Source organism: Narcine bancroftii, chromosome 7, assembly GCF_036971445.1.
Source record: "Narcine bancroftii isolate sNarBan1 chromosome 7, sNarBan1.hap1, whole genome shotgun sequence".
Taxonomy (NCBI): Eukaryota; Metazoa; Chordata; class Chondrichthyes; order Torpediniformes; family Narcinidae; genus Narcine; species Narcine bancroftii.
In genome coordinates this window covers 143,891,166-143,963,254 of record NC_091475.1, presented here as the reverse complement: position 1 = coordinate 143,963,254, position 72,089 = coordinate 143,891,166, and the positions used below count along the sequence as shown (strand labels likewise).

Genomic DNA, 72,089 nt, shown 5'->3' with positions numbered 1-72,089 from the left:
TTAAATTATTGGTCCAATCACGGCATTGCCTTAACAGGGGTTGAGTATCATCAATGGATTGATGACTCAGAAATAAAAACTGGACTTGCCTACTTTGATGAGGCATGTCATAAATCTCAGCAATTTTAAATGTCCTCAACATTCAATTTACTGAACTTTTCCTAAGCTCCCTGCTGCTATTTTAATCTTGATTGCTTCTAGTAATCAGTCAAACTGCGCAGAACCTCTCTAGCAATTATTGCATCAAGGATCAACTCTGTTATTTTATGAAACCACTATACATACTCTCAGAGGCAGCAATGAAATGATTGTAGAATGCTTTTGCCAAACTCAAATAATGCAGGTGAACCTGGTCTGAGAACCTTAAAATTATGGATTTTGATTGGATTTCTGGTTATTTAATTTCATCCAACCAAAGGGGATGATGAATAAAAATGTATTTCTGAAAGTCCTTGAGTAAATTGGATTGAAGCAGAAAAATAACAAAAATACTGTAGATTTGAGTAGTTCTTAAAGAATTGAAAATGTCTGCGTAAATGATTACTAGACAAAGAAGGAAAGATTCAAGAATGTGCTCAAAACCCCTTGAATGGATGCAACATTTGCACAAACATTTTTTATCTAAAAACACTGCAAGCCCATCTGTGTGTATTCGCTTAAAATAAGCTTCTGGTCCCAAGGCATAGATATACCTCATATCATTTTGGTCCCTATGTATTATCTCAGGAGACTACTATCCACCAATGCAAGAGACGGAAGGCTCTACTGGGAAACTGTGTCAAAGTGGAAACTGGACTGGCTTAATGACAGGATGATTGGAAGATAGGCAAATTGGCATCTCAGCCAGATTGCTTATTTTTTTCAACAATACTTTTGATAAATTTGAAGAGGCTAGGCTACCTTTTATAAATTATTTCCAAAATGACTTAGTATAATTATTTTCCCTCCTGGATGATATTTAATTTATTTTCTCTTTGTTGGTGAAGACTAGATGATTACATTTTATAATAAATTCTTTATTTATAGACTGCCCAGTCTTTTTCCTTTGTGTTTTTTTTTTATGTTTTGTTTAGATTAGGTGGGGTTTTATATAATAAAATGTTTATTTTTTGAAGATTTTAATTTGAGGAGATGAGAGTATATTTATTAATTGTAGTGTAATTCAATATGATGTTATATGCAAGTTCACAATTCTTTATCTAGGACCCTTGGGGGGCAGTGTGATCTGAATTTCAGATTTTTCTGGATTTCAGAACAAAAGCCAGCTGCCCCAGATTTAAGCCCACCCAAATTGTGCTGCTGTATCCACCCCCTTTCAGCTGCGCTGCTGTCTCTCTCACCTTCTCCCACCCAAGTCGCACTGCCGTCTCTCTCCCCCTTGCCCACCCGAGTCGCGCTGCCATCTCTCTCCCCTCCCACCCACCCGAGTCGCACTGTCAACTCTCTCCCTCCTCGCCCACCCTAGATTGTTGGCGTCTCCCCCCCCCCCACCCCCCCGTCCAACCTAGTCACACTGCTGTCTCTCTCTCTCCCTCCACTGTACCAGCACCAGGAAAAATAAAATGTCGGTTTTTGGAGCTTCCTGGATTTTAGATGTCCGGATAAAGTATTGTGCACCTGTAGTGATTTTTTTCCCCCTTCTTGATTATGTACTTTCTTCTCCTCATGTATAGTTTTCTTATAATGTGATTAATAAAATATTGAAAAAGAAAGAAGAGAAACCTTTCGTGGTTGCCATTTTGAGAGAAGGAGCCAGTTGTCCATCAATAGTGTAATATTGTGAGTAATCAAATAAAGTCAAGCAATAACTTTTAAGGGCAGCACGGTTATCGTAGCTGTTAGTGTAACAGCTTTAGAGTGCCAGTGATCAGGAGCAGGGTTAAAATCCCATGCTGTCTGTAAGGAGTTTATCTGTTCTCCCCTGTGTCTGTGTGGGTTTTCCCCAGTGGCTCTGGTTTCTTCCCACTGTTTGAATCGCACCAGGGATGTAGGTAAATTGTGTGTAATTGGGTGGCGTGGGCTCATGGGCCGAAATGGCCTGTTACTGTGCTGTATATCTAATTTTAAAAATATATATGATTATGATATCATGTAAAGGTGAATTTAACCTGGGAATAATTTGGATATTGTAAATTGATGATTCAACCATGTCTTTGTAATTGATATGTACACACATGTTTTGTTCTGGAACATTTTTGATCTTTTTACTATGAACAATTGGAGAAGAAAACATGCAATGGAGGTCTAACCAATTTGATCTGGTTCATGTGAACAGAACAAAACACAGACATATGGATATCTCATTAGAATAGGTGATGGCAGAAAGAGTGTTTTGTTTGGGATGAAGAATAAATTCAGATTATTCTGTTTAATTAAAATGCTGATTAGTGCAAAGTTGGAAAATTAATTCTTTTCACATGATGAACTGGAGAGAGGCTATATCAATTGAACTGTGCATCTAATTGTTTTAGAAAAGTTTCTTTTTAATAATGAAAAGCATGTATCTGCAATTATGAAGTAAGTTATCAATGATTTATTAGAGCATTAAGTACACAATTTTAACTTCCAGCTCATTAGTGTTTCATTTATTTAAAAATATGGTTTAAGGTATCTACAAAGTACTTTCATTTCTGAATAGTTTATTTGACAATAATTTGCAACAATTCTGATTTGTAAATGAATTATGCAGATCTGTATTAGACTACTATGCTTATCCAATATTAAGCTATAATAATTGAGGCATTCATGATGTAAAATAATGAGTAAAAATTTTCATTAAAACAGAATTTAATACCAACATATTAAGCAATCAATTGTTGAAACACTGCAGTGTAAAGCAAGCTGCAATTGTAAACAATCCTGTCTTCAATGCATTAGCAAACTCTTCCTGAGCCATGAGAATAAGAAACAGTTTAAGGCCAGGGAAACTTTCAATCTTCACTCCAGCCCTGTTTTTTTCAATATTGTTGGATTTGAGGACACAACCTTAATTTGGAGAAAAACCTGCAATAAATGACTTGTCTCCAAATCCCCAAAGCTTCTCTGCAATCTACAAATCAGGATTGTGTTCAAATATAAATTAGAGAATAACCAGGTCTTCATAGAATTTGATGACGGGCCATTGGGGGAGATCTACTTAATATGGGGAGTAGGGGAAGAATAAGAATTGAGTAAGTATTTCACTGATCTATAGCAGAAAGCCCAGTGGCAAAAAAAAAACCAACAGATCACTGTGGTGGGACCAAAATTTGTGAGGTAGTGAAAAGTCAGATTGTTGTGAAGTAGGTTTACAAAGGTCAACACAAATTATGGGCTGAAGGGTCTGTAAAGAGCATTAATGTTCTGTGTTCTGTTCTATAATTCTTAAATGCTCCAAAAGGAGAGTTCAATGGTGTATTGTATAATCCTGATGCGGCAGTCACGGTGGAGTGACAAGGATAACTCACAAAGGGATGTGCATCATCCAATTTCCAAGTGGGCCAAGGTGATCTAGAAATAATTAGGTTCCTGCTTTGCCTGTGAAAACATCAACTCTGAATGACATAATGTGTCAATATAACAATAAAACTTCTGGTTGTATGTATCTCTGCTGATTGATTCATTGCATTTTCTCATAAGTAGTTATGGATGCTTGAAAACTCAGGTCACGAGATTAAATTTGCTCTCAGTGTGGTAGATGAATGTTGGATTTCCATGATAGAGCTGGAAGTGGTAAATCTTACACTGATTTTATTTGAATAATAGAAAGAAAATAGGTTTTTTTCTTGATGAACTGAAGAATATTCTTTAAAATCATGTCCCTAACAATTGGCCATTAATTAACAAGGCTGAAGCATCTCTGGTTTCTACTGAATAAACCTCAGACTTTCACATTCTGAGGAAGGCAAGCTTCAAGTAACAACTTAAGCAAGATTCAAGCAGAAAATAACTGAAAAAAAAACATTAATTATGAGAGAGATTTTTGTTAGTTGCCGGCTAAGCAAAGATTTGAGAGGGGATGGATACTAAAAGTGACCTGAGCAGCTACCTCACAGATTGTGATGGATCGAGGAAGGGTTTACCAGCAAATGTGCAAGATGTGGGAGCAATTACAAAATGACTCAGATGTTTTGATACGTACATGGATTGGGAAGGTTGTGAGGAATGAATGCTGGCAAATGTAAGTAGTTTGGGTGAACATCCTGGTTGTCATAATAAGTTGGGTCTGTTTCCATGCTGTAAATTCTGATTCAATGATGGTGGGTTCCCTGGTGTGCGCACCTGAGGATGACTTTTTCTTGGGAAGAAATGTATTTGGAATTTAGAGCGCAGGTCAAATAATCCATTGATTTTGATCTCCAAAATATGATTGGAAATATTGTTATGCTTGTTTAAACAACGTGGACTGACATTCAAGTTAATATTCCATTTCAAAATTAAAGTACTATTATTGTACTACTTCAATATTTTTAAAAATCAGCATAGTTTATGGACTATTTTCTTTCAATTTAATGAACAAAATAACACATTGATTAACATATGGCTACAGGAATCAGATAAAGGAATTCATCTAGTGTATAAAGATTACTTTTTTTAAAAAAAAAGGTAACAGACTGTGTTGAATGTCAACCTATTTTAACATTTTAAGTGAAATTTAGAATGAAGAGTGGAGAGTGGAGAATGAATTTATCGACACGTAATCCCAACAGCAGAGAACTATGAAAAGTAGTTTTCCGAGGGGAGAAGGACGGGAAGGGGTGGGGAGCTGGAGGGAAGAGACACAGGGGAGAGGGTTAACAGAAATGGGTGGTCAATGCTAATTCAATCTGGTCGGAGACTGCCAACTCGAACAAGTTGTTCTTGCTCCAATGATCGCGCTCACTCAGCAAGATTTGCAAGTTGCAGCTTGTTTGAATTTTCAAGTCCCAGATCCAGCTTTTAATCTAACAGTTTACCTTCCCCGAGGCATAAACACCCCAATCCTGGCTCCATTTGCACTTCCAGTAATAACACAGCTAACTTCCTAAGTGCGCAAACCCACAGAGAGTTAGTCCATAGAAACTGTCCATAGAATCAGATACTGGATTATCAGTTTTACTGCATTTGACCTATCAATGCATCTGGCAAAATGTCCAATTACCAGAGACGGATTTGAGAGATTTTATTAAATAATTTGGCAGACATAGCAGCAGTTGAATGAAACTCATCATTGATACCTATTAACTCAGACATTGACTTAACTCACAAGATAAACATCAAAACCAACTACATTAATTTACGTCTCCATGATCTGTATATCTACAGTTTCTTTGACGCACATATTTATTTCTCTGTTCTCCCTCCCTGCAGAAGCCGACAAATTTAAACTTCTTTGCATGCCCTTATTTTTGGTAAATGAAAAATCAATGACAAGCTCCAATTTGCAGGTGGTCTCATTCTGACAGTGCATGAGACCATGGACAGAAAGGTCAGCAAGGGAACGGATTGGGAAATTGAAATGGATGACTCTGGGAGATCCAGGCTATTGCAGCAGATGTTCAACAAAGCCATCTCCCAGTCTGTGCTCAGTCTCTCCAACGTAGAGGAGTCCACAGCTGGAGGAACAACACTTCCAAACAAATTGGAGGAACAACACATCACCTTTTGACTTGGCACCCCTCACTTCTCCCCCAGTGCCTTCCCCCAGTTCTGTCTCTCCCTTCCCTGTTTTCTTTTGCACAGACATAATACATTCTCACCTCTCCCCTTATCATATCCAATTAACAGCTTTTGTTGGTCTGGATTCCTCCCCCAGCCAGCACTATCTTCATTCTGAGGTTTCGTACTTTTTCTCATTCCGCAAAATCCTTTAGGGCTCAGGCCCAAAATGACGGCAATAGATCTTTGTTTCCTATGGATGATAAAAGACTGGCATTTCAGTGTATTTTCACTTCAGTAACCTGCCAAAGGTTCTTCAACACCTCCCAAAAGTATGCTCTCTGTGACAGAGAAAGCCACTAATGTGTGCAGGAGCCTTGTTGTCTAACAATACCCCATCAGGTTATATGTTATACACTGTACGAACTTGGGGGGAAAAAAAAATCTCTGTTCATTCATTGCCAGTGGGTCGTAATCTTGAAAAGACTTCATGCTTCATGGTGGTGGCTCTCCACCCTCTTATCAGAGGATGGGTTAGACATGACCCCAAAAAGAAAGCATTCACTCATTATGCCTGTATTCTGGTTTGTTCGTGTTTTGTGAGCCAGATTAAGACTAAACCATTATTCATGATCCCTTGCACTTGGGGTATATTTTTTTTTCCAGGACCCCTTAAAAGAATTTAACATTTTAATAGCATTGCATTGTTCAATGTTGAGCAGTAGCTTACCAGTGAAAATAGTTTGATCCCAGGGTTAGGCTATTTATTTCACACAGCTGGTTCTTTTATCACAAGGAGCTGATCAAAACAAATTCATGCCAATGCTAAGCTTTTCCTCCACTGGTGAAACTTTCTTCCCCGAGCCTTGGACCAGGGATCTGTTCCAACAGGTTCTGTGGGCATGCCTATCCATAGACTCTTTCCCTCTAGAAGTTGGAAGATGGCTATTCCTCTAACTTAGAAACATATGAGAATATTCGTTACTTTGTGTTTTCAAATTTACATAAAATGGGTTGACAATTTGACCCTTTTATGTTCTCTATTCCACAGATAATTCAATCTGAGTTATTGAAGATAGTTTCTGAGATAGATGAGGCTTAATAAGTGCATATGTTAATATCAGCAATAATTGTCCACTATTTAGCAGGACTTTTCCTTCAAGAGATGTGCTGGTTATCTCCAGTAATGTCATTATTAATGAGTATTGAGCAGGCTTAAACATCTTGATTGACTCAAGGATGATCTGCTGAACAGCAAAAGGAAAATCAATCAACTTAAATGCTGGTGGCACAGTTGTTTTCTTCTCTGAAAGGGCTGAGCTGTGTTTCTTTTCAATTAAACTGGGGCTTATTGAATAGAGAAAGATTGAAACAAAAAAAAACCTGCAGGTAGAAAGCACTTTAAAAGAAAGCATCAAAACCTGAAACTGGTTTATCAACCCAGAATTAAAATCCATACCTAAGAAATTTTGAATGTACATTACATATGCAGGTGCATTTCTTGGAAGATAGCAATACATTTGAGATCCAGAAGCTTAGAAAGAAATTAAGTATATTTTCCTAATCTCATTAGAATCCAGCCAATCTGCACTGGGTAGTGTAACAATTTAAAATTGAATTTCCACCTAACTGCTATTGCAGTAACAGATAAACCTTTACAACTACTGGCGTAAGCAAAAATGTGATGAAGAATTCAAGATGTTGACCATAACCCATTTAACTAGACATCAGCCAATATGAGAAATTTAATTTGTATTCAATCAAGCATTTTTCATGTGTTCACGATATGTATTCACTCGAAAAATTTAATGTCCTTGAATTAAAATGTATTTACAAAAAATAAAAGGAAAGAAAAGAATATAATTGTAGTTTTGATGTTCAGTAGATGCTAAAACAATGATCAAATGACTAATTAACATACTAAAAAAAATCCATAATACAAGCAATGCTATGGAATGAGGAATGACAGGAGACTGAAAATCTGTGCCAACCAACTCGCTGGAGTGTTCACGAATATCTTCAGTCGCACTGCTGCAGTGAGAGGTTTCCACCTGCTTCAAAAGGGCATCAATCTTACCGCTGTCCAAGAAGAGCAGAGGGATCTGCCTCCAAGACTATTGGCCAGTTGCACTCACATCTGCTGTGAGGAAATGCTTTGAGAGGTTGGTCATGGCTGGAATGAACTCACAGCTAAGTAAAGATGTCGACCCACTGCAATTCGCCTACTGTCACAATCACTCCACAGCAGATGCAATATCACTGGTTCTCCACTCACCTCTGAATCACCTAGACAACAGCAACATGTACATAAGGCTACTCTTCAGTGACTACAGCTCAGCTTTCAACACCAGCATGCACTCAGTTCTGATCAACAAACTCCAAAACCTGGGCCTTTGCACCCCGCTCTGCACCTGGATCCTTAACTTCCTCATCGGAAGAACAGCCAGTATGAATCAGAAAAAAAAATTCTCAGTAATAATCAACACAGGCATTCCTCAATGATGTGTGAGCTTAGCCCACTACATTATTTGATCATAACTATATGGTTAGGCATAATTCAAATGCCATCTACAAATTTGCTGATGACATGATGGCTATTGGCAGGATCACAACCAGCAATGAGGAGGCAAACAAGAGTGAGATAGATCAGCTAGTTAAGTGGTGTCACAATATTAACCGTGCTCTCAACATCAATAAAATGAAAGAATTGAATGGGGACTTCAGGAAGGTGAAGCCAGGAGAACACAAACCAGTCCTCATTGAGAGGAAAGGGTAAGAATGTTTAGATTCTTGGGTGTCAATACCTCGGAACATGAGCCTGGGGTCTCCAGGTCAATGCAATCATGAAGAAGACTTGCCAGAGGCTATACTTCATGAGGAGTTTGAGGAGATTTTGTACGTCACTAAATACACTTGCACATTTCTACAGGAGGTTTCATCACTGTCTTGTATGGAGCTGCCAATGCACAGGATAGGAAAAAAAAACTACAGAGATGTGAACTTGGCCAGGACCTTCAGAGGAATCAGTCCACTCCACTGAGGACAGTTACAAGAGGTGGTATCTTTAGAAAGCAGCTAATATCCTCAAGGACCCCCACCACCCAGACCCGGCTAACAGAGAACACACCAGAAACTGCTATCCAACCAGTCATTTTCACCATCCCTAGTCTGGATCGGAACTCAGATTCTTGAAAATGGAGAAGAGGTAATGTGTGCTTTTATGTTAATACTGGGTGGTGCACTGACATTGGAGTTATGTTGACCTCCTGCTCTACTGCCTTAGAAAAAATCTCGATTAAATGTAAATCTTTCTATGTACCTGGAAAGTTCCCATCTGTGATTCTCACTGGAGTTTACATCCTTCCCAATGCCGATTACAAGCAGGTACTCGCTGAGCTGTATGATGTGGTCAGCCAGATGAACTACAAATCTGAGTCAGTGACTTTAACCAAATTTGTATCAAGAAAATGCTGCCTAACTACCACCAGCATGTAACCTTCTGTACCAGAGTGTCCAAGCACATATGATTACTTCTACACCAAGATAAGGAAGGTCTACCATTTTTTTTTCCTGAGGAGACACTAATATGCTTTATCCAAAGCCGTAGGGTGGGAAACAATAGGCTTTATTACACTACAGGGAGAGGGAGATCAACTTTTATTCCAGGGTCACAAGGGGAGGAGTTACCAGGGAGCAAGTCACCAGAGGGGGACGGATCAGCTACCCATTGACTGTCACATATACACATATTTGTATCACCACACACACTTTGGCAAGTCTGATCACCTGTCTGTGCTTCCTCTGCCTTCATAAAGGCAGCCAAAAAAGAGAGGCTCTGGAGGTCAGGACAGCTAGAAAGTTGTCACAGGAGGCTGAAGAAGAGTTACAGGACTTCCTCCAGTCAGTGGATTGGGTGGTGTTCAAGAACTCTGCTGAGAATCTGAACAAGCTCACTGAGACTGTCACATTCTTTATCTTAACAGCTGTTGGTAAGTGTGTCCCCACCAAATCATTTAGGGTTTTCCCCAACCAGAAGGCCTGGATGAATATGAAATCTTGGACTTGCTGAGAGCCATACCACAGGCATTTAAGTATAGCAGGAGTAGGTATGACCTGTGGAAAGCTATCTCCCTAGTGAAATAGAGATTCTGGATGAAAATGAAAACAACAAGAGACTAAATGCCATAACCTGTTACAAAACCAAATCCAGTAAAGTAGCAGACAGCAAAGCTTCTCTCCTAGAGCAACTCAATACCATCTATGTCTGATTTGAGGATAAACAGAGATGAACCCCCCCCCCCCACTTCCCTGATGATCCTAATCTGTCCATATCTGAGGATGACATGCCTGCTGCCTTCTGGAGAGTGAATCCGAGGAAAGCATCCAGCCTGGATGAAGTATTTGGCTGAGTATTAAAGATCTGTGCTGATCAACTTACCAAGGTATTCACCGATATCTTCAAAAGCTCATTCCAGCAGGGCATGGTACCCATCTGTTTCAAGCAGGTATCAGTCATACCAGTGCCCAAGAAGAGTGCAGTAACCTGCCTTAATGATATCGACCCATAGCACTTATAAACAACAATGATTAAGTGTTTTGAAGGTCTGATGTTGAAGCATATCAGCTCCTGTCTAAGCGGTGACATGGATCTGTTCCAGTTTGTCTATCGTAGAAACAGGTCTATGATGGATGCCATCTCACTTGCTCTACTCAAAGCCCTGGAACACCTGGACAGCAAAGATGCATACATCAGGATACTATTTATTGACTAGAGTTTGGTATTTAACACCATCAGCCCCTCAACACTGATCAGCAAACTCCAGGACCTGGGAACTAACATGCCACCCTGTAGATCATGGATTGCCTCGCATTCAGACAGCAATCAGTGAAGATTAGTAAGAACTTTTCCTCCACAATCTCCATCAATACCAGAGCACCATAGGGCTGTGTTCTTAGCCCCCTGCTCCACTCACTTTACACCTACAACTGTCTAGCTCAGTATCAAAATAACACCATCTACAAATTTGCTGATAATACCATGGTAGTGGGTTGTATAAAGGAAGGGGATACAGGATGGAGATTGAAAGCTTGGCTGAATGGTGCTAAGGAGCTGATAGTTGACCTCAGGAATGGAAAGCCAGAGGTATACAATCTAGTGATCATTGGGGGGATCAGAGGTGGAGAGGGTGAGCAAATTTAGGCTCTTGGGAGTCATTATCTCAGAGGATCTTTCCAGGACACAAAACACATATGGCAGCGTGACAAAAGCACATCAGCACCTCTACCTCCTCAGGAGTTTGTGGAGATTTGGTATGACACCAGAAACCCTGGCAAATTTCAACAGAGGTGTGGTGGAATGTGTGCTGACCAGCTGCATCATGGTCTGGTATGGGAATACCAATATCCCTGAACATAAAGACCTCTAAAAGGTAGTGGACATAGGCCAGGACATCACAACCTAAACCCTTCCCATTTATAGATACATTTACAGGGAATGGTGCCGTCAGCGAGCAGCAGCAATCATCAAAGACCCTCACCACCTAGCACATGCTCTTTTCTCGCTGCTGCCATCAGGAAAGAGGTAAAGGTGCCACAAGACTCACACCAGCAAGTTCAGAAGCAGCCGCTACCCCTCCACATTAGATCCTTCAACGATAAACTCAATCATAAACTCATTTAAGGACTCTTTGTGCCTTTTATTGATTTTTTTTGCTCTCTCTGTATTGCACAGTTTGTTTGCATTCATTATCTGATTACAGTTCTTTTATTTGCTTACCTGTTTACGCTAGGAACTGTTTATTTTTCTTCACTGCAAATAGTGGTAATTCTGCTGCGCCCACAGAAAAAGGAATCTCACATTTGAATGCGAAGTCATGTATGTACTCTGACAATAAATCTGAAATCTGAAATCTCTTTCTTGTCAATTTTCCCTGGATATTGCTACTCACACAGGGACAATTTACAGTGGCCATTTAACTACCAAGCTGAATTGTTGAAGGAAACCACAGCACCTTGAATAAACCCATATGGGAAAGAGAACATACAAGTTCCAAACTGATAGCAATCAAGGGCAGTATTAAAACAGAGTCACGAGTACTGAGGGGCACAAACTGTACTAGCTACATCACTTTGCGACCCATTTAATGGAATAGTTCTTAAAACATGTCATACTCATTCAGAATCAGAACAAAATAACAATCAATATGGATAATCATGTTGAATTGTTTTATGCAATTACAAAGTATTAATGATGATGGTGTGTAAATAGTGTTGATTATCATCAATGCCATTTATATTAGTCCTACATTCATTTTAATTTTTATTCTTCGCACATCCCCATCCACCGCCAACCAGATTCAATCACTTACCAATCACATTTGGGGTAATTTAGACTGTCCAATTAACCTACCGATCTGCATGTATTTTGGATGGGAAAGGAAACCCACACAGTCACAGGGAGAACATTCAAACTCCACACAGAAAGCACTCAGGGTCAGAGTCAAACTTATGACGCTGGCCCTGTGGGGTAGCAGCTCTATTAGCTGTGTTGCCCTACAAGGGTAAAAATTCTGGGCTTTGAAAGTTTAATTTTGAAAATTAAAGATATAAATTTACCATATATTTTGGCAGATAAAATGACATCTGAGGCACCAATAAAAGACTTCCAAAACAGGTATCATCTTGTAGGACAGTTACAAAAACAGTGACCTTAAAATTCTACTGAAAATACCACATGATTTGTTCCATAACCCATCCAGACACCACCCTATAACAAATTTTTAAGCTACCGGTATATTAAACAAAAGCTGATGTAGTGTATACAATTTTTATTTTGCACTAAAATCCATTACAAACGTGGTGTTAAATTAATAAAAGAATTATAAATAAAAATAAAAAAAAATCACATCACACACATTTAAAATCCTTCAAAACCACCAGCTTCATTGTCTGAGGCAAAGAACTCGGCAAGCACAACCGGAGTCTCATTGTTTACACTGTCATCATATGGGTCCCAGTCTGAATCTGGTGAGTCGGCTTTGGCTTCATTGTAGTGTTATACAATAAATTATCCTGATTGGCTCCATGAATAACTCCAAAGCCGAGAGTGAGGAACGATAGGCTTTATTATACTTTATACTTGTAGTTGGCCCGATTCAAAGGGTTCGACTGAGGACAGGAAGAGGGAGGTTGATCTTTATTCCAGTGTCACAAGAGGAGGAGTTGCCACGGAGCAAGTCATCAGTGGGGGACAGGTCAGCTATCCATTGGCAGTTACATATTTGTATCACCACATTCACCCACTCTTTTAAAACAAAAACCCCACCGGGTTAAAAGTCCTAGAGGTTCAGCTGGTCGGGTAGTTTCCTTTTCCTCTGTGACTGGAGCAGTTCCACCAGTGGCATAATAGTCGGCTCTATTGCCAGTCACGTGACCTGAGGCTGGGGAGGGAAGGCTGGCTCTGTCAGAGATTGGGCTTAGTTGTATGTGGTCGGAGCAGCTGGAGCAGGGTCTGGGGTGTATGGCGTGGTGGGTGGGGGTTGGTCGCTGACCTGCACCAAGTCCCTGACAGGGGCAGTATGGATGTAGGTAGGACTTGGGTTGAAAAGGGTGGGTAGTGGACAGGAATCTCTGGCATGCACCAGGTCCCGGATGGGACCATGTCCTCATGGCCATCTGGGTACACCATGTAGGCATACTGAAGATTGCCGTGCAGGAATTGCACCTCTTCGACCAATGGGTCGGACTTGTGACTCCTCGCATGTTTCTACAGCAGGACGGGTCCGGGGGATAAAACCCAGGGTGGCAGTGTGGTTCTGGTTGCTGGCTTCCTGGAGAAGGAAAACATGCGTTCATGTGGGGTTGAGTTGGTAGTGGTGCAAAGCAGAGATCGGATGGCATGGAGTGCTTCAGGCAGGACTTCCTGCCAATGGAACACCACCAGGCCTTTTAATTTAAGTGCCAGGAGGACAGCTTTCCAAACTTTGGTGTTTTCTCTCTGTACCTGGCCAATCCCCCAGGGTTGTAACCGATTGTCCTACTAGTGCCAATGCCTCTAGCCAACAGATACTGTTGCAGTTTTTCACTCATAAAAAGAGGACCCTGAGCACTGTGAATGTAATTTCGGTACTCGAAGAGGATAATATGCTGCGGAGCACCTTTATGACGGTGACTGTGGTCATGTCAGGGCAGGGGATGGCAAAAGGGAACCTGGAGTACTGGTCAATTACCTTCAAGGAGTATGCGTTTCTGTTGGATGAAGGCAGGGGGCCCCTTGAAATTGCTACCGAGTCATTCAAAGGAGCATGTGGCCTTTATGAGGTGAGACTTGTTGGGTCAAAAGAACTGTGGTTTGCAGTCTGCACAGACCTAACGGTATCTGGTCAACAACCTGACATCCTCAATGGAGTATGGAAGGTTCCGGGCTTTCACAAAGTGGAACAACCTCGTGACTCCGGGGTGGCAAAGGTTGTAATGGAAGGACAGGAGGTGCCTGAGATGCGCGCTGGTACACATTCCCCAGGATAGGGCATCTGGTGGGAGGGCGGGGAGGGGGGGAGGGGTAGTTGAGCTTGCCCGGCCAGTGTAGGATGTTGTAGTTGTAGGTGGAGAGTTCAATCCTCCACCTCAGGATTTTGTCGTTACCCCGCAATTTGGTATTGAACATGAGCACAATGGCTCGTTGGTCTGTTAGCAAGGTAAATCTTTTCCCAGCCAGGTAATGACACCAGTGGTTTATTGCTTCAACAATGACCTATACTTCCTTCTCAACAGAGGAGTGCCTTATCTCAGGAGCATGAAGGGTATGGGAAACAAAGGCTACTGGCCTACCTGCCTGGTTGAGAGTGGCAGCCAACATGAAGTCGGAGGCATCGCTTTCCACCTAAAATGGGATGGTTTCATCCGTGGCATGCATTTTGACTTGATCTGGGTGAAGGCTACCCGGGCTTCTGCCAATAAGGGGAAGGTTGTAGGCTTTATTGGCATAGTTGTGCATCCATTGATCATAATAGGAAAATAACCCCAGGCACCTTTTTAGTGCCTTGAGGTTGTGCAGGATAGGGAGTTCCAGGGTCAGGGGCAATAACACCATGTGACACGACGCATCCGAGGAGGCCCAGGCGAGTTGTGATAAACACACACTTGTCTTCCTTGTAGGTCGAATTGAAGGATTTAGCAGTGTGGAGGAATTTGGCAAGAGGCAGGCTCCTGGGCAAAGGGGAAGTTGGTGGTACGTCGACTTTAGGTCAATGGTGGAGAACATCCTATACTGAGAGATCTTATTGACCATGTTGGCGATCCGGGGAAGGAGATATGCATCCAACTGCATGAAGCAGTTGATCATTTAGCTGCAGTCACACATCATACAGGGTTTACTTCTGCTCCAGACCACCACGTCTTGGGCTCTCCATGGGCTGGAGTTGGGCACTATGACCCGTCCGCCAGGAGTCGTTGCAGCTGGGACTTTATGTATGCTCTATCCTTAGTGCTGTAGCATCTGCTCTTAGTCGCTATGGGCTTACAGTCAGGGGTCAGGTTCTCAAACAGCGATGGTGGGTGTATGTAAAGGGTGGAGTGACCACAGTCAGGGGCTGGCTGCAGGGAGTCCATGAGCTGGGGGTTGTATACTTTGAAGGGTGGTAGGAGCCTCCCGAATACCATCATGACACTCCTAATACCTGAAGATCTTGGCAGATACGTCCATTGCAGCCATTGATATTGTGCTGCACATTGGTGTACATTGGTCTGATGGGGAGAGAGAGTTTGTGAGCAGTGGATGAAGCTTTCAGTTTGTTTCTCATTTACCTCAATCTCCATTATTGAGTGGGTGATCGGGTGAGGGCTAACCTGATCCAAGATGATGGACACTAGTACCAGGTCACCATTGCTCTCGGAGGGGGAGCCGGTTCAGTAAGATGGTGGCCCCCATGTTGACCACATGGTCACCAGGAGAGGTGGATGAAGAAGGCAGAAGTGGCATCTTCCACGATGGCGGAAGTGGAGTCAGGTAAGATGGCAACTCCTGGGTCATGCATGGGGTCAAGCTGTTCAAGGCCAGAATTGATGACATCGCTGTGGGAGGAAGTGAAGCGGGGTTCGATGGCCGACCCCCGGGGGTGCACATGGCTCTGGTCAGTAGGGAAGGCTTTCACTTGCACACTCTCTCAAAGTGTTGTTTCTTCCCAAATCCCGAGCAGGTGGCTTCTCTCGCCGTGCAGCGTCACCGGGGGTGCTTCTGCTGCCCACAGAATGAGCACTTCTGGTGCTCGGCTGTGACAGCGGTGGTGGCATTAGGGGCCTCCCTGTACAGAGGCAGTCTGTATACCAAAATGGCTGCATCCGCGGCCCACGCATGGAGTGCCCATTGCCGGCAGCAATGGATTCAACGTAGCGGTGACCTGAATCTAAAGTCTTAGAAAGCTGGAGGTCTCTCTGCAATGGCAGTCTGTTTTCCTCTAGCATGCAGGTGTTCTGGATCAGCTCTTCCACATACGTGTCTTATAATAGCAGGGCAAGGATATAGGCCCTGCATTTTTGCTCCAGAACATGTAAGGCCTGAAAGAAATTGTCCAGAGACTCACAAGATTTCTGTTTTCTCAAGGCCAGGAGGAATCATGAGTAGACTTTGTTTACCAGTGATCTGTAGAGGTTGCGGTGCTTGGTCAAGGCTGTGGAGTAGGTTGTGCAGCCACGATTGCCAAGTACACCTGGCAGCTGACCCTCGCTCGCAGTAACTTGAGTTTCTTCTTGTCAGATTCCATGAGGTCCTCAAAAACTTCCAGGAAGTCTGTGAAGCACTTGATCCACTGTTCTTACAGCTCTGGGACTTCAGGTGTCTGTGGGTTGAGGTCTACCCTGTCAGGTTGCAGCAGTTTGTCCATCCCATGTGAAAAATTTAAAGCATAATAAATTGATAAGCTCTATCAACGTGTCCAAAGCTGTAGAGTGAGGAAGATAGGCCTTATTATACTTTAGACTTGTAGCTGGGGACTGAGGACAGGAAGAGGGAGGTTGACCTTTATTCCATGGTCACAAGGGGAGGAGTTACAAGGGAGCAAGTCCCCAGTAGGGCACGGGCCAGTTATCCATCGGCAGTTACATATTCGTATCACCACACATCCCCCCGTACATCCATTGCACTAGAGCAGTGGTTCTCAACCTTTTTCTTTCCACTCACATGCCACTTTAAGTACTCCCTATGGCATAGGTGCTCTGTGATTGGTAAGGGATTGCTTAAAGTTGTATGTGGGTGGAAAGAAAAAGTTTGAAAACCACTGTTTTAATCATCTCTAAATGACTTCATTATGTGCACAGTTTCATAACTCCAAAGGAAGTGGGCCAACGACAATTTTTTCTCAAGCAAAATATTTCAGAAACAATTGAGTCTAGAGCAGTGACTCTCAACCTTCTCTTCCCACCCACATACCACCTTGAGCAATCTCTTACTAATCACAGAGAACTTGTGGCATACGTATTACTTAAATGTGAGCGGAAAGAAAAAGGTTGAGAACCACTGCACTAGAGATACCACATTTTTTAAACAAGTTTATTACAGTGTCAACTTTTACATTATTCCATGCTTTGATCACAAAACCACACAGCACATAAAGTGATGCAGCACATATCTCCCCACCTTTTGTAAAGGAGCTTTGAGCACTTGTCATCCAATTATTCCATTCTTCACGCACATGATCTTTAAATGGCTTGTTCACGCGGACATCTAGTGGTGGTAATAGAGAAGTCAAACCACCTGGTATAACAGTAATCTCACTATTATTGTGTGCTAATCTATTTTTAGTGCTATCAGTTAAATGACCGTGAAACATATCTCAGATCAAGATTCCTTGGCCACATCAATGACTTTTAACTTAAAGTTTTGCTGGTGGCTCCATGATAATCATTTGATTTTTAAAATTAAGATGGTTAAGACAGAAGCTAACAACAGACTGAACCTAGCTACCCGGCTACACCCACCAGTCAATACATGCATGGTTCTGGTATGTTTAGGAGTCATCTTATACCACCCATTTGAGCTAAAACCATGACATTCGGACTGAAATTGGGGTCTCGTCTATCTGAAGGTGTCTTATCCATCAAAATATAACATATATAATTTTGAATCTCATGTCAACCTTGACACATTGATCAGAATCATATTTGTGATAAATCAAACTCCTCGTTGCTCTCCATGCTCCGTTAGAAGAAGCAGAGAGGAATTTGTTTTGTTTTCATGGATTACATTTGTGTCTCAACAATTATTATTGAAACAGATTACATGGTTATTGTCTCATTGTGATTAGAGATTGAATAAATAATGGAGAATGTTTCTCGACCAACGACCAGAAACTTTTCCCACATCCAAAGGGCACAAATCAAGAGAGTTGCAGAGAACTCCCACTTTCCCAAATGAGTGCATTTCCATCAAGATTCAAGAGGCTTTACACCAATGAGGAGAAAATAACTCACCTGATTGATTGTCTATATCCAACCCTCCATATTCACTCCAATCATTGGTGACAGTGTGTACTGCATTTACTTGTCTTAAGCTATGTCATTGACTAACAAAAATAACATGATGAGGTTCCCTTCCAAACTGCAAATATTAGATCCCGAAAATAAATGTTAAATTAAAAAGGATTAGGCACCATCCCCAATACCTCTTTGAGGCTTGGTGTTAAGTTCTCTATTAAATGCTTTACAATGTATCTGCCACGTCCAGGGTCCAGGTTGATAAATGTTTGGAAGATCAGGAGTTAAGGAGTGAAGGTTGGTAGGGTAGTTAAGAAGGCCTATGGGATACTGGGCTTCATTAATAGAGGGATTGAGTTCAGGAGTAGAGAGGTCATTCTGTGACTCTAAAAATCTCTGCGAAGACCAAATTTGGAGTATTTGTTCATTTCTAGTCACCTCATTAATAGAAAGGATGTGGAAGCTATGGTGAGGATACAGAGGAGATTTACCAGGATGTTGTCTGGATTGGAAAACAAGTCTTATGAGGCAAGATTAGCAGACCTGGGACTTTTCTCTTTGGAGCATAGAAGGATGAGAGGAGATTTGATTGAAGTCTACAAGATTATGAGAGGCATAGATAAGGTAGACAGCTAGCACCTGTTTCCAGGACAGTATCAGCAAACCAGAGGGCACATATACAAAGTTAAGGGAGGAGACATCAGGGGTAAGTTTTTTTTTAATAAAAGCAGTGTGTTGTTGGTGCCTGGAATGCCTTGCTGGGGATGGTGGTGGAGGTTGAAACATTGGGGGCATTTAAGAGAATCTTAGACACATGGATGAAAGAAAAATAGCAGGTTACTGGATGGAGAAGGTTTAGTACTTTTTTTTTAGGTTGGCACAACATTGAGGGCTGAAGGCCTGTACTATGCTGTATGGTTCTATGTTCTAAGGGCAATGGGGGAATTGGACAGAAGAGGAGGCCTGGGGCAGGTCTACAATGATCATATTGAATGGCAGGACAGGCTTGAGGGCCAAGTAGCTTATCCTGCTCCAATTGTTTGTGTGTGTGTGTGTGTGCTTGTCAAATGCAACTTATTCTAATTGCATATTTTGATTTTTAATGACCATTCACAAAGGTTGACTCTTAGCCCCTTAGAGTGTCACTGTTCCAAGTCCAATGGTGAATTCACTCGAACTAGCTAGAAAATTGAACAGGAGCATCAGTTTCACTGTGATGAGAAGTGCCTTGATTGAAAAGGAACTGTGTGTGGATTTTGGGACAGATCAATATTAAGCTCTGCAATGATTTCTCTGTGCCCTGACTCATAAACATGATCCACAAATGACAAGTGGCCTTTTGGTGAGATGCATGAGTCAGGAAGACGAGAAAAATACGGCCATAAAAGCCAGCACATTAATTCTCAGTCCTAAATTGAAAACTAAAGAACAATGGAAATGTGAGCATCTAATTACATTAATGCAATTGTTCAATGCATACACATATTTTCATAAAATACAAGAATAGCATGTAAACCACGGAGAAAAAGAATCAAAATTAAATAACAATTCCATTTTAAAGAGACAAAATATCAATGGGCACTAGGTGAAGATGCTGGAATCTAGAGCAATATATTAAAAAATAAAAAGCTACTGAAGAAACTCACTAGGTTGAGCGGTATCTGTGAAGGGGTAAAAGGAATTGTTGACATTTGGGGGACTTTCAAGACCCTTCACAAGGTGTCTCAACCTTAAATAGGAACAATTCCTCTGCCCCCCCCACCCACCAACGGCCCCAAACCAATGATGCTCAATCCAATGAGTTCATCCAGCAGCTTTTTTTTATGAATCGCAAATAACAAGCATTCAGTAATATCACACCCTTGCATCTACGGATCCTAAAATCCACGGACAACTACTGAAAATATATCCAAGCAATTAAAAAAGATATATAAAATTTCTAATATTTTTATATATATTATATATTATTTTTTATATTATATGAATATATACATATTCATATTATATATGAATGCTATTTAGCCAGGTCCACCCATTATTCTAGAAGTCATATACCATGGACAATACAATTTCTTTCTTCCTGACATATTGAATAATTTGATGGAATATTTATCTACGTGCTTTCTGATCCAACCCACTACAATGTCCATGCATCGTTTTCCCATTCCCCAAATTAGTATTGCTTGACCTATATCGATAGACAATATTATGATGCTTCATAATCTTCCAAATGTTGGAGGCGTGGGAGAGGGATCCAGTGGAATTGTATCAAACTGGTTTTCTAATAACTTAGGTCTATCCTATCCCTGTACAGTTGCTGATGTATCACACAAGACACAAGACAAAGGCACAGAAGCAGGCCACTAGGCCCATCGAGGCTGTTCCGTAAATATACACTAAGCTACTCTACGCTAGTTCCAATTTCCAGACTTTTCCCCATATCCCTTGATAACCTCACTAATGAGATACTTTTTTAAATACTCCCAGTGATCTGGCTTCCACTGCTGTGTGCAGAAGTGAGTTCCACAGATCCACGACCCTCTGAATCCATCCATCCACATAACTAAAAAATGTAATTCAATAAGGTTGGTCTTGGGCTAACATACCAGCTAAATGTGCATGCCCCTCATAGAGATGGAAATCCTTGAGCCACATTGCCTGACTACCTTGTCACCAATAAGGATTGAAAGAACCACATTAGGAGCATTCAGGCCGAGTCAGTCAAATTATTAATTCAGGATCTTCACAAAATATTTTCTGTAGATGTGTCTGCAAACAATGCTTATCCCAGAGCTATTCACATATACTTCCATTTTTTAAATGAATTTTATTTCTTTTTATATGTTTTATTGATGATAATATTGTTATCCACTTTAATTATCTTCACTTAGACTTTGATCAGTCATTATTTCTCTTCCTGTCAATGTGTTTTCATCTTTCCCTTGAGCATCCTTTGATTGTGTTTCATTTTATATTCTACCCATTTGTTTTATTTTCCTGATATGATAAAGGGTCCACCTAATATGTTAATTTGGTTGTTCACTTTGCAGATGTGATAAATGGGGCCATTTATCAAGCACCAAGGGATTCCCAGTGCATTAAAGTAAGACTGATTGATTTTTACTCAATGGAAACAATTTGATAAATAGGATGATTTAATTTTCACCATGGTGTCCCAATTAATAGATTGCTACCAATGTGTTCTAAAAAAAATGATGATACCCTAACAGTCAAATCTATTTGCACTTCATTAAGAAAATCAGAACATGACTAATTTTCTAATTGGTAATGAAATGCCTAATTAGCAAACGCACCCAATTATCTCAAAAAACATTCTAGTATTTTTCTAAATGCTTTATTCCGGTGTAACGAGAATAGACCTGCATCAAGAGCTTTAGACAATGTGACAACCTACCATGACACTTGAGGAAAACATACTCCCAGATCATTGTCCAGAACAGTGGTTTTCAACCTTGTTCTTTCCACTCATATACCACTTTAAGTATTCCCTATACCAAAGGTGCTCTGTGATTAGTAAGGGGTTGCCTAAGGTTATGTGGGTGGAAAGAAAAAAGTTTGAAAACTACTGTTTTAATCGTACCTAATTGACTCGTTATATGCACGGTTTCCTAACTCCAAAGGAAATGGGCCAATGACAATTTTTCTCAAGCAAAATATTTCACTAACAATTGGGTCTAGAGCAGTGAATCTCAACCTTCCCTTCCCACTCACATACCACTTTAAGCAATCCCTATGCCATCAGTGCTCTGTAAGGGATTGCTTAAGGTGGTATGTGAGTAGAAAGAAAAAGGTTGTGAACCACTGGTTCAGAAGGTATATATATATTTTTTTAAAAATCAGATAATCTTTGAAAATTGTATTAATTTTCATCAAAGAAATGATGCGGTATGATTGGAATGCAGCACCACAACTGAATTCCAAATATGTAAATATTAGTATTTCTGGTGCTGTTCTCAAAGGCACAGTGGAGGAAATTAAGTATTTTTTTCTGAGCACATTCACTTACCCCCATTCTGTTGTACCATTCACTTTTCCACACTACTCCTGCATCCAAATTCCCACCATTTCCTTTCACATTCTCTGCTTCTCCTATCCTCTCTTCCTCAAAATATAAATCTGCTTCATTCCTTTCTCCAGTTTTCTGCTAATGAAACAATATTGACAGAAGCAAGAGTTTGGATAAAGAGGAAATTGAACTGAGAAGAGAAGAGAATCAGAGACACATACTCTGCAATTGTTGTAACCTTGACCCTCCCATCTCTTTTATGCAGTTCTGTCTATGTGCAATTTTGCTCAGAGTATTTCCTAAGGCCTTCCTTTCCTTTGCTCATCTGCTATGTGCTTCTCCCACTATTCGAATCCTCAGCTTTTATAGGGAATCTATTTTGAGCATTAACATTATTGATCTTGGTTTTTTTCAGGGTCCTTTCAGCTCTGACAATGCACAAAAAAAATCCCTATTTCCTTTTAAAATAATTTTCAAAGATCTGCACAATACAATAGACCTTAATTATAATGTGAATCTTATTAGTGTACAAATACTGATTGTATAAAATGTATTTATCTAATACTTGGACAGAAAAATCAAAGTGTTACTATAGATATTAAAATAGTAGAGTGGGGAATACTATACGAATCTGCTTAACATTTAAACCTTAATCTTCACAATGTACATTTATTAGTACTTGGAAACCAAATTGCTGTATTAATAACATTTTTATTTGTTTTACATTTTACCATTGAATGAAAGTCATTGGATGGATGGTTAACTGACTTTCTAAAAGCAGAGGTCATAAAACTATTCCTTCCCTCACACACATTATCCCTCTTCTGAATCATCTCCAGTCCTAGTCATACATTTTCCCATATTTTCTTCTAATTAATCAAGTTGACCCATTTCATCCATATTGCATCTCCTGTCAATTCTGCTTCTTTTAAAAAAAACCCTTCACATACATTATCCCATTTTCAAATCAATATCCATCCATTTTTTGCATAAATGTTTTCTCACCATAAACATTACCCCACATACACTCCCTCTTCCAGATAAACCACCCTCCTTGCAAATGCCCTCCATCATCCTCCTCTCAATATACCAACCCTATTTGTAACAGCAACCTCCTGCTTCACACAGACAGAATTCAACCCTGCTTATTTATAAATCCCGAGGATTGCAACAACACTTCTTTTTCTGAACAAAGAAGGTATTTTATGAGTCGAGAAACCATTTGCTGCCAATAGATTCCATTAGGACAGTATCCGTTGCCAAGGCTGCCAGTATTTCGCAGCAGCAGTCCAATGTGCTGATCACTTAAGTGACACTGTAGTTCACAGATCAATGCAGTCAGCTACAGGTATCACTGCTGCTGTCATGGAACAATACCATGGTCACTTCAGAGCATTTTGGAAAATTGTAGGGTCTCCCAAAGTTTAAACAGCTGCAAAACAAATGAGATGATGATTATAAATATTTAACATTCACGAAGCTGGATATTCTGCTTCGATAAGGACCAAAATAACAAAATGAGTCTTCAGATTAAACCAGTTATTTTAATGTTGAAAAAATTTGCCATTATAAAACTCTAAAATAATCCTATTAAATGTCCTCTAAGTGCCACCTCCATTGCTTTTTCCGTTTTATTATGTAACAGAATGATGACTTGAATAAAATAGTTTACACTGTATCACTGAAGCCGCCTGAGAAATAGAATGACATTAATTGATCATGCTTAAGTGTATTTTATATATTTATTCCCAAGTTTAAAAAAAAGAATATTCCATTGGTCATTTGAATTTCATTACCACGGTACAAAACATAATAACTACACTAAAATTTAGATGGGAATAGGCATTGGCAAATATAAAATAACACCTAAAACATGGAAGAATTCATAATATAAATTAAATAATTATTAACCATGCACGAAAACAAATATGGCGTAAAACAAGATGAACTTGCAGCTTACACCTTATCTAAGCAATAATAGCACAAACTGCACAGTTATAATCACTGCAAAAATAAACAGGGGAAGGTCACTGTGATCAATACTGGATACATGACTTTATAGAATATAATTAGTACTCATGAATGGAGCATAGTAATAACTATTTCTTCTAGCTATGCAGTGTATCCCCGTGGTGTTGAGTTCATGCATGACATGCATTACATGTTTCTAAGTAGACAGTTCTGTACAATACATTCATGCGTTCGTGCAACTTTACAACGGTGAAAGCGAACTGCTGTAATCTACTGCTCCCTCCCCTGATTATGTGTCTTCTTTATACAATTCTCCCAAATGCCAACAAATTTTCTTTATAGTTTTTACATAACTGATTAATTGTCATATACATTCGGAATATCAACATGAAAAAAAGCACTGGAAAATAACAACGGTATTCCTGTGCTTATTTCCGAAATACATATATGGTTCACAGCAGGAGAAAAAAAGGTTAGTTCTAAAAGTTATATGCATTTGTAATATGTCTGCTATTCGTTGTTCATTAGAAAGCCGAGTTCAACATTCTGGTGCAGATTTCTTTTTAGCAGAAGCCCATGGTATCATTATATACATCAGGAGCCTTTGAAGGTTGGAACCTCATTTCCATATTAATGTGTTTTTTCTTCAAGTCACAAGCTGCACTTTCAGCATTTCATTTAAGGACGCCTAGTCTGAAAGAGTGTGTGCAACACAGTCGTAAACTCTATGAGGTCCCTCTGCATGGTAAGGCCCATTGTGCCAATAAGAATCACATACAGTTTGCAAGGAGTTAATTTCTGAAGCCGAGGAGTTGGTATCCCTTTTTCTTGATCTCTTACGGTTTCTCAAGATAAATACCAGCATGCCAACAACTGTAAAGGCAGATGTAACAAAGACGAGTAAAAGGCCGGGTACCAGCACTGAAATAGAAACTCTGCTGGTCTCCAAGTATGGATTTACATGAGTCCCTGTCTCGGTTGTTATGGTAATGTTACTGGAGGAGGAAAATGTTAGATGGATTTTTGCATATAACTCCGGGCACATCAGCTCATTGCTTATCGACTTAAAATCTCGGTCCCAAAATTCTTCAGGGGATGCACATTTTAATTCACTTACAACAACATCAGTGCCCATCCTCTCAACCCATTGTTTGAAAGCTATGATGTTACAAGAGCAATCCCATGGATTTCCATGAAGATCAATCTGCACAACAGAAGTTAGTTGATCCAAAACACCAGTAACTGGGAGGTACATAAAATAATTGGTGTGTAGACTTAGTTTGGAAAGCGAGACGGAAGAAAACACATCTACGGGCAAAGATTTCAATAAATTGTTATGCAAGAACAATTCTCTCAGATTTGGCATCCAATTAAATGTGCCGGGTAAGATTAACTGAATTAGGTTGAATTCCAAGTTTAGGTACTCTGTATTTTGAAGCCCTGCAAACATATCAGGGATCAGAGTTTCCAAGTTATTATTATCCAGGTACAGCCAACGCAAAGAAGTGAGATTACAAAATGTATGGTTTTCAATTAACTTAATGGCATTATTTCCCAAATCCAATAAAGTCAAACTGCTGTAGTCCAGGAAATGAGTTTTCCTTATGATTCCTATATTGTTCTGCCTGAGGAAGAGTTCCTGCACTTTTAATGGTTTGGGTTGGAGATCGGCTACACTCTCAAGTTTGCTGCCCCTGCAGTTAACCTCAAGGCCTGATTCAAGACTAGTGATGGAACAGCTACAGGCTGTTGGGCATCCTGTTAATAAAAGAGTATTGCTACTGCCATTAGGTACAACAGCATTGGATGAAGGTCGTGTCCTCAGTTGCCAATTTCCACGTGGCTTTGATACTCCTTTATGCTCTGAAGCTGATGTTGTTGGCCTCGGACGCTGAATGGCAGGAGTCGGAGGCAGCTCTGAAGGCTGCTGAGCCGGAGGAGCAACAAGGCTTAAATCATTTTCATTCTTTGAGGGGCAGAGATCGAACTCGGATGTCTCATTCAAGTCGTTTCCTTGCAATCGCATGGGTGCCTCGCAAACTACTCTTCCAATCAAAGCCGAGTATGAGATGTGCTCTAGCCATTCTTGAAGGAAAAACAATGTAAATTGGAGATGTTCCTGACAATTTGTTAAGATAACCAATGCTAGTCACCATCATATTTTAACACATTTTTTTAGCACCGAAGTATATTAAGATGACTACGCAAATTATGCAACATAAAACAATCTGGCTGCAATTCAGATTACATTACCCTGATAAAACATGGCGATGTAATAGATGGCATCTATAATCTCTAAATGTTATTACCCAAGCTCTCAATTTTACCAACTTTTGATGTCAATCTCTACAAGTAACAACCTTGAAATGAAAAATAAAACAAAATGAGAAGAGGTTGAATGTTACAGCATTCCAACTGAGGGTGCCATCTCAGAAATTTGTGCTGTGAGGGGCGAGTGGACATCTCTGCAGCAGGGTATATTTTCAAAGCATGCAGCAGGAACTTGGACACGTTGTACAAGCTAAATGTTTCCGTGAAACCCATTCACCTCTTTCCTGCTTCTCAAGCCAAAATCTGCGTGGGTCAATTCAAACCCTTCTTTGGTGTGAACTCGTTGACTTCACACTTGGCACAACCTGTCAGAACTTAATGTACCCCTCTAGCTGCCATCAATGAATACAGACAGACTGCTGCTGTTTCATTGGATCAGCCCCCCCCCCCCTTACCCAACTCTGCCATCTAGCGACCCTGATAAGTATTTGTCAGCAGCCGGTTTTTTTTTAACCTCCCCGATTCAATCCCTTAACTGGACATCTCACCTCACCTTTAAGTGGTAGGAGATTGCACGTGCAATCCCAGGGATTGTCCTCCAGCAGAATTTCAGCGACCCCGGGTATGAGTTCCAAAATCCCCTCGTAGGGCAGGGTCTTGAGTCTGTTTCCCCGGAGGTCCAAGTGATTGATGGGCACATTTTGAAACAAGTCAGCCGGGAGAGAGGTGATGAGGTTGTCATTTAAAATCAGGACCTCGAGCTCGTTGAGGTCCCTGAACGCCCCGGGGTCGATGTCCCTGAGCAGGTTGAAGTCAGCCTGGAGGTATTCCAAGTCATCCAGCCCCAGGAAGGTGTGCCTCCGGAAAGCTTTAATCTTGTTGTTGTTGATGTGAAGTCTCTTCACCAGCTGCAGTCCCAGGAAAGCCCCCGGGATGATGTCGTGCAGGCCGTTGTTCTCCAGGTGCAGAGTGACCGCGCTGTAAAAGTTGGCGAACTCGTTGGGGAAGAGTTTGGACAGCGAATTCCCATGCAGGAAGAGTTGGAAGAAGCGGGAGGTGGGCGCGCTGTAATGCTGCAGGTCGGAGATGCCTCTCCGCTCGCAGTCGATGTGAAGGATGCCTTCCACCTCGATACACGAACACATCCTCTCGCAAAGGTCCGTCGTCGTATTGCCCCAGACAAAGCCCAGAATGATTTGCAGCAACACAAGCCACGGCAGCATTTTCAAACGGTAGCATCTGCCCCCCATTTCATGTCATGAATTGCTTCGGCTGAATTGTCTTTAAAGCATACATGCAGATAGCAAATAGTTTCGTCTTCGTTTGTTTTAAATTACATGCAGGAATATAAAACAAAGAAGGTCCGAGCCCGGAAAGTAGAACAGTGGTGTGTCAATCCGAATAGCGGAGTGAGGACACGACCATCCGCAGGAACTCAGCCACTGTACTTGTCTAAAGACATTAAAGGCATGAGAAAAACTGCAAACAATCAGCGAGAGCATCATCAGGTTTGCAATCCATTTCGGTCCCGTGGCCACCGTCTATCGCCGGAGGTAACACATAATCCAGCTTCACGCAGTTGCTTTCGCCTCCTGATGCCATCCCACGGGTAAGCACAACGTGCCGGAGAGAGAGAAAGCCGGTAATCTCGGCATATTCCGTCGCCTCTTTGCCGCCTTTCTCTCCCTCTCTGGATCGGGGATGTGCTAACCGACTGTGATCGTCTCCAGTTTGCTGCCGGTGGCAAAAGCTCTCCTGAACCGTGGTGGCAACAACATTTAAAAAAAAACGCGTCTGAGCAGGCGATCGGTGGAAGAGAAAAGAAAAACCAATGGACACCAGCAGCCAAATGTTGGCGTAAAAGCTGTCGATTCCGTTTAGCTTGAACAGATTGACTTGGACCAGAAATATTTCTCCACCTCCTCCTTCCGACCTCTGCTTTGGCCAAGTAGATTTTGACGTATCCTTTAACCCACAGCGTGGATCCAAATCTAGAGGCAACGCGTCACCTGAATATTATCAAAGGGTAACTATATCGCTCTCTAATCCCGTTTATTGCCACGAACTCCTCGGATGTTGGATCTCTCTTCTCTGTGTCGTGTCTCTCCCGGACACTTCTACAGAGGTCTGTGGATCAGAAGCGAGCATGTTAACAGGGAGTCTGTTCACATAGGGCTCAGCACGTATGGCAATGTTATGTGCGTGTGTACATTGGGTTGGATGGATGCACGCAGTTCTCTCTTCCTTACGTCCAATACCCAGGCGTATGCCAATTTATATTGAAGCAGGACGGCTCGACCGTATGTTTTTTTTTTAATATCGGAATGACGCTTTGTGAGCAACTTTCATGGAGACCCGGGCGGCGAAAGGACAAACTTCACTCTGCAGCTTTTGGGTTATTCCCCCCCCCCCACCCACCCAAACACACACACACACAATGTCCGTTTCGTGATCAGAAATAAATGCTAATTGGCAAGTGCGATCTTTGCAGAAATAAAATCGCAGTGTAATAGTCAAACGCGCCTGGAAACAACAGCGTTCGCGCGTAGTTGCCCAGCGAACAAAAGCTCCAATTGTTTTTCATCCACTCAAGAGAAGGGTTGCTCTCGTTGCCAGTTTCGGGATCCAGCTGTATGTTCATTTGGGGTTATTTTGGGGAGGGAGGCTTAGTTCTTGCATAATATATTGTTGGGGGGGGGGGGGGCTTCCACATCAACCGTGCTTTCTTTTATAACCCGAATCGAACGGCCAATTCAAATGATTTAAACCCAATTCAGGAAAAGCGAGAACCGCTGCAGCAGTTCGTTGCAGCCAGATCGGTAAAATCTTCTGAAAATGGCAGCAAAACATTAATGAAGCAACTATTGCATCGTTGATCTCAAGACGGGCCCCGACTTCTGATGACTTCACATTCCGATTCAATTTGCGTGGATCGAGAAGGAAAAAAATAATGAACTCCCGCCCCCAAAGTTAAATTGAAATCCGCTTATGGCTGGCATTTTCAGTGTGAGACCCAATTTGGCCGATCAGCCCATTATTTTGAATGTTACAATCACCAGGAAGTTTGTAATTGGGATGATTTATTTTCAATGGGATTCCGAGTTCAGATCGGAGTTTTTTATGCATTCCCACTGGAGGGAAGGCGTATGTTACTTTATCAAACTGCGTCAATTGATGATGTACTATTGGGGGAAAGAAAACGGGGTTATTTTCTGGGGGTGAATGCATGCAAATGATCCGATCTGGTCAATGCAAACTATAATAGAACCTAAACATCTTGAAGCTCTCCCATGGTAAATAATCGGTTCCCGCCGCAGAGCAAACAACCTGTCAAATCATTCCAAATTGCTCAAATGTTATGAAATAATGCACTTCTAAAAGCCTCCAACCAGTCTCTAATAAAAGTTTGACTGATACCGAATAATGAAAAGTTACAAGCTGAAAATAAATTTAAAAAAAAACCTGCTGTTGTCATTAAGTTAATTTAGTGAAGGTTTTTGAGCGTTACCAATATATTGACATATCTAAGGAAATATTGCCTCTGTGCATCATTTATACATAGTTATGAAGACCTACCCAAATTAGCACAAAAAAAATGTTCCGTGCTTCGAAGCTTGCATTTAATGTTCATTAGGGATCAAACAGCTTATTTAACAGGATGTGGAGAATTTCTGGTCTATGAAAGGAACCGTAGGGGAAGATAATTTTATAAAAAAAAGCCATAGAGATGCCATGAACAACCTACGCCATCCTGCTGCAGCAACTGCAAAGGCAAGCCTGAACCAAATGAAGATTGATGACAAACAAGGAAAGTTAATAATGAGAGGGTAGAGGCTGATACAGCACATGCGGTTGCACAACAGCAATTCATACTGGAAGAAAGCTGTCACCGCTGTATTACTCAGCTCTTTATATTTTACGCATTTAACACAAAGTAAACAAAAAAAGGAGAATGTAGACTGCATTTTAAAGCCGTCTATTACACAAAACGAGTCTTATTTTTAAACGAAGCATTTATTATTAAAATGCAGTTTGCAACGAATGTCATTACGCCTGATGTAAACAGCTTAATGAATTGGGTCTTTGAGCAGTCTACACAAATTAATAAAATGGTTTATAACTATAATTGCAGAACTGATCATTTATTTCACCAATGATGGCTAATCTAAAGTTTTACTTTATTTTCCAACATCCTGTGCCCAAAATAGAATCTGTAGGCTTGATAATATCTAAACTGCTTCTATTTGAACTAATTGTTTTTTTTTAAAAGAGGTTAGTTGCAACAGCCTTTGAAGCTGCAGTTTTGGATTTAATACTAAATTCATAGCACTCCAGTTGCTGGGATCACTGCTATTTGCACAGTCAACCTGACAGTTTCACGGGACGAAGAGGCAAAAGCAACCATCTGGAGCAGGAAGAAACCCCTTACGTTTTAGCAGAGCATGAATGCCTCCTGGTGGAATGGCAATTTTGTCAACTGAGCGAAAGCCTCCAAAGTGGGTATTCACCTCTTGTTCAGTGAAATATAGTACCTGACAGTAAGGAAATGTGTTGGGAAGCAAGGAGTAGTTTCAGTATAACCTTCATGATGCTGAGCGGTGTAAAGAGTTACATCTTTCAGATGGACTATAATAAAATGCAGCGTTTGGAATGTTGGAAACCAGCATTTAGAACTCTAAGGGCAGAGACCAACTGTTATTGGTTAACTGTTTCAAAGATCATTAGAAACAAGTTTAACGTCACACATATCTAAGATACAATGATCAAATTGTGAGAGCAGACACGTTAGATATCATCACATCTATAATACACAGTATCAAAGTGCAGAGTTATCAGTTGATTATGGAGCAAACGCAACATCATTTGACTGAGTTTTGTTTAGGAGATTGATAATGGTGGGTATAAAAACTCCATCCCATCAATACAGGCATGGTCCCTCGGCCTCTCCTTTCTAAAATCAACAATAAGCTCCTTGGTCTTGGTCACATTGAGAGCAAGATTGTTGTTCTGGTTTCAATCTCCAACCTGCATTCTAAATTCCTTGGATTTGTGAGTTTATACATTTTCAACAATGCTGTTGAAATTCTACCATTACCATTTTCAAGTAGTTCATCAATTTGTGAACCTTGATAAATACAATATATTTATTGTTTAACAATAACATTGTTTAGCAATGGCATATAATGTGAATGTATGAATTATTTTACAATTACTGATTTGCAATTGATTTTGAACAGAATTTAAATTTAAAAAAAATACTCATTATTTTGAGCATAAATAGTGCCTGCATCACCAATTCTTCCCAAAACAGGCAGAAACCCATAGCCATATTATTCTATGGCAACTTTAGAAATAGAAACATGAGTGGATGAAGCAGCCCCTTGGGCTTGCCTCTCCATGCAGATTATGCCAGGTTCTGTACCCCAAACCTATTTTGCAACCTGGTCCCTATCATTTCTGATCTTCATAGTACACTGTATCTGAAAATCTCAGCTCTTATATGCTCAATAACTGGTTATCCACAACTGCCCGAGGAAGTGAATTGTAACAAGAAATACATCCATCCACACAAAAGTTGCTCATCCCTTCTCAGTCTTAAATATCCAAGCCCCATACACCAAGACTAGATTGCTCAGAAAAATAGACCAGCATCTCATCATCAATCCTTTCAACCCAGGTCAGAATCTCCATAACATCAAAGTTCAGATTTATTGACAGAGTACATACGTGACATCATATACAACCCTGAGATTCTTTTTTTTCCTGCAGGCCAGGCAGAATTTCTACTTATCGGTAAATGTAAATTTACTGAAGAAAAAAGATAAAACTGACAGAAAAAAACAAATATTCAGTGATGTACTGGGCTATGTCCATGAACTTTTGCAAGCCATTCCATTCAGTGGTATTGGTGGCCCCACATCAGGCTGTGATAGAACCATTCGGCACACTTTCCACGATAGGTTTGTAGAAGTTTGCCAAAGCTTATGATGTCAAACTGAACCTCTGCAAAATCTAAAGTACAAGAGCTGACATAGTCTCTTCATGATAACATTAGTGTGTTGGGTCCAGAAAAGATCCTCCAAAATAATGACTCCCAGGAATTTAAAGTTGCTCACCCATTCCAATCTTGAGCCTCCACTCATCTAAATTCTGGAACAATTATTCAATCTAACAATTAGAAGAAAAATAAAACAATATTAAAGCAATGTTAAACACCATATAATGGTGCTAGAAGTTCCACAAACTAATGTGCAGAGAATTATCCATGTAAAAATGACCATTTATGAAATTGACAGAATCAATGCAAATGCTGGCCACTTGCAGTTCAAAGACTCACACAGGCCACTGGCATCTGAAGATTGGCTCATGGGAACCAGGTATTGGAACTGGGATTTGAGTGGATATGATGGGATGAAGGCCTCCCAAAGGGCCTTGAGCACTGAAGGCTTCCTGATTGTGGCAGAGGTTTGGATTTGGACCTTGGGCTGCCAATAGACTTTGTGCAGCCGCAGAGGCTGTGGGATTGCTAGAGGTCTATCCAGGGAAACTTGGTGTCTCTGAAAGGACCCTCTTTTGGTTCTCTTTCTTACTGTAAGGGGTGTCAGGCAATGCCAAGTTTATTTTTAGACAAACTGCACAGTAAAAGGCCATTTCGGTCCATGAGCCTGTGCCACCCAATTGCCCTCCCTCTCTGGTACATTTTGAATGATTGCCGGAAACTGGAGCCCCTGGGGGAAATCCATGCAGACATGGGGAGAATGTGAAAACTCCTGACAGACATCACATGATTTGAACCCTGGTCCTGAATGTAGGCACTGTAACATCATTGCGCTAACCACTATTGCCAACTGTGCTGCCCAAAGTAATGCGATTCTTTGTATGCCTTATGACAGGCAGAAGGCAATTGCATATAATATTAAATGTTCAGTACTATTACAAACAATAATGGAATCGTGAACCTTTTAGTGCATTACATGACAATCAAAGGGTTGAAGTTCAAGCACCTTGAACTAATGTGTTTCTTTTTGTGAATTAATCTTTATTTTTAGTTGCAAAATGTATTAAGAGAAAATATATTGAGCTCCATTTGTCAAGTCACATATTTCTAAATAGACCATTCTATTTTATCCCTCTTTATTGACTTGTTTACCAAAAATGTGTTCTTTCCATTTCATTTTCCCCACTCACCTCCACTCTTTCCATGGGCAACATACTGTGTTCCACACCTCACCACTACCTTGGTGAAATATTGAAAACTAAATTGTCTTTTCACCATTTCTGTTCCAATTTCAAAGTTATTCATCATGTTGATCTTCTAGTTGTGTCAGGAAATTCTTAGAGCTTAGTATCTGGACTGATTGGAAACTTTAGCTTGTTTCTATATTTTCTACTGTTTTATCTTGTCTGTGTCTCCTTATCTCAATAACACCTATGAAATCTTATCCTTGTGCAGCTCAGTTATTCTCATTCCAACATCAGAATTTTGTCTCATAAGATCATAAGTAAAGTTGTCCTGCTTTGCCATTCTACTTCTCAAATCCAACTCCTTCCCTTGTGTAAATGGACTCTATTACATTTTATTCCAGAAGGGAAATTATAAGAATGGAGGCATTAAACAAACACTCTACCTTGAAAGCAATTAACACTCAAAGAAGAGCAGTGGTTGTTACAATGGTGTTTCAAATGTCACATTACATGCTTCATACACTTCCACCATTCTTAAATGCACACACACACACACACACACACACACACACACACACACACACACACACACACACACACACACACACACACACACACACACACACACACACACACACACACACACACACACACACACACACACACACACACACATTCTTATCATTAAAATAAGGACCAAGCAAATGCAAACCACTGACTATGTAATTTTGATAAATTTTAATAATATTTAATTATTTGGATCTAAAGTTATAATATTCACTAGGTACAGGGATACATATAAATGTGTAGCTATATATTTAACTAAATATAAATGTATTCATGTTTTGCCCTCTTGATTTCCTACTATATCCAACAAATTAAACTTGTCACTCCACTGTATTTAAGCCAAATACTGAAAATTCCTTTAAATCACATTTCCATTAGGCTCCATAATATCATGAATCATAGTTCTAGCCTAACTCTATATACTCGTAAAACATAGAGTTATATGCATTTCTAAACAATGATGTTGAAATACAAGCATAATGCAGACCAGCACACCCTTTGAGTATCACATTAATTACAGATGAACACTGGGTTCAGTACATTTCTGAATAATACCAATACAGTTGAGGGCGGAACGGTTAGAAAAACATTTTTACAGCACCAGCGATCAGGACGGGATTCGAATCCCACGCTGTCTGTAAGGAGTTTGCACGTTCTCCCCGCAACTGCATAATTTTTCCACGGGGGACCCGGTTTCTTCCCATCATTTGAAACGTCGAGGGGATGTAGGATAATTGAGTATAAAGTAGGTGACATGGACTCGTGGGCTAAAATGTCCGGGTACCATGCTGTTTGTCTAAATTTAAATGATAAAATTAAAAAATAATAAAATGTTCTCATGTTATTTCTAAGATTTCCTTTTGAGAGATGGGGAGGTAATTGAGTGCATTGATCTGATGTGGACTTTCAAATGCATTCCTCCATCTCCCCTTTAATCTATTATAATCCTCTATATCCTCTTTAACCTATCCTCTTTCAAATACCAATCAATCCCTCCCTGATTCTTCTACCATTAGGTGACCTTAGGTTTAATTTACAGTAGCAAATTAACTTACCAACCAACACATCTTTGAAATATGGGATGAACCTGGAGAAAGCAGGGAGAACAGATATGATCTGAGGGTGTATGTGCAAACTCTACACAGATAGCATCCAAGGTCAGAGTGGGGCTGTGAGGCACCAGCACTAACTGCTGCATCACTGTATCACCTTATTTTTTTAAAGAATTTCCATCTTCCATGCTGATTCTCACAGATTGACTTTCACTTTGGCTTCACTTCCAATGGTTCTCAACCTTTTTCTTTCCACTCACATACCACTTTAAGCGATCCCTATGCCATCAGTGCTCTGTGATTAGTGAGGGATTGCTTAAGGTGGTATTGGGTGGAAAGAAAAGGTTTGAAAACCACTGCTTTAGTCATATCTAATTAACTCGTTATGTGCATGGATTCATATTTCCAATGGAAATGGGCCAATGACAATTTTTCTCAAGCAAAATATTTCAATTACAATTGGGTCAAGAGCAGTGATTCTCAACCTTCCCTTCCCACTCACTTACCATCTTAAGCAATATCTTACTAATAACAGATCACTGATGGCATAGGGATTTCTTAAAGTTGTACGTGAGTGGAAAGAAAAAAAATTGAGTACCACTGACTTAGGCACTGATCCTTTCTTCTTCTCTGCTGTTGGTTTTTTAAAATTTAGAAGGTCATTGTCTCTGATTTTATTTTGGAATATTTCCAATATTTACACTGACCATTGCAGTAACTAGCCTTTCCTGGTACACTTTGATTCCATTATATTGAATTAATAATGCTCTGAAACATCTCCAACTGATCCATTCCATTACTGGTTCAGGAGAAATGGCTAAGACCTCTTGCACTTCTCAAGCTCAGATATATATACACTATTTTATTTTGACATACAGCCCAGTAATAGAGCCTTTCAGCTCATGAGCTCATGCTGCCCAATTATATCCAATTGACTGACAACCCCAGAACATTTTGTATGGTAGGATGAAACAAGAGCACCCAGAATAAACCCATGCAGACACAAGGAGAACCTACAAACTCCTTAGAGACAGCACAGGATTGGAACCCAGGTCCGATTGCTGGCACTGTAATAGCGTGGTACTAACCAATATGCTAACCATGCTACCCCAATATCCACTACTCCAATCAAAACAGCTCATCATTTTCCTGGAAATTCCTATTATTGTAGCTCAAAGAAACATCTCAACCTTAAGTGCCCGGGTTGTTGGTGTCGGATAATGAACCCTGGTTCCAAACACCAACCAATAGATAGATTATACAATCTTTCTTTAAGCATATAATTCCTTTCAATACGGTCATGTATCTAGTTTGCACAATCCTTTTCACAAAAATTAGTGTGGTGGTCCTTCATTTGTAACACATTAAGGCCAATAAATATTTCATCATATAAGGAGACCAAAATTGTGAATAAAAACCCATGTGAACACTCACCAAAGTCTTATATCGTTTCTCTATTGGAAACTTGGTTCAAAGAAAAAGGGAGGCGTACATTAGATATAAGAAGCATGGAGTTAAGGAGATGTTTGAAAGATACATTGAATGTAAGAGGAATCTTAAGAGAGGAATTAGGAAAGCTAAAAGAAGGTACGAGAAAACTATGGCAAGCAGGGTGAAAACTAATCCAAAAGAGTTCTACAAATATGTTAATGGTAAGAGGAAAGCTAGAGACAAAATTGGTCCCTTAGAAAATCAGAGCGGAAAACTGTGTGTGGAGCCGAGAGAAATGGGGGAGATATTGAACAGTTTCTTTTCTTCGGTATTCACTAAGGAGAAGGATATTGGGAGATGTGAGATAAAAAAAGCAAATTGGGTAAATATGGGGAATATAGAGATTACAAAAGGTGTAGTTTTAAGGCTTTTGAAAAATATAAAGGTGGATAAGTCTCCGGGACCAGACGGGATCTTCCCCAGGACATTGAGAGAAGTGAAGGAGGAAATAGCAGAGGCTCTGGTGGTAATTTTCCAAATGTCATTAGATATGGGGATAGTGCCGGAGGATTGGCGCATTGCGCATGTGGTTCCGTTATTTAAAAAGGGTTCAAGGAGGAAGCCTGGCAACTATCGGCCCGTAGGTTTGACGTCTGTGGTAGGTAAATTAATGGAGAAAATTCTTAGAGACAGTACTTATAAACATCTGGATAGACAGGGTCTGATCAGGAGCACTCAACATGGATTTGTGGGAGGAAGGTCATGTTTGACCAATCTGATTGAATTTTTTGAAGAGATGACTAGGAATGTGGATGAGGGTAGCGCAGTGGATGTTCTCTATATGGACTTCAGTAAGGCCTTCGATAAGGTACCACATGGAAGGTTAATTAGGAAAGTGCAGTCTTTAGGTATAAATTTTAAGATAGTCAAATGGATTGAACATTGGCTGAAAGGGAGAGGCCAGAGAGTGGTAGTGGATAATTGTCTGTCAGGTTGGAGGCCGGTGACCAGTGGTGTGCCTCAAGGATCTGTATTAGGCCCATTGTTGTTCGTTATATACATTAATGATCTAGATGATGGGGTGGTGAATTGGATTAGTAAATATGCAGATGATACTAAGATAGGTGGAATAGTGGATAATGAAGAAGGTTTTCAAGGATTGCAGAGGGATTTGGGCTGCTTAGAAAAGTGGGCTGAAAAATGGCAGATGGAATTTAATGCTCATAAGTGTGAGGTGCTTCATTTTGGTAAGAAGAATCAGAATAGGACATACGTGGTAAATGGGAGAGCATTGAGGAATACAGAAGAGCAGAAACATTTAGGAGTAACGGTACATCGTTCCCTGAAGGTAGAAACTCGCGTGAATAGGGTGGTGAAGAAGGCTTTTAGTATGCTGACCTTTCTCAATCATTGCATGGAATATAGGAGTTGGGAGGTGATGTTGATATTGTATAAGACGTTGGTGCGGCCTAATTTGGAGTTCTGTGTGCAGTTCTGGTCACCTAATTATAGGAAGGATATAAACAGAGTGGAGAGAGTGCAGAGAACGTTTACCAGAATGTTACCTGGGTTTAAGCATCTAGAGTATAGGGAGAGATTGGACAGATTAGGTCTTTATTCTTTGGAGCGTAGGAGGTTGAGAGGGGATTTGATAGAAGTATTTAAGATTATGAAAGGGATAGACAGAGTGGATGTGGATAGACTATTTCCGTTAAGAGGAGGAAAGATTAAAACAAGAGGACATGAGTTAAGAATTAAGGGGCAGAGGTTTAGAGGTAACATGAGGGGGAACTTCTTTACTCAGAGAGTGGTTGCCGTGTGGAATGAGCTTCTGGGAGAAATAGTGGCGGCGGAGTCAATTGTATTATTTAAGAAAAGGTTGGACAGTTATATGGATGAGAAGAAGATGGAGGGTTATGGGCATTGTGCAGGGAGGTGGGACTAGAAAGGGGTGTTTGGTTCGGTGCGGACTAGAAGGGCCTAATGGCCTGTTTCCGTGCTGTAATTGTTATGTTATGTTTTATGTTATGTTAATAAAACATCATATTATCTTTCATTTACTAACTGCAGCTGCACTGTAATTACTGGGATTTGAATTGGATCCCTCTAACATAATACCTTCTTTAACCAATAACAAACTTTTGCCATTTATAAGAAATCTAACATGTTATTCTTCAAACTAAATTGCACGACCACATTTATCCACTTTATGTTACATCTGGTCTCTTCATTGCACACATCATTATCTCTCACCCTGTTCAATGTAAAGTCAAATCAGTAGTGTTCAATATAAATTCCCAATTATGGTCTCAGAGAAGTATTTTATTCTGTGTAAATCCTGGGGTAAGGTCATGAGACAAAATGAATATTTCCTAGTTCCTCACAAGGTTGATTTTTCTAAATGTTATTGGTTCATTATGTAAAGAAAATACTTGGTCAATTCTGGGCATCCTGTTGCAATCTGCTGAGGAAGAGAGAGAGAGAGAAAAATGCACATTGCCAGTCCTTAAAGCCACATGTTTTAAAGAAATAGGTTATTCAAGTTTTCAAATGGCTGCATACGAGTGAAAAGGCAGTGTTACCATCATAAGCAAGATACAGGCCTTACGTGTGGGAGGTGACTGGAGCAAGAGATAAATGTTTTGGATATTGACAACATGAGGCCAGGGAGATACTGCATCTGCATTTCCTTTTTAAATTCCAAACCCACCAGGAAATCACACCTGAGGTTGAAATTGCAGCTTCTCGCAAACAAGTAGATCCTTCCAGACCCCATAAAGAAAGCCCAGGTCATAGGAAATATTAACTTACCTTTTGGAATCAAAATGGCCACTCATCCAGCCACACAAGGAAGGCAAATGACTCTTGATCCTTTTCCTCTAGTTGCACTGTAAAAAACTTTTGCTTAAAATTACGTCAAAGTTTTTCCATTATAAATGGCATCCGATTGCACATCTGAAAAAAAAGGATCCCACTCATCTGCTTAGAGTGGCAACTTAAAGCCCATGGTACATGAGCAAGATAAGGCACTTGGGTCAGTTAAAGTATCTGACTAAAATTTGCTAAATGGACTAGATTAAAATTGCCCTTCAATTGCAAGTCTCTTCATAAACTTCATGTTCAGTGAGGCTGGAGCAATATTTAATGTATTTTGCATCAATTGTTACCTTTACCAATACAAAAAGCCTTCCGAGAGAAATAAAATATTGTGTGTTGAATGGAAAATGATAACCAAGTACTTGGCATTGCTAAGACGAATGTAAGCCAGGAGCATAGAATGAATACACTTTTAAAAGGAATTTTTCTGCATATATGACAGAAAAATGGGTTGTTTCTAATGTTTTGAATGTAATTTTGGTCAATGTTGAGCCTCCATTATAACATCCATGTCCATGAATATACAAGATAAGCAGACCAAACCTTCTACAAATTATAATTGAGACTATAGTAATCTTATGTTAACAAGGAGCTTCACAAATATAAGAATTGCTACACAGTATAGTTGCATGATATTTACTGACATTGAAAAAGAGGATGGATTGCAAATCCAACAAATCCACTGGTATGCTCAAGCTGTCTTAGTTTATAAAATCATGAACATGTCAGGGACAGATAATTCAAAAACTAAAGATGTGAACTTAAGGGACACTTAGATGTTATAATGATTACATTGTCCTGGAAGAGTTCGTTAGGAATAACATTGTACCGAAGAGCTTAGACTGAAAAGTTACACCATATATTTTTTTCTCGTTCAAACTGGGCTTCGTATATTATTTGCATTTTTCTCTGTAATAGTTAGAGCTTATCATGATGGTAAAAACATGCAATTAAACAAAAATATATATATATATTTTATGGCAAAACTACTTTGTAAATTCATGAAATATATGTCAATTTAAGTGATGTATTTTGCTTATTGCATTGGAAGATCATGTGAACAAGGCAACTGAAGGACACAAATTCCATGTTAAACTATTGATGAAAGAAACCCAGCTGACACTATTTGTTTCAAGACATAATGTAAATGGATGCTGGTCATTTCACCCTAATCATTGCTACAAAATCTCATCTACTGATTTGTTGCTTAGAAGATCAGCAATGTTAAATGGATAGTTGCATCATCTACAGTTTGTTTTGTGTGAACCAGCAGATGTAAGTGCTGACTGTGCTATGTATTGCACGATTCTGTACCTATGTTGGTTGCAAGGATTTGGAGGCCTAAAAAGGAAGTGCATTGATGCACTTTCCAGTGTCTGTCTTGCTTTCTTTACAAAAAAAAATATAGATACTTGATTAGTCCTGTGCTGGAGGCTGTAGAACCTGTTGTTTTCGGTCATTAGCCACTAATTGTGTTAGCAGCTATATGAATATGGTAAAGGTTCCATTATTGGAATGTAAGACTATGTTTAGAATGTAGTTATATATTAAATCTTTTTACTTTGTCTACTGTAAGGAAGACAGAGAGTCACCATTTTGTCCTGCACCCCTCACAGAAATGAAGCCCCAGCGAGGATTGAATTCACAACCTTTGGTTTACAAGATCTAACTACTGAGCTATTGGAGCCTACTATGTTAGCATAATTGTAAAGTTATGGAACCGCATTGATCCATGAATTTCCCTCCACCCCTCCCCCCATGGAAACTGGAGTATTTACTTTTGAATAATTGAATATCAGGAATCTTTTTAGAGAAGAGTTAAAATCAATAATGTCACCATAAAATTGCTGGATTGCTGTTAAAATTGAACTGGTAATACCAATATCCTTCAGGGATGGAAACCTGTTATTCTCTTCTGGTCTAGCTTATATGTGACTCAGCTCTCTCCTCAGCTCAGGGAGAATGAAATGCGGTGTTTGGCTAGGGTTGTCTCCATCCTGTGCACAAGCAGAGAAGTATGGAATACTGAAGTAGGAGGAGGTCATCTGTCCTTTAGGTCCTGGTTCACCCTTCATGACTGATATCCACTTCAATGCTCTCATCTTCTCCTGATACCCCTTGATCCCTTAAGCAGAGGAAATCAATCTATTGCCCCATGAATCAAGCCAAAGATTAACAAGGAACAGGACTAGTGTTGACCATATGATTCCCTGTTGACACACTTCAAATATGATTGGTCATTATTACTGAAGTATCCTGCAAACAAATGATGGGTATCAGTAGAATAGATGGCTTGTGACTCGTACAGCTGGAAGTGATTGAGTAAAGCCACTTTTCATGTTAATATTTTTAAAGCACATAAATATTTCTGCTTGTGAGCTTTGAGGAGTTTTGCAAATATTCACTATCTGCACACGCAGTACACATCAAATTGTTTTGATTGCATATTAAACATAATCCATCAAAGGAGTAGAAAATACAAGAAAATAACAAGCAAAATAAAGTGTGTGGCTGCTCTTTTAAGAATAAACTTGACTGAATATTTGCCTCCACTGAATGTGAACTGCCTGGCACAATCTTTTAATTTCCATGCTTTAACACTTTTCTAAATATTGTCATACATTCTCCCTCATCACTTGGGCATGAAGACCTTATGGAAAATAGCATGAGTAGTACTTCTTATCGGGAGAGACCATTCTTATTTCTTGTCCGCACAATTACAGCAGGAACAGAAAGGGTTCAAGGAAAATTCTGCTCTCTATTTAGCAGAGTTATATTAGAGAGAGGATAACTTGGTGAAGAACACACTGATATAGATATAGGCAATTCAGCAGGTTATGCTTTCACGTTTGCTTGACAAACCATTTCACATATAGTACTAAACATCAGATATAATGGCACAGTGATCAAGGTCTGAGATGGTGTGATGGTTAAACTGTGGAACTAGCAAATGAGAAATGGCCTGGTGAATTTGGATTCGGTGTCATTAAATGATCATTTTGGAATTTAAAAAAAATGCTGTTGTCAATAAAGGTCGATTAAAAAAAACTTCCTGGATTCTTTATCAAGTTCATTTAATTTGTTTGGTCCTTCAGGGAGATAAACTGCTATCTTTGAATTTACTGGATTTTCATTAGTTTAGACCAAAATAGTGTGGCACTTAACTTCAACAATTAGAACATTAAATACCGGCCATTCCGTTAATAGCCATAGCTTGTGAATTATTATTTTTTTAAGTTTATTTTCATATCTTTCTAATTGTCTCACAGAGCTCTTTCACACAAAAGTATGATTAGCTTTTCTTTCCAATTGTTCTGTAACCTGTGCTCCTCATGCAAGTTACGTCAAATCATGGACGCAGAAGGATGTTGAAAGTGGCCAATATCGCTAAGTCCATTTCAGGCACCAACTTCCTGGCTATTGAAGACATCACATGAGGTGCTGCCTTCAGAAGGCAGTTAATCTCTTGAAAGACCCCCATCACCCTGATAATGTTCTTTTCTTGCCATTACCTCAGACAGAAGGTACAGCGATCTATGTTCAAGAACAATTTAAAACAGCCATCAGGCTTTTGAACCTTCCCATCCTACCGTCACCATAACACCATCAAAGCTCTGTCAGCACTACTGACAGCATGTGTTTTGCGCTATGTCCAATGTATTTTTTTTTCCTCTTCCTTTCATATTTATGATTTTTTTTCTATTATGTGTGATGTGTTTCATGTTTCTGGGAAGTTGCAACAGGTTAAACTTTTATTGTTTCAATACCTTGTAAATATGTGAATGACAAGTAACTTTGTTCATTCATTCATTGTAGGAAAAGAGGATTGTAGTTGTTCACTAGGTTAATCTTGATTTGCTTGTGGGCTATGATCACAAACATCACTTATGGGATTTGATTGCCAAAGAACACTGATAAAGATATCTCATTCTGAACATTTGATCCCCTCTGGTGCTTTTTTTTTGTGGGGTGGAGGAATTTTTCGCTCTTTGGCATTGAACCTTGTCCTAAATGAGTATAATTAACTAATTCAAAAGAAAGAATTGAAACCATTCTTGAATTCCAGCATATGACCATTAACACAAAATACAATTCCCCCATCACAAAAAAAAACAATAACAAACAAATTAAGCTTTATTATCATCTATGCATGTACACCAATAATGTTGGGTGCAACAGGTAGTGTTCAACCTGATGGATCTAGATGCTAGATTTCAATCCCGCCCTCTGGGGCTGCTTGTGTAGTGTTTGCACATTCTTCCCAAGACCAAGTGTTCCAGTTCCCTCCTATATTCCAAAGGTGAGCTGGTTGAAAGGCATCCAAAGAAATATGAGAAACATGAGAAGATAAAATGGTGTTGCAAGAACTAATTTCATCTTTGATATGTTTGAGAAACACACAATCTGCATTCAAAAGGAGGTGTCCTATTTATTAAATGTTAATAAGGTCTGCTTTAGTTCTGCTCAATAAATTCAATCACTATTAATTAGAGTTATGTTCAATTTATTTGCACATGATTCTACTCAACACAATGATATCCACCTTCTAATTCTCTCTCACCAGCAAGGCATGTAGTGTGTTTATTGAAATTCAATTTCCTCGATGAATGTAGCTCCTATAACATTTTGCAAGCTTGGAATGAATCAGGACCAATCATTTCTTCCATCACTGGCACATCTTGGCTGGAGTGAGCACAATGTACCACATATTGTACATAATTCATCACAGTTGCTCTGGAAGCAGCTGACCAGCCTTTGTCAGCCAGAGTTCAATGGAATCAGGCACTATGTGCAAGTTCTCTTTCAAGTCACTGATAACTGTAATTTTTTAATCACTGACTTTTAACACTGTGAATCCACTGGGTTGCTGGATACCTGCTCATAGGAACCAGGTATCGGAGCTGCAATTTGAGAGGGTGCTGAGGAAAAGAAAGCCTCTGAAGGCTTTCTGATTGAGTCGGAGGTTTGGATCTGGAGCTCAGGTTCGCTTTGTCATCCCATAAATAAAACCAAATTAAGGTTATTCCTGAGAGGAGAAAGCTGGTCTCTCAACCTAGTTGAGAAATGCAAAAACTGAGGATGCTAAAATCTTTAGCAAGCATTAAGAAGCTGGAGGAACTCAACAAGTCAGGGTGCATCCATGGTTAGAAATTGTCAGTCAATATTTTACATTGGTCCCCTTATCAGTTTCAAGTTCCTCTAGAATCTTATTGTTTACTCACTATGATATTTTTATCTTAATTTATTTACCTGATGTGCTCCTTCTTAGATCCAAGGTAAGCAAGGATTCTGTTCTCGGCATCAATCATAAATTTAGATTTAATTTAAAAAAAAATTAGAATAGACATACAATCTGGTAACAGGCCCTTCTGGCCCACAAGCCCATCCCACCCAAATACCTACAATGCCCGTATATTTTGAAGGGAGAGAGGAAACTGAGCACTCGGAGGAAATCGACACAGACATGAGGAGAATGTATGAACTCCTGACAGACAATGCCAGATTCAAACCCAGGTCACTGGTGCTGTAATTAGCCTTGTGCTAACTGCTTCACTAACCATGCTGCCCTAAATCTCTACATTTCCCCATGTCTCCCCCTATTCAATCACCAATAATCCCTATATCTTCCTTCTATCCCATCAACTCTCCTGCTGCCCTGGGTTACAAAAAGCTTCTTTTGTCCTAGACATGGCAAGAAGGCATAATGAGTAACTGAAGGTTAAAATGATTATGCAAAGTTGGTTGAATATTTTATGTGAGGGAAATATCAGTACATCATTTGCACTTTCTGATCTTGTTTTTCTTTCGCACAATGTGTGACTTCAATTATTTTTGTTTTGTTCCCATTCTATCATTTTGAAGGTGACTTTACTAACTGTTGAAATTAATTTTGTACCTAGGAACTTCGGTAAATTCAATAAAAGTTAATTTAATGTTTCTCCAACTTCCTACATGATACAGCAAATCTGAAATTGCCTATGTGCTCAGCTTGAAGTTGTCTATTATATTCCCCATTTTTTAAGGAAACAAACCTTTTAAAAAAATGTTATCTAGTGATTGGTACTATTAGAATAAAAACAGTCCCGCTCATCGTGATGAGACTCAAGGCTTCCTTGAGTGGTAGGTGGCACGCCGGGCACAGAAGGAAACTAACTGTAAGAGTTGTGTGGAAAATTATCACATGCTTTTTGGTTTGGTCCATCATAGATGATTAATGTGAGATGTGGAATTCAGTTCAGAGATGAACATAAACATTTCAAACATCTTCCCATGCATTCCCTGAGTGTGTAGTGACTCATGATGTTGCTGCATGATGGTGCCCTTAGTGCTTGTGCCTCACTAGCTGGTGTGCTAAAAAAATATAAAATTTAATCAACTTATATCTCACTCCACTAGATTTGAAAATCTACTACTCTAAAGTCATTCTACTGGTTGGCCAGCCCCAAAACTGTAACTTCTCCCCCTCTTGAATTCTTCATAATGGAGTACCGCCCTATCCCTTCCTTCATGTTGGAATCAGGCCAACATCATGTAAGATATGACTGTAAGTTTATAGTGATTAAAGCCTGTTAATCTTGACTTCTGACCTATTGAGTCTAATTGATGGTGCCACACTCACAAATAATTCATTACCTTTGTTTCATTGTCAAATGCAGGAGATAATTTACACACATCCAAGACCTCCACACAGCAGAGATAACTATTGAGATGACTGATCTATCATGGTAGTTACTGTTTTTCTGTTATGTGTGATGTGCTTCATATATCTGGGAGGCTGCAGCAAGTAAGATTTTCATTGTTTCAGTACCTAAAAAAAAAACTTTGTTTATTCATTCATTCATTGTAGGAAGATGTTAATAGACACCAGAGAGCTCAATGAAAGGGAGAAAGATTTATAGATTTCTCATTAATGTTATATCTGCATTGGAAATTCATTTCTTTTGATTCCTAACAGCCAATACATTGAATACATTTTGCACTGTTGATGAAAAACACATTTCCCTATATTGCTTTGAATATTCTCATACTTCAACACTACAGTGAAATTTATGTTATGTTAAGGGGCATTGGAGTGAAGAATCATCCAGTTAAAGGGAAAAGTGCTACTAATAAGATAAACTAAGGTTCCTAAAGTACCCAGAATTCAACTGTGTCTAAAATAATTATAAAAGGTAAAGGTAAAGGTACCACTATTGTCATGTAATACTACATTTAGAATATAACATAGATGAAATTCGCCACTTTGTCCAGCATCTCTCACAAAAAACTACAGCACCTGGCGTTCCTAGGCAGTCTCCTCTCCAAGTACCGACAAATCTCTGATGTATTCCGGCTATTAGGTGCTGTAAGCCCTCATCTTATGACTTCTCTCTGAGCATGAGCAATCTTGTGACTTGTGAGGTTTTGGTGTTGCTCTCGTTCTGGTGTCTGGTTGTGCATGTGTTTTCTGATACAGATTATGCACAGGAATTGATTTAGTTCAATCTCATTCCTTTCATGTATCTATTGCATAAAAACAGGCTATTTGTAAATGACTAATAACACCTACTGAACTGCTTCCTCAAGCAAAAGATAAGTGACACATTCATTATTGCCAATCTTGGAAGATGAGTTCTTTGTTTCAAAATTATCAGATACACCTTCCTTTCAAACCAGAGCATTAATTTCCCTGCATCTTCTACAACTAACAAACAATACATCAGGTTAGGTGGTAGACCTCATCCAGAATTGCTTTATTGCATGAGTTCAAATGGATGGGAGTTTTATGTTGATGGAATAGCAGTAGAATGGCTAAAGTGCTAGACTAACAGCCAGATGCTTGGGTAATTGACCAGAAGAAAGAGTTTGAATCTGGCAATGTTAACTAGAGTATTTATATAACTGTATAAATATGGTATATTAAAAATGGCCTTAGTAATAGTGATTCCAAATCAACCAGATTATTTGGAAACCCATCTTGTACACTCATGCACGTTCGTAAAAATAATATTGTAACTTTATCAAATTTTTATATGGCTCTCAATCTTCCTTTGAAATAGTCTAAGATGCATCAGGAATGAATGGAAAATGTCACCATAACCATATATGATGTTAGCCTGATAATATATTTAAAAACATTTTCAAGGCTTTTAGAATTTGTTAGGGAAATTTTCTTGCTTGCTTAATTCTTTCATTATGGTTCTAAATTTTCCTCTTAGCATATCTGTATTGGTGAAAGAAACTTATTTCCCATTTATTAAGGTGCTAAACTGTGATAATCATTAATCTCGCTGTGACAGATATAAAATAGTTAATTGAACTTGATAAATAAGTGGGCGGTGTAGGACAGATGAAACAAACTTAATTTTCCTACTTGTTCACAAGTTCTTGGTGTTTGGCAGAGATTCAAGCATAGAGACTGTGAAAAAAGGTAGAGAAATATTTATTTCTAAACAAAAAACTCTCAGGGGGGAGGTGGAGCGTGATGGCTTGAGGGAAGGAGGTGGAATGAAGACTCTCCCAGCCGTGGAATAAAATTAAATCCCAAAAATAAGAACTTTTAAAATAATCTATGTTTACTAAAAAAAACTTCAAGAACTTACCTGTAACATGCTGGCATGATTGGTAGAGGAAAGAAGACAGCAAAAAAAAAATCAAGTTAACTGTGAGTAAAGAAATGAAGAAAATGGAGAATGTGTGGCCTCCCTTAACATTGGAGCCTAAGGCTCAGGCTCCAAGGCCTCCAACGACAATATGAGTGATGACAGCTTTCTTAAAGCTGGCAACAGCGCCATCCCTTCGTGGAACCAAAGAAGATGGCACTGGAGCTGTTCAGATCTCTCTGGAGAAGTACCAAAATGTGATGTGCATGCACAAAGGTTTACCCCCGTGCATGCTCTAAGCAGAACAAGCTTCTGAATAGAGACTCGACAGCATCACTTCTAACGCTGTCAGAATTGAGGAACTACAACTTGGGACAAAGCTGTCAGAAACACTTGTTTTTTATAGAAAAAAAAGACCAAGAAGATTCAGATGAAGAGCATGAAAAAGGACAAGGTTTAAATATAAAGGATCTTTCCTAATTAATGATGGGACAATTTCAGATTTTAAGAGAAGATATACAGAAGATTAGAAGTGATGTGAAGAATGTTAGATCTGACATGATGAACTATGCTGCAGAAGATAATAAAGTTAAAGAAAAAGTTCAGAGAGTGGAATTGGATGTGCAGATATTTTAAAATGATGTGGATATTTGTATGTACAAAATTAAAAAGGTCAAAAGTTCTGAAACTGTTTGGAAAAAATAAGAGGAGTGAATTGATGGAAAAAAATGATATATTGAAAGATCATATTAGATGTTACAATGTTAAGATTGTTGGTTTTAAAGAAGATTCTGAAGGAAGTGAAAATCCTGTGGAATTTTGTTCAAAAATGAATTCCTAAAGTTCTTGGCATAGAATTTTTTTTCCAATAGAATTGAATTGGAGATAGTTCATAGAGCAGTAGTCCTCAACCTTTTTCTTTCCACTCACATACCACTTTAAGTATTCCCTATGCCATAGGTGCTCTGCGACTAGTAAGGGATTGCTTAAGGTGGTGTGTGGGTGGACCGAAAAAGTTTGAAGACCACTGTTTTAATCGTACCTAATTTGACTCATTATTTGCACAATTTCATAACTCCAAAGAAAATGGGCCAATAACATTTTTTCTCAAGCAAAATATTTCAATAACAATTGGGTCTAGAACAGTCATTCTCAACCTTCCCTTCTCACTCACAAATCACCTTAAGCTATCCCTTATTAATCACAGAGCATCAATGACATAGGGATTACTTAAAGTGGTATAGAAGTAGAAAGACAAAGGTTGAGGACCACTGTCATAGAACCTTAAGGAGGAAGCCACTTCCAACTCAACCACCCAGGGCTGTTTTAGTTTAATGCGCATACTATCAAGATAAAGAAAAAAAATGAAAAGTAGCAGTCCAAATCTATGGTAATTCTTTGGAACAAAGGTTATAAGTTTACGTTCAGACACCCCGCTACATTAAAGGTGTTTTTAGACAATAATCTATCCATTTTATTTGCGGCAGCAGAAGTAAGAGCTTTTGCAGAATCTCTTTCTTCAATTAAAGAAGATCATCAAGTGGGAGGAGAAGGTCCAAAGCCTCAACAAGAAATGCGAAGGGAGGTGGAGCAGATCAAGCTCACATCTGAGCAAGCCATACCATTGCATGTTTTAAGCTGTCAACAGGAGTTGCAGTTGGGGCCGGAGGAACAAAGTCAAACAGTCATAATTAATGAAGATTAAGTAAATGCTGACTTGGAAGCAGCCAGTCATAGATTGTTTGAATGGATTTTGTAATTGATTTTTTTTTTAATTTTCCCCTGGGGGGCTGGATTTTTTTTTAAAATTCTTATTTCCCTTATCCGTCATGTGCCATATTGTGGTGGGGGCCACAAGCCATATGATGGAGGGGAGTATTGCTGATTTTTTTTTTAAATTTAGCATTTGTGGCAGATTTATATAATCTATTTGTTTACTTTTTTCTTTTCTTTTTATCATTGGGACAGAGACATTCACAGTAGTCGCTTCTCCTTGATGGAGGGGATGTGGGAGGGTGGCAATGAAAGAGATTTAGATTCAAAATAATGGTTGGGAATAATAGACTAAATTTTCTTAGTTTTAATGTTAATTGGATTAAAAATAAAATTAAAAGAGGAAAATATTAAAATAAATATTGCATTTTTACAAGGAACTCATTTGACAGAGAAGCAACATGTGAAATTAAAAAGGGAATGGTTGGGTCAAGTGATAGCTTCATCCTTTAATTTTAAAACAAGAGGTGTAACACTATTAATAAAAATAAACACTACAGGTGAAAATTCAAGAAGTTACAACAGAACTTGTGGGAAGGTACATTCATTGTCAAATTTATTATGAAATGTGGACACTTATGAGTGTAGATAATTAAAACATTACATGTGATACTTTTTTTACGTTTGTCAGAGTTGCATGAAAATATATTAATAGGAGGTGATTTTAATTGTTGTCTTGATCCTATATTTAGATAAATCAACTAAATTAGAAGCAAAAACTAAAATGGCTAAGATTACATTAAGTTTGATGAAAATAATAATTTAATTGATATTTGGTGTAGCTTGAATCCTGTGGAGAGAGACTATTATTTTTTTTATTCTTATTGACATGATTCTTATTTGAGAGTAGATTTTTTCTGATATCAGCACAGTTACAGATCTTATGGGTCCAGAGGACCCCAAAACCCAGCAGCAATAGAAATTCGCCAAGACAAATGGTTACTTAAACAAAAGTTACTTTTAATGATCTTTAAACATGAAAACAGGATCAAACTCTAAATTATTACTATTAACTTAACCTAACTTAACCCCCTTCTAATTCTAAGCGCATGTGTATGTAATGTGTGTGTAAGTTCAGAAAAGTTATTTAATTCACAGTCCAATCTAATTTCTCACTTCTCCAAGTTCACATGTTGCAGGCAATTCTTACACTGAGCACAGAATTTAACATTTATAAAGTTCACCAGGCTTTGATGCTTGAAAAGTAAATGATTACTGCTCAGGAAGGTTCTTTTTGGTTTTCAGAGAGAGATTTGTTGCTCATTGGACACCCACAACTGATTCCTTCAGATTAGCCACTTCAGAATCTTGCAAAATAAACTTTCCCCATCAGAGTTTTCCAGATGATAACCTCTTTCTTTCAGGTCACCCCAGAGTTCTTTCTTGTTTCCCTTATTTCAAGAGAAATATTATACAGCCAGTCCTCTCCTCTTGTATTTACTACAAGGGCTTTGAACTAATAACTCACAACCCATCTTCAAAATGGGATTTTTCCACAAGCTTGCCAGCTTGTCATGTTTCAGTCCCAGCTGTTGCTGCTGAACTGTGGAACTGATTTTTGTCTGTCTCTCTCTCACCCCCCCCCCCCACACACACACACACATGATCCTCTTAAAACAGCCAACTGCACTCAGACAGATTGAGGCTCCAGATCTAATCATTCATCCATTGCTTTCCAAAACCATAATCCATTACTCCATAGCATGTCCAGTTAATACCTACTTGTGAAGTCCTTATAGGCATTCTTCAAAGCTTTTGCAAAAGTACCCAGAGCCTGCACTGTCGAGTTTGACCAGAGTTCTAGCATTTTATATCATGTCTGTTTTGAAGTGTTTATATGTGACCTACACTAAAAAAAACTGCCACAATTTATCTCCTTTAAAACATATCTATATACAAAATAAAATATAAAATAATGTCACACAGGGTACAATTAATTTTGTTGAATATAAATCTAGAATATTATCACATAATTTTTAATGGTATATACAATGCCTGAGAAAGAGGGTTCACCTGATAAGTAGAGATTTAGTACAATGTTGTTAAAAATAATGTATTTTTGTGATTTTATAAGAAAACAACTTCAATATTTTTTTCATACAAATTCTACTTGACTAGATAATAAATTTATTGTATGGGAAGCACCTAAAGCCTTCTTATTAGGACAAAATAATGTTATTCAACCAAAATTAAGAAAGATTGTATGAAAGAAATCAATTGGAAAAAGATATAGGAGAATTGGAAAAAGAGTTGCAAAAGAAAGTTCCAAAAGAAAAGAAGAATGATTAATTAATAAAAAACACTTCAATATAAAATTATTCAGACATATAGAACTTAAAAATTAATTTAGAAAAAGCAGAAATATTATGAATTAGGAGAAAGAGCACACAAGGATCCTTCATTGCAATTGAAAGCAGTTCAGGTATCTAGAACAATTAATGTAGTCAAAAAGCATTCTAGGATTATTATGTGTAAAGCACAATAAATAAATGATTCTTTTAAGCAAATTTATTCTGAATTATATCAATAAGAAGCAATTCAAGATGAAAAAATGATTAATAATTTTTTTTATCCCAAATAGATTTACACAGTTTTAATGCTCAGGAGCAAAATGTTTTGAATTCTCCTTTTACAGCAAATTAGGTGATTGAGGTAATGTTCATTACATAGTATTAAGTTGCCAAGAGAAGATGGGTTTCTTGTAGAGATTTATATTAAAAATAATTAAGGATCTTTTGATATCTCCATTTATGGAAGTGTTAAATCAAGCATTGAAACACATTTTCAGCTAGATTCCTTTTCAACAGTGATTGATTTAATGTAATACAAAAGAAGGATAGAGATCCATTGTAACCGGTATCATATAGACCAATTACATTACTGAATGCTGATTATAAGATATTAGCCCAATGGTTTTCAACCTTTATTTTCCATTCACATAACACTTTAAGTAATCCATATGCCATTCGTGCTCTTTGATTAGTAAGGGATTGCTTAAAGTGGTATGTAAGTGGGAAAGGAAGATTGAGAATCACTGCTCTAGACTCAATTGTTACGGAAATATTTTGCTTGAGAAAAATTGTCATTGGACTATTTCCTTTGGAGTTGTGAAACCATGAACATTATGTGAATTAGGTACAATTAAAGCAGTGGTTTTCAAACATTTTCTTTCCACCTGCACACCACCTTAAGGAATCCCTTACTAATCACAGAGTGCCAATGTAATAGGAAATACTTTAAGTGGTATATGAGTGGAAAGAAAAAGGTTGTGAACCACTGTATTAGCCAAAGTGTTAGCAAATAGATTGGCAAAATACTTACCAAAGTTAATACATATGGATCAAACCGGATGTGTTAAAATTAGGAAATCTGCAGATAATGTGGCAACATTAATTAGCTTAATACATTTAGTTCAATAGAGAGGACATTTGAGTATGGCAGTGGATTTAGATGTAGAAAAAAGCATTTGATAGATTAAATGGGATTTTCTTTCCAAAGTTTATGGTGAAATTTAGGTTAGGGTAAATATTCATTGATTGGATTTAAATAATATATAAGAACCCTAGTGCAAAAGTAATGACAAATGGTCAAATCTTAACAACTTTTCAGTTGACTAGATCAAGTGGACAAGTTTGTCCACTATCACCAGCTTTATTTATTTTACCAATTGAATCCTTAGCTTAACCAATAAGACAGGATTCAAAGATAATAGGTATTAAGGTGAATCCGGAAGAAAATAAAATAGATTTGTTTGCGGATGATGTATTGATTTATTTAACAGATCCATTAATCAGAGGTTATCAACCTTTTTCTTTCCACTCGCATACTATTTTAACTATTCCCTATGCCATAGGAGCTCTGTGATTAGTAAGGGATTGCTTAAGGTGGTATGTGGGTGGAAAGAAAAAGTTTGAAAACAACTGTTTTAATAGTACCTATTTGACTCGTTATGTGGATGATTTCATAAGTCGAAAGGAAAAGGGCCAATGACAATTTTTCTTAAGCAAAATATTTCAGTAGCAATTGGGTCTAGAGCAATGATTCTCACCTTCCCTTCCCATTCACATATCACCTTAAGCAATCCCTTACTAATTACAGAGCACTTATGTCATAGGGATTAAAGTGATAAGTGAGTGGAAAGGAAAAGGTTGAGAACCACTGCATTAAATTCTTTATGACAACTTAAATTTAAATTAAAAATATGGAGAAGTATCTGGTTATAAAATCAATTGGAAAAAAAATGAAATTATGCACTTAGTAAGTGGGGATTATGCATAATGTAAGCGAGCAATTTATTTTAGATGGCCAGAAGTGAGGAAAAATATTCAGGTATTCAAATGAAACTGGATTTAAAGAAATAAACAAAATTATTCTCAATTATTAAAAAGAATAAGGGAAGTTTTGGAAAAAATGGAATATGTTACCTATTACTTTAATAGATAGCATAAATTATGATTAATGTTTTTTCCAAAAATACAATATCTTTTTCAATCAATTCCTATAGGAATTTCTCAATTTTTTTTTCAGAATTATTTTAGGAAATTTTATGGAAATGAAAAATAGCAAGAATGTTTTTGGATAAATCAATGCAGAATTATAATTTAGGATGTTTGCAGCTCACTAATTTATAAACTATTATAAAGCAGCCTAGTTGCGATCTGTTGATTTAAATAAAACTCCAACTTGGGTATATATAGAACTTAGAGAAATAGGGGAATCGAACCCACAAGGTTTTATTTATAAATAGAATTCAAGATTATTAATGGTGAATAGAGCAACTCCCATATTTAAGTATTGGTGTAAATGTTTAAATGAAGCTCTGTTATTCCCTTTCTCCTTAAGGTCTCAGTATATTAAAATAAACTTTAAAGTAATAGTTCCTCTATTGAGGGTCTCGTGACAACTTTCTTTTTATTTTCCTTAGTAAAGAGAATGAGGGGGGGATGGGGGTAAATATAGGGGATTTCTTATTTTTTTAATTTTTATATATTCCACATGTATTTGGATTACATTTGTATTATTATCAATAATATTATTTCTTTGTGGCTTTAAATTTATCAATAAAATCAATTAAAAAACAAGAAATTCTCTTGAACTAAGTTAGGATATTCACTTACCTGTGGTGTGTACATGTTACTATAGGAAATCAACATCTACTATCTTGAAAGGTATACAATACTAATTAGTTGTATTACTATGCCCAGACAATTAAGGATTTATTTTAGAATTTAAAAAAATAAATACATATATTTTTAAATTTAGACTTACAGCATGGTTACAGGCCCTTTTGTTCCAATTACATCTAATTAACCTACATCCCTGAAGGTGGGAGTGTAATGTGTATATATATATATATATATATATATATATATATATATAATTTTTTTGGGGGGAGAAAAATTGGTAAAATTAGAGTAGGCTACATACATACACACATTTTAAAACAGATCTTATTTGAAATACTGAAGAATTCATATTCAGTGGACTTTACAGAAACTAAGGAGAATGCTGTGCACATTTTACAAGTAGGTGCTAGTTGAAATGATGTCATTAAAGCAACAAGGAGGAAATGCTCTGTTAAAAAGCACTTTGCAAGGGTTTTGACAGAGTGCACTGAAAGGTCACTCCTGGGTTTTGTTTACCTAAAGGCAACAGCTTGACCAAGAAGACTAACTCCTGTTGTTTGCTGAAATGTGTGGGTTTTTGTAAGTGAGAGAGTCACATGGGCTTTCTAGAAATCTCAGTTGGGGGAGAGAGAGAGAGAGAGAGAGAGATAGAGAGAGAGAGAGAGAGAGAGAGATAGGTGAAACAAGCTCTCTCAGGTGTGACATTGAAAGCAACTAAACAGTGGAAGTAGGAAAAGCTTGTTGGAACTGAAGATAAGCTCCAGAGTGGCGGATGGCTGGAAGTGCTATCTGTCTGATGTTTCTCTTGGAATAGAGGAACAGAAAGGAACTCTGTGGTAGCCTGAAAAAAAAGAGGCTATCATCTCGAGATCCCTGATGGGGCAAGTTTCATCAGCGAGACATTGAGGTGTCTAATGGTGGTACCTCATTTGTGGAAAACCTAGAACAACAAATCTCTCTCTGCAAACCCTTCAAGAACCTTCCTGAGTGGTAAACATTTACCTTTTGAGCACCAAAACCTTTTGAACTTTCTTTCTTTGGCTTGGCTTCATGGATGAAGATTTATGGAGGGGTATGTCCACGTCTGCTGCAGGCTCGGTGGTGACTGACAAGTCCGATGTGGGACAGGCAGGCATGGTTGCAGTGGTTGCAAGGGAAAATTGGTGGGTTGGGGTTGGGTGTTGGGTTTTTCCTCCTTTGTCTTTTGTCAGTGAGGTGGGTTCTGCGGTCTTCTTCAAAGGAAGTTGCTGCCCGCCGAACTGTGAGGCGCCAAGATGCAGGGTTGGAGGCGATATCAGCCCACTGGCGGTGGTCAATGTGGCAGGCACCAAGAGATTTCTTTAAGCAGTCCTTGTACCTCTTCTTTGGTGCACCTCTCTCTCGGTGGCCAGTGGAGAGCTCGCAATATAACACAATCTTGGGAAGGCGATGGTCCTCCATTCTGGAGACGTGATCCACCCAGCGCGATTACATGTTAAATTCTATTCACAGTATAAGAATTGCCTGCAACCAGAGAACTTGGAAGAATGTGAAATGAGATTGAACTGTGAGCCAAAGAACTTACCTTAAATTTTTATACACATCATACATGTGTGCTTAGAATTAGAAGGGGGTTAATTTGGGTAACTTAAGCTAATAGAGATAAATTAAAGTTTGATTCTGTTTTCATGTTTAAAGATAATTAAAAACAACTTTTGTTTAATCAACCATTTGTTGTGGTGAACATCTATTGCTGCTGGGATTTGGGGTCCTTTGGGCTTGTAACAGGGGGAAACCAGAGCATCCGGAAGAAAGCCACATAGTCACGGGGAGAATATATCAACTATTTACAGACAGCAGTAGATTTAAACCTGGGTCACTGGCACTGTAATAGTTTTGGACCAACTGCTACATTAACCTGCCACTAATGATTCAGAAGAAGCAATAAATATATCAAGACATTCTCTGATATTCTTTTCTACTCAGTATGAATATATTTGGCAAGGGAATAGTGTTGTGGACCTTTATTCATTGGATGCAATGGTGGAATATTTCAATGAACAGGGTTTAATCTTCCTTTGATATTCAAGTTTTCAAGGTGATTATTTGGGATTTGAAAAGTAATTAAAAACAATGATGAAATAACAATGAATCCAGGCAGAGAATTCATAAAAAGTGGCCATAATCCCAAGTGTAATGTTAGGTTGTTCATTGGCTATGTTTGCAGATACGCATTTGCACAGGCAAGTGGAAAATCAAAAAAATTCTCTACTCCCTAAACATTGATGGAAACTGGTCAGCTGAAAATGTCATAGCTAAGATTCTTGTTTAGTGTGGCAAAAGAATTAAAAAAATATGTTTTGATGAAGATAAATACAGATCAGATATGATTTAATTGAATGGTAAACTGCAAGCAAGGTATTGAGGAAAAAAAAATGAAAATCTTCACTGGAAACAAAAAGCACTGGAAATGCATAGCAACAGGAAGGAGGTGAAAATGTTGGCTATGTGGAATTCCACAGTGTTTTTGGGCTCTCCAACCATCCCTTGCTTCTTTTTAACTTTTAATTCAAAATTCTGCTTGATCAGTTTTACTGATATTATTTATAAATATGAGATTGTTCTGTGCTTTGGGAAATACACTAATGAGAGATCATCAGCTTTAATATTGCATATCAAGATTTAATAGTCAAATTACCATTCTTTGCAAGTGAAATTTGAGTTGAAAAAAAAAACAATCTTTATTGAGTGTGAAAACTGAATGAAGATTCCAGCAACATCTCTGCATGAAAAGAGAAAGATAACAAAGAAAGTGGAAATTTAATAACATATTGTACTGTACTTTGGTTTGATGTAATTTGGAAATCCTTTTAAAATGTAAAAGGATGAATGAATGAGTTCTACAAATGCTGCAATAGAAGATTCAAAGGATGTATTCAACAAAATTTGTCATTTTAATTTTCTTTTGGCATTCTTGTCACCATTGTGTTCAAAGGATTATTTGCTCAAATGGACCATCCACCAGGTAGAAGAAAAGAAAGCAGGATCTAGATACAATTCTAATTAACTGCCCCTAGATGTTGCTATTGTTCTTTGCTTGCCATTTATGAAGTGTAGCAGCCGTTTTAAATGGGGCAGAATATTGGTGTTGAAAGCAATGGTTATTAGGCTAAAACTGATTGGACATTTGTTCAATTCCATTGATGTTGACAAAGAGTTGCTTTATTTCTCAAAACTTGACTAGTCTTTGAAGTGCATTTATTTCAGGAATGTAAAACCACCTTTAACTTGGAGTTCATGTTGGTTAGGTATTTCAACCAGAGGTTCATTTTCCTTAAGTTAAATGTGATCAGCAATCACTATTGTGGGTTTGCTCTATATTCTGCAGACATTTATTTCAAATTGGATTAATATTACTGGATTCTATGCTAGATCACATCCTAAACTATCGACTTTGAGCATGCAATCTACTAATTCCATCCATATGTGTCAGATCTTCTTTGGCTTGGCTTCGCGGACGAAGATTTATGGAGAGGGTAAAAGTCCACGTCAGCTGCAGGCTCGTTTGTGGCTGACAAGTCCGATGCGGGACAGGCAGACACGGTTGCAGCGGCTGCAGGGGAAAATTGGTTGGTTGGGGTTGGGTGTTGGGTTTTTCCTCCTTTGCCTTTTGTCGGTGAGGTGGGCTCTGCGGTCTTCTTCAAAGGAGGTTGCTGCCCGCCAAACTGTGAGGCGCCAAGATGCACGGTTTGAGGCAATATCAGCCCACTGGCGGTGGTCAATGTGGCAGGCACCAAGAGATTTCTTTAGGCAGTCCTTGTACCTTTTCTTTGGTGCACCTCTGTCACGGTGGCCAGCGGAGAGCTCGCCATATAACGCGATCTTGGGAAGGCGATGGTCCTCCATTCTGGAGACGTGACCCACCCAGCGCAGCTGGATCTTCAGCAGCGTGGACTCGATGCTGTCGACCTCTGCCATCTCGAGTACTTCGATGTTAGGGATGAAAGCGCTCCAATGGATGTTGAGGATGGAGCGGAGACAATGCTGGTGGAAGCGTTCTAGGAGCCGTAGGTGATGCCGGTAGAGGACCCATGATTCGGAGCCGAACAGGAGTGTGGGTATGTGTAGAGCTCGTCGAAAGAACCAAAGACTTGTTGATCCAAACCAAGGCTTTTATTAGCAAAAGACCGGAGCTCTTCACAGGTGGCCGACCAGTCCGGAATGATCCGACCTGGCTAGGGACACAACCCTTTAAGGCCCAGACAATAGGTGTGGCTTAGCTCTCAGCCAATCGCTGTAAGCACAGTCTAGATACAGTAATTATATACACTATGTACATTGGTGATAGATCTGTACTATCACAGTATGATAGATGTGCAGAAAAGGGGAAAGGTTCCATTATTGTTATGTAATATTACATTTAGAATATAATATACATGAAATTCTATGTAAGGCAGACAGAAAGTCATCACTTTGTCCAGCGCCCCTCACAGAAACCTATAGTGCCTAGTGTTCCTAGGTGGTACTAACAAAATGGAGGAAACTTGTCCTTTAATGCCATAATTTTTCTTGCTTCTAGTTCATTTCTGGCTACTGAATATAGACAAATTTCTAATCCATAACAATCAATGCATCATCCAACCTTTCACTTTTCTGTGTAACAGTTGTAGCAGAAGAGCAGGCCTGTCTTGTTCCAATGGGAAACTGACCTATCTGAAAAGTACAGGGAATAATTAACCATAAGCCATAATTTAAAATTTAAAATTCTTTTAATTTTATAATTAAATTTAGACATATAGTGTAGCACAGTCCCTTTCGTCCCATGCCACCCAATTACACATAATTGACCTACAACCTGGTGCATTTTAAATGATGGGAGGAAAGCAGTGGACCCAGGGAAAACCCACACAGAGACAGGGAGAATGTGCAAACTCCTTACAGAAAATATAGTATTCAAACCCTGGTCTCAGCCACTGGTGCTGCAACACTCTATTGATTATTGCTCACCATTGATTCTTTGAAATTAAGTTCAACAGTTGAAGACAAAGGAGGGCATGATCATCGTCAGAGTGGACTTAGTCAAAGGCTTTGGCTCAACAGTCTTTGGTGATAACAGGTACGAAGCGAGGAATAGTCGGAGTTGAAGTCAGAAAGGGCCACCCTATTAGAGGAAACAAAAGCATTCAGTAGGTTGTCATAGGTAAGGGCAGGTTTTACATATCATATATTTTGTTCAACTAGTCATAGACAGTGGAATGGCTGGTAAGGCAAGGGAATGCTCCTTTTGCAAATTGTGGGTTGTCAGGGAAGACAGCAGTATCCCTAATGTCTTCATCTGCGAGAAGTGCATCCTTCTGCACCTCCTGACAAGCTGAGTTAAGGATTGGAGCTGACATTGGATGAACTCCGGATCTTTCAGAAGGCAGAGGGGTGATAGGAGTTTTAGGAACACTATCACACCAAGGAGGCAGGAAGAGGGTAGATGGGTGACACTCAGCAAAGAGAAAGGGAACAGGGAAGCAGTACAGCGCATCCCTGTGGCCGTCCTCCTCAATAACAAGTATTCAATTTTGGATAATGTTGGGAGTTGGCAATCTACCAGGGACAATCCATGGAGATTAGATCTCTGTAGCTAAGAAGGGAAGGGAGTAGCAGAGCAAACTATAGTGAGTGGCAAGCTATAGGTAAGGCGACAGATAAGAGGTTCTGTGGAAGAGATTGAGTATCCCGGATGGTATGTTGCCTGCCTGGTGCCAGGATCCGAGATATCTCAGATCAACTTCACGGTATGCTCAGGAGGGAGAGTGAGCAGCCAGATGCTTTGGTCCATTTAAGGACCGATGTCATGGGTAGGAATGATGAGGAGGTCCTGCAAGTATTGCTCAGGGAGTTAGGCACTAAGTTGAAGTACAGGAACTCCAGGGTTGTGATCTCAGGATTGCTACCTGTGCCACGTGGTGGTGAGGTTGGAAATAAGAGGATAATGCACATTAGCATGTGGCTAAAGACATGGAATAGGAGGGAGGGCTTCAGATTTCTGGATCATTGGGCACTTTTCCAGGAAAGGTGGGACCTGTTCTGATAGGATGGTTTGCATCTGAAGAGGAAGGGGACTTTGAGGGAAGGTTTGCTAGTGTTGCTCCAGGGGGGTTTAAACTAGATTTGCAATGGGGAGGGGAACCAGAGTGCCAGAGCAGATAGAGGAGACCAAGAGGGAAAAGATTATGTGAAAATTGCATGGACTTTTAGAAGTTAATGGGTTAAATGTGGTGGGAATATTCTCAGGTGCATATATTTCAATGCAGGGAGTATTGTAGGAAAGGAAGATGAGTTTAGATTGTGGATTGTCATGTGGAATTATGACATTGTGGCTATTGTGGTTGCAGGAGGTGCAGAACTGGCAGCTCAATGTTCTGGATTGCTTTAGGTGCAATAGAACAAGGGGGGATGAAAGGGGTAGGAGTGGCATTGCTCGTCAGGGAAAATATCACAGCTGTGCTCATGCAGGATAGACCAGAGGCCTCGTCTATTGAGGCTATATGAGTGTAGCTGAGGAACTGGAAAAAGTATGACCATACTTGTGGGTTGTATTGTACTATAATACCTATAATAGTCAGTGAAAATTGGAGGAACAAATCTGTAGAGAGATAGTAGACAACTTCAGGAAACATAAGGTTGTGAGAGTATGAGATTTTAAATTTCCACATATTGACTAGGACACCCATACTGCAAAAGGGCTGGATGGCTTGGAGTTTGTCAAATGTATTCAAGAAAGTTTTCTAAATCAATATATAGAAATCCCATCCAGAGGACTGAAATACTGGATCTCCTAATAGGGAATGAGACGGGACAGTTGACAGAAGTATGTGCAGGGGAATATTTTGAGTCTTAATCTTAAGGTCATTAGTTTCAAGTTTATTATGGAGAAGAATAGGTCTGGGCCCTGGGTTGAGATTCTAAATTGGTGAAAGCCAAATTTTGAGCAAAACAGAAAGAATTTAGAATCCATTGTTTGGGATAAATTGTTTTTAGATAAGGATATGTACATAAATAGAGGACCTTCAAAGTTGAAAGTTTGAGAGTACAGTGTTTGCATGTTCCAGTCAGGACCAAAGTCAAAGTTAGAAGGCAGAAAGAAACTTGGTTTTTGTGGGATATTAGGTATCCGGTTCAGAAGAACAGAGAGGCGTGTAACAAGAATAGGCAACATGGAGCAAATCAGGTACTTGAGGAGCATAAATAATGCAAGGAAAACCTCAAGAAAGAAATCAGGAAGGCTAAAATAAGACATGAGGTTGCTTTGGCAGACAATATGAAGGAAAATCCTGAGGGTTTTTATAGGTATATTAAGAGCACAAGGATAGTAACAGACAAAATTGGTCCCCTTGAAGATCAGAGTAGTCAGTTATGTATGGAGCTAAACGAGATGAGAGAGGCCTTAGATGTTTTTTTTTTTCATTAGTATTCATTCTGGAAAAAGACATAGTCATGGGAAGTTAGGAAAACAAGTAGTGAGATCATGGAACCTATAGAGATGAAAGAGAAGGAAGTGCTTGCTGTATTAAAGGAACTAAGGGTGAATAAATCCCCAGGGCCTGACAAGATACTCCATGGGACCTTAAGGGAGGCTAGTGCAAAAATGGCAGGGGCTCTGGCAGAAATATATAAAGTCTCCTTAGCCATGGGTGTCGTACCAGAGGATTGGAAGGTAGCTTATGCTGTTCCATTATTTAAAAAAGGCTCCAAAAGTAACCCTGGAAAATGTAGTCAGTCACCCTGACATCAGTAGAAGGTAAATTATTGGAAGGTGTTCTAAGAGATTGGATATACAATTATTTGGCTAGCCATGGACTGATTAGGGATAGTCGACATGGCTTTGTGCATGGTAGGAAATGTTTAACCAATCTTATAGAGGTTTTCAAGGAGGTTACCAGGAAAGTTGATGAAGGAAAGACTGTGGATGTTGTCTACATGGACTTTAGTAAGGCCTTTGACAAGGTCCCACATGGGAGGTTAGTCAGGAAAGTTCAGGCACTAGGTATTCAAGGTGAAGTAGTGAACTTGATTCGACAATGACTGGACAGGAGAACCAGAGAGTAATGGTGGATGATTTCTTTTCAGACTGGAGGCCTGTGACTAGTGGTGTGACTCAGGGATCATTGTTCTTTGTTATCTGTATCAATAATCTGGATGAGAATGTGATAAATTAGATCAGCAAGTTTGCAGATGACACTAAGATTGGAGGTGTTGTGAACACAACCCCGTGGTGTTTGGGTACTGATGGAGATTGTGGAGGAGACGTTCTTACTGATTGTGGTCTGGAAGTGAGGAAATCATGATCCAATTACACAGTGTGGTCTTGGAACTTGATGCTCAGTTTTGAAGGGATGACGGTGTTAAATGCCGCACTGTAGTTGATAAATGACATCCTGATGAATGCTTACCACCATTGCTGCCACTGTGGCATCTTGTAGCTGCTTGTAGGTCCTTGTAGCTATTGTTTGAAGAACTTCCCTCTGGTCTCATACTGAACAAGATGCATTGAAGGATTAACACATCCCCAGAACTTTGTGTGAAATACCACTTTTGTACTGAGATTTGAATTCTTTAAGCAAGGCACCACTCTTGAAGGAATTCAGATATTTTGTAACAAGCTGAATAAATAGTTTGGATTCATTCAGTCAGTTCACTTTTACCTGCAGGTATCTTATCTTTCCTGCTACATATTTGAATATTATGTTGGCTGCATTGTCAGAGTGTGGAAATTATTCAAGCTTTCACTGGGGACTACAATGCTACAATAGGGAATTTAAAACTGTGTTTTATGTTAATACGTGGTTAACTTATAACACAAAGTCGGTCGTCAGTCATGTCTATCCCTCAAGGTTGAGGATGATGGACTGTATTCCATTTTTCAAGAGAGCAAAGTTGCCTATGCGTGTAATTGTTTAACATGTACTTGATGTTGCACTCCAAGAAGCAAATAATACTCCACATATCAACCAACTATTTCTAATGGCATGAAAACCACAACAATTGGAGCTGATGGATTTGTTGCAGCCTTTATCTGCCTTCACAGCCATTGAGTTTGAAGTAGCCATTCCACTGCTGAGGTTTTCATTGGGCTGTTCTTTGACAGGGCCCTCATCCTCAACTTTACCACCATGGGAGGCCCTGCCAGGAGCATAGCTCCAGACAGCATGGCTCTCGGGATCTCAGGAACACCCAAGCTTCTCCATCACGACAAGGTTACAATCCATGGAAAAGTGCTAGATATTTAAAATGTTATATTTTCCTACTTAACGTTACCTCAATATAGGCATGTAATTTTAGTGAAACACTTTTCTCACTTAAATCCCATCATAACTTTTGAAGTTGTGTTGGATTACCATAAGTGTATTTCAGAATTGATACTTGGCATCACATTAACATTTGTATCTGGCAGCAATGGGGAAAAGTTGGCACAAATCTATGCAGGTCAGATGGAGTGGAGGGAATATGAAAATTTAATGGAAATCAAACTGAAAGCTTTATTTTTAAAGTAAATGCTGCTAGCCTCAAAGGAAAGATGATCTGTACATTCACCAGGTTTCAGTTCTTTGCATAGAGGAGGGTGGAGAAAAGGAGAAGAATATTCCAGTCTCAGCTGTTACACTGAAGTTTGTGTAATTTCTTAAAGTTGAACTAAGGTATTTCAGCACATTTAAAAAAAAATCACTACAAATTCTTTATCAGTTGCACAGTTTGAAGAAATTCAATTGCTTGCCTGTTGAAACTGGGGTAAACAAAGAAGATACAGTCCTACAGAGAGCCATGGCAGAGTTAAGGGTAACATAGCATTACAGCATGTAGGGTCAGCTGTCTCACAGCTCTAGCCCCCTGGGTTTGATTCTATGTGGAGTTTGCACATTCTCCCTGTGACTTTGTGGGTACCTCCCAGGCAGCTCTGGTTCACTCACACATATTAAGAACATGTTGGTTGTTAGTTAACTGGTGAGGATCAAATACTCCTTGTATGGGTGGTTGCTGAGAGCCAGAGGGGCTCATCGACATGTGAAACAGAATAAGTTACAGGGAAATAAGCTGGAAAAATGGATCGATTAAATGGTTGAATGTGTTGAGACAGAAGGCTCTCTCGGAGTTAGCTTGTTACTAATGACCATATCTTTAGCCTCCTACCCCAAGAAGCCCAAATCACCCTCTGTTCACTTGAGGCTGTGCCAGTGCTTCTGAACTAAACTGTGTGGAGTGTGGGAAGGGATTGAACTGCTTGCAGGCAAATTGGAAGCTGAGAAGCTAGGTCAGCAGAGTATTAAATAGCTGGTTAATGTTCAACTAAAGTGATCTGATTCTGGTTCAGCTGAGACTGTTTTGCAATGATTATTATGTGGACACTTCTGCAACAACTTAAAAATAAAAAGTATGATTAGAAACAGGCATTGATTAACAATTGACAAAATTAGCTGAAAGTTTGGTAAAAGAGAGTCAGGTTAACATGGATTGCACTCAGAAGTGCCTTTTAAACAAAAAAGTTTGAATGCAGATGCTGGGATTGAGTTGAAGACACAGACGTGCTGGAGAAACTCAAAACATACTGGGGATGTAGGTCCATTGACTGTAATTGGGCAGCATGGGCTCGTGGGTTGAAATAGCTTGTTACTGAGCTGTATGTCTAAATTCTTTTAAAACTTAGCAAGCTGCACAGCATCCATAGGAAGTAAAGGGTACCTAATGTTTCTGGCCTGAGCACGGGAATTATATTTGTGTATTGCACCCTTTCTTGTTTAATTCTATTATGCTGTACCACAGTGAAGTCTCTTTGAGGGATGCCATCCCTGAAGGGATTCTCGTCCTGTCATATCTGATGAAGGACCAAGGTCCGAAGTGTTGAATACCCTTTAATTCCTCTGGATACTGCCGAACGTGCTGAATTTCTCCAGCACATTTGTATAATGCATCCAGAAGTTCCTGATTGGCATGACCTCATGTCTAAAGCTATTTAGTGCCAAGTAATTTTGAATAATGAGTGCATGGAATCCAACTTTTGCATGTCAACCTCAAATATAGTAATAATACTAGAAAGCTCATTCTTTAATGTGATTGGCCCAGATAATCTATCCCACCTTGTCCTTCTTGAATTGTGGGCAGCCATTGACAATGTTGTCCAAATAAATTGTCTAACACAGCGCTTGCACTTGGAAATTGCAGAACCACATTACAGTTTGATAAACCTGGTATATGTACAAGAATAGTAACAAAGTAAACTCACCACTCTCCATGTTGAAAATATTTGTTGCCTCTAATTAATATTTAATGGGATGAATAAAATTGTTTCTTGTCCTCAGAAATCTTAATGTTGGGCACAATATTAGATAGTTGTATCTTTCTTCCCATCCACCCTTCAACATCACAATGGGGGGGGTGGGGGGGGTCTCCACTTGGCAGTTAGTCCGGGCTATGACTGATGAGAGAAGATCAGTCCGCTACTGATGTCATCTCCTCCACCGTGCCAGAATTGTCATCCATTGATTAACAGGTGAGGTGAGTGAGAGTCAGTCTTCCCAGCGATGTCATAATTTGGGGAGGTGGGGGCACCTTCATTTGGTGATGATTGGCTGCACTCATACAAATGGGCAGCTGATTGACAGGAAAAGATGGGTACAACTCCCACTGAGCATCACAATGGGGGCTGCACGGGTAGGGAGAAGGGATGCTAAAATTTCCCTCAATCAGCCCGTCTGCTGATTGGTGCAGAACCCTGCCACTGGACCTTTGACGGACAGGCTAAGACCAGGCGGTGATTGCAGTGAGGGGCAGGATGATGCAGATGAGCAGCCAAGGTGAACATCAACAGAGGATTGCGTGCATATCCTCCTCCCCCTACCCCTCCCCATGGCTGTCATTTTGTCTTCCCCCAGAAACAAATTGACTTAAAATCAGAGGTAAAAAGTAACTTAAATAAAAACAGGTCGATCATAATTTCTCCCTGTCATTTCTTGCTTGAAACATTAGATCATAATTTGATATTACTTAGATAGAATGAATTGGAATTATTATTATTTAAGGGTGGTATAAATAAGTTAATTTTGGAGATGTATAAATTACTGCAAAAACCAGGTCCAAAGTTAGGAATTCATAAATAAAGGTTAAAATGGGAAGTTGATTTAAATAGACAATTGGATGAAAATGATTGGATGCAATTAAGTAAGGAAAATATGACAAAAAATATTAATATTAGGTATAGACTGCTTCAATTTAATGGTTTGCATCAATTATATTTAACTCATCAAATATTTAAAAAGAAGTTGAACTCAGCATTATCGGATTTATTTTAGATGTGGTCAGGAAGTTAGTTCATTTTTTTCATTCTACTTGGGAGTGTCCTACAGCAAAACCTTTTTGATTAGAGCAGTGGTTCTCAACCTTTATCCTTCCACTCACATACCACTTTAAGTCTTCCTTAAGCCATAGGCACTCTGTAATGAGTAAGGCATTGCTTAAGGTGGTATGTGGGTGGAAAGAAAAAGTTTGAAAACCACTGTTTTAATCATATGTAAATGACTCATTCTGTACACAGTTTCATATCTCCAAAGGAAAGGGGTCAATGATAATTTTTCTCAAGCAAAATATTTCAGTAACAATTGGGTCTATAGCAGTTGTTCTCAACCTTCCCTTCTCACCCACAAACCACCTTAAGCAATCTTTTACTAATCACAGAGCATTTATGGCATGGGGAATTACTTAAAGTGGTATGTGAGTGGAAAGAAAAAAGGTTGAGAACCATTGGGTTTGAGGTGATTTTTTTTTATTATTAGTGTCCCACAGGATCTGATGCTATTTTTGTTGGGTAATTTTAAAGTGATTAGTCTTAAATTAAGATTAACTATGTATCAAATTGAAATTTTACAATTAGATTTAACTGTTTTTAGGAAGTGCATGGCTATTACTTGGAAATCATATATGGATTTATGGAGGGAGAGATGGCATACTGAATTGCATACTTGTAGTCCATGAGGAAATAACATAACTTATGAAATAAATATCATTTCATTCTTGAAAATATGGAGCCCATATTTACAATATGTTGGTTTGAAAATATGAAGGGCTCTCTGAAAGCCCATCCTGTTGGTAACCCTCAGTTCCATTGTTATTTGCATGGAGACCTATTTCTTTTTTGACATTCTCCTACTTTCTTTTTTTGTTTTTTTCCTTTTATTGATACTTTTGGGGAGGATGAATGGGTGAGGGGGGTGGGGAGGGAGGGCAAGGGTTTTTTTTAGATAAACCACATTTGTACATTTTTTTAGTTTTATTGATTATGTATACATGGATGTGGTTTTTAAAATTCTTAAATAAAACATTTAAAACTCTAGCCACCTTTAGGCTGCCATTCTTCTTGTTCCAGGAGAGAATAGGCATTGGTTCAATCCCTCACTTTTTATAAAGGACCTAACTTTGCTGTATCATCTGGTAGATGCATCAAGAGGAAACCAAGCACAGCACTAATTATAAGATTTTTTTAAAAATTAGACATACAAGCCATTTCAGCTCATGAGTCTGTGCCGTCCAATTTACACCTAATTAACCTACATCCCTGGTATGTTTCAAATGGTGGGAGGAAATTGGAGCCCCCAATGAAAACCCATGCAGACAGGGAGAGAACGTGCAAATTCCGTACAGACGGGAAACCGGTGCCCCCCAGGAAAATACACTCAGACACAGGGAGAACATACAAACTCCTTACCGACAGCCTGGGATTTAAACCCCAATTCCGATCGCTGATGCTGTAATGGCATTGCGCTAACTGTTCTGCCAACTACGCTGCAACAAATTAAACAAAAAGGAAGCAGCACCTTGAGGAACTTTCATAGATTTTTAACAGATACTTTATGTTTGAAGAATGGCAAGAAGCTTAATTGAGTATCCCATGGTCTAATTTTTCAATCCATCAATAGCGTGCAATGCCATGGGTGCTGAGAGAATGCTGAGGACATGAATGGAATATTTATGATTCCTTTCAGATATTGGGGAAATAGTTTTCAAGTATAGATATTAAAAGAATAATATTTTTAACCAATGTACATTGAAGAATTTTTGAAAAATATTCATTCACTCCCAGGATGATGCAATGCTGCAATTTTGTCATTCTGCAATTGTCCCAGAAAGAAATACTCAGCTAAGTGTCAATCAGAGTGTTGGGTCTGGAGTTGCATGTAGGTAACGTAAACAGACATTAAACCATGAAGGATGTCAGTGATTTCATGTTTACATCCTAAATTTAAATAATTCCTTTGAATCATGGTATCAATGAGTTTCACAGCATGGAAACATACCCTTTGGTATGACTTGCCGAGGATGACCAAGTTGCCTAACTAAGCCCATTTGCCTGTGTTTGGCCCATATCCCTCTCTTAGCAAAACAGCTGTATTTTAAATGTTACAGCTCAACCACTGTCTCTGGCAGCTTGTTCCACATACCCACCACCCTCTGTGGGTGAAAGGTGCCCCTCACATCCCTTTCCATTTTTCCCCTCTAACCTTAAATCTATGTCCTCTAGTTTTAGATTTCCTTACCCGGGGGGGGGGGGGGGGGGGGAAGATAACATTATTTATATTGCAGCAGGTGCCAATTGCAGCCAATAGGAGATGCAATTGTAGGTGGAGATGAGACATATAAAGGGACTGAGTTGGCCTTGTAGCCCAAAAAAAATAAAAAGTTCAAGTGGATTTCAGATTTATTGTCAGAGTATATACATCACATCACAGGTGTTTTTTTTTCTGCTTCTCTCTCACCCTTGAGTTTATTTTCCTGCGGGCAAGGCAGAAGTAGTGCAAAATACTACCACATGTACACATACACATGTAAACAAATAAAGAAATGTAAACAACTGTGCTATACAGAGAGAGGGATAAAAACATTAAAGTGCAAAAATGGAGTGACCATTATGGGAGCGACAAATGTATGAGTGGGACTTTGAACCTTCAGCTCAGAAGATTTTGGTGATCAAATGCCAAAAGGACCTTAAAGGATCTTAAAGCTTATTGGGCAGCATGGCAGTCAGAGCAATGGAATGCTCCTTCTGGCAGAAGTGGGATGTTTCCCTGCTGAATACATCTGCAGATAGACAGGGTCACATACTTGAGTTGTAGTTGGATGCACCTAGGATAATCCAAGAAGCTGAGAGCATTATAGATGAACATTTCATCTAAGAGGCATCCAGCAGGTAAATGGGTGACCACCAGGTGAGATAAGAAGAGTAAGAAGAAAGTACTAAGTTATCCTGTGGGCATTCAACTCACTATTAGGGATACAGCTTTACCTACTGTTGGGGGGGGGGTGGTGATCTTTCAGGGGCAGTCAGGCCAGTGGCACTTTGACTGGCTCTAGGGCTCAGAAGATGAGAGTGTAAGGCAGGCAGGCTGATAGTGATGGGAGACTTAATAGTGAGGAGAATTCAGGAAATTTTGCAGTCACAGAGAGACAGACAGGAGGTTCTCTAACTATGGAAGAGGCACTGGGATTGTGTGAAAAAAGAAAGCCAGCAGATGCTGGGGTCGAGTGCAACACACAAATGTGCTGGAGAAATTGAGCAAGTCACACTGATCCATAGGAGGTAAAAATTCTTTGTCACGTGTTATCAAAAAAAAAGCAGCTGAATGAAAAGGTGTGGGAAGGGGGTTGGAGGAGATGAGAGGATGAAGGGGCAGGCAGACAAGTGCAGGTTAACAGGTAAGAGGTTGCAGGTGGATACAGGTGAGAGAGGAGCAGAAAAAAAATCACCTGTGAAGTAATAGGGGAGAGAGAGAAAGTTAGCTCTTGGATAGGAGAAGGAAGGGAAGGTGGTGTGGAGCTGGAAGAAAGGAGACAATATGTTTGTTTGAGCAAGAGGCCTGTGGCTAGTCATGCGCCGCAGGGTTCAGTGCTGGGCACATTACTGTTGGTTATCTATATCAATGAGTTAGATGAAAATGTACGTGACAAGCTTAGAAAGTCTGCAGATGACACAAAAGTATCTGGTATGGTAGATAGCAAAGATGGTGCTGAAAATTACAGCAGGATCTTAATGAGTTGTGCAGGTGGGCAGTCAAATGGTTGCTGAATTTAAAACAAAAGTGTTGTGTTGTATTTTGGGAAGTCTAACAATGGTAGGACTTACGTTAGGTATCAGGGTGCTCTAGAGCAGAGGGATCAAGGAATATTGGCATGTAGCATTTTCAAATGGTCATCACAAGAAGATAAGGTGGACAAAATGCCTTTTGGCACATTGTCCTCTCATTGGCTATGGTATTGGGTTTAGAATTTGGTAGGTCATGTTGCAGTTGTATAAGACATTGAGACCTCATTTGGAATATTATGTTCCGTTTTAGTCACCTGCTACATAAAATATGTCAAGCTGGAGAACATGCAGACTTGATTTATGCAGATGCTATCAGGACTCAGGACTTGAGCTCTAGGGAATGGTTAGCAGCCCTTGGCATTATTCATTGGAGCAAAGGAAATTGAAGGGTGATCTTACAGAGGTGTACAAAATCAGGAAAGGAATAGATCAGGTAAATGCAGAGTAGGGGAATCTGTAACCAAAGGAGAAAGGTTTAAGATAAAGTTGTGGGGCTGGGGGGGATCATTTAATAGGAGCTTGAGTGACAACTTTTTACAAAAAGGATGTATGGAATGAACTGCTGGAAGAGGTTTTTGAGATCCGTACTATGACAATGTTTATAACAATAGACAGATACTTGCATAGGATAGATTTGGAGCAGTGGTTCCCAAACTTTTTCTTCCAACTCTTTAAGTATCTTGTACGTCACTGGTGTTCTGTGATTAGTAAGGGATTGCTTAAGGTGGTATGTGAGTGGGAAGGGAAGGTTGAGAGCCACTGCTCTAGATCCAATTGTTACTAAAATACTTTGCTTGAGAAAAATTGTCATTGGCCCATTTCTTTTGGAGTTATGAAACCGTGCACATAACAAGTCAATTAGGCATGATTAAAACAGTGGTTTTCAAATTTATTTCTTGCCAACCACATCCCACCTTAAGCAATCCCTTACTAATCACAATGCACGTATGGCATAGGGAATACTTAAAGTAGTATGTGAGTTGGAAGAAAAAGGTTGGGAACCACTGGTTTAGAGGGATATGGGCCAAATGTATGCAGCTAGGACAT

At 39.2% G+C, this 72,089-nt stretch overlaps 1 protein-coding gene and 1 long non-coding RNA gene across 2 annotated transcripts; both read right to left on the bottom strand.

The window, feature by feature from the left end:
* Positions 1-24,760: 24,760 nt before the first annotated feature.
* On the bottom strand, positions 24,761-27,603 carry LOC138739948 (SLIT and NTRK-like protein 1). Its single transcript, XM_069892416.1, has 2 exons — positions 26,907-27,603; positions 24,761-26,167 (listed from the first exon to the last, which is right to left on the bottom strand). The coding sequence occupies exons 1-2, from the start codon at positions 27,601-27,603 to the stop codon at positions 24,771-24,773; spliced, it is 2,094 nt and encodes a 697-aa protein (XP_069748517.1). The 3' UTR covers positions 24,761-24,770.
* An 18,501-nt stretch (positions 27,604-46,104) lies between these two features.
* On the bottom strand, positions 46,105-60,078 carry LOC138739947 (uncharacterized). Its single transcript, XR_011342598.1, has 3 exons — positions 59,933-60,078; positions 59,568-59,638; positions 46,105-46,273 (listed from the first exon to the last, which is right to left on the bottom strand). It is a non-coding gene; the product is annotated as an uncharacterized lncRNA (long non-coding RNA).
* Positions 60,079-72,089: the final 12,011 nt, after the last annotated feature.

Coding starts and splice junctions, on each gene's coding strand:
- LOC138739948 (XM_069892416.1), bottom strand. CDS start 27,603: ATGGGGGGCAGATGCTACCGTTTGAAAATGCTGCCGTGGCTTGTGTTG. Junction 26,168..26,906: donor CAATCTCCTACCACTTAAAG/GTGAGGTGAGAT, acceptor TTTTCCTTCAAG/AATGGCTAGAGCACATCTCA.